At 42.4% G+C, this 71,512-nt stretch overlaps 4 protein-coding genes across 11 annotated transcripts in view; 1 reads left to right on the forward strand and 3 right to left on the reverse strand.

Moving 5' to 3' along the window:
• Positions 1 to 1,900: 1,900 nt before the first annotated feature.
• On the reverse strand, positions 1,901 to 10,744 carry rwdd3 (RWD domain containing 3). 5 transcript variants are annotated; one of them, XM_064992482.1, is made up of 5 exons: positions 9,048 to 10,744; positions 8,829 to 8,913; positions 6,749 to 7,212; positions 5,170 to 5,282; positions 1,901 to 4,987 (listed from the first exon to the last, which is right to left on the reverse strand). In XM_064992482.1, the coding sequence occupies exons 1-5, from the start codon at positions 9,111 to 9,113 to the stop codon at positions 4,876 to 4,878; spliced, it is 840 nt and encodes a 279-aa protein (XP_064848554.1). In that variant the 5' UTR covers positions 9,114 to 10,744; the 3' UTR covers positions 1,901 to 4,875. The 5 variants fall into 5 exon arrangements, with proteins under 5 accessions (XP_064848554.1, XP_064848553.1, XP_064848558.1 ...); XM_064992481.1 differs by having other exon boundaries at positions 6,749 to 7,215; XM_064992486.1 differs by lacking the exon at positions 8,829 to 8,913 and having other exon boundaries at positions 6,749 to 7,215; positions 9,383 to 10,744.
• A 575-nt stretch (positions 10,745 to 11,319) lies between these two features.
• On the reverse strand, positions 11,320 to 16,097 carry LOC135558581 (holocytochrome c-type synthase-like). Of its 2 annotated transcripts, none has more exons than XM_064992488.1 (7): positions 15,756 to 16,097; positions 15,153 to 15,300; positions 14,786 to 14,985; positions 14,318 to 14,466; positions 14,050 to 14,169; positions 13,491 to 13,577; positions 11,320 to 12,150 (listed from the first exon to the last, which is right to left on the reverse strand). In XM_064992488.1, the coding sequence occupies exons 2-7, from the start codon at positions 15,259 to 15,261 to the stop codon at positions 11,952 to 11,954; spliced, it is 864 nt and encodes a 287-aa protein (XP_064848560.1). In that variant the 5' UTR covers positions 15,262 to 15,300; positions 15,756 to 16,097; the 3' UTR covers positions 11,320 to 11,951. The 2 variants fall into 2 exon arrangements, with proteins under 2 accessions (XP_064848560.1, XP_064848559.1); XM_064992487.1 differs by lacking the exon at positions 15,756 to 16,097 and adding an exon at positions 15,565 to 15,646.
• A 3,719-nt stretch (positions 16,098 to 19,816) lies between these two features.
• On the reverse strand, positions 19,817 to 35,119 carry LOC135558582 (TLC domain-containing protein 4-B-like). 3 transcript variants are annotated; one of them, XM_064992491.1, is made up of 7 exons: positions 35,096 to 35,119; positions 25,094 to 25,260; positions 24,755 to 24,844; positions 24,585 to 24,643; positions 24,387 to 24,481; positions 22,486 to 22,559; positions 19,817 to 21,569 (listed from the first exon to the last, which is right to left on the reverse strand). In XM_064992491.1, exons 2-7 carry the CDS (start codon positions 25,246 to 25,248, stop codon positions 21,254 to 21,256), a joined length of 789 nt encoding a protein of 262 aa, XP_064848563.1. In that variant the 5' UTR covers positions 25,249 to 25,260; positions 35,096 to 35,119; the 3' UTR covers positions 19,817 to 21,253. The 3 variants fall into 3 exon arrangements, with proteins under 3 accessions (XP_064848563.1, XP_064848562.1, XP_064848561.1); XM_064992490.1 differs by lacking the exon at positions 35,096 to 35,119 and adding an exon at positions 26,197 to 27,442; XM_064992489.1 differs by lacking the exon at positions 35,096 to 35,119 and adding an exon at positions 26,979 to 27,438.
• Positions 35,120 to 39,790: 4,671 nt separating this feature from the next.
• The window catches only part of LOC135558583 (calponin-3-like), a 32,888-nt gene continuing 1,166 nt past the window's right edge, over positions 39,791 to 71,512 (forward strand). Inside the window, exons 1-7 of the mRNA XM_064992492.1 lie at positions 39,791 to 40,056; positions 64,691 to 64,812; positions 65,285 to 65,351; positions 65,488 to 65,625; positions 65,949 to 66,065; positions 68,080 to 68,226; positions 68,638 to 71,512. The exon at positions 68,638 to 71,512 is cut by the window's right edge and continues 1,166 nt beyond it. Coding sequence (XP_064848564.1) covers positions 40,000 to 40,056; positions 64,691 to 64,812; positions 65,285 to 65,351; positions 65,488 to 65,625; positions 65,949 to 66,065; positions 68,080 to 68,226; positions 68,638 to 69,027 — 1,038 coding nt within the window. The 5' untranslated portion in view covers positions 39,791 to 39,999 and the 3' untranslated portion in view covers positions 69,028 to 71,512. The remainder of the gene's footprint in view (positions 40,057 to 64,690; positions 64,813 to 65,284; positions 65,352 to 65,487; positions 65,626 to 65,948; positions 66,066 to 68,079; positions 68,227 to 68,637) is intronic.

Consider the following 71,512-nt stretch of genomic DNA (forward strand, 5'->3'; position numbering starts at 1 on the left):
CTTCTGTAAGGGAGAAAACAACTGATATTGACATACAGGAAACTCTGAGTAATGGTTATGTTGAGGGTTCTATTTTATTTATGGACTGATGGAGGCAGGAATATATGATGAGTGGTTCTGTATGCGTCCCACAGTTTCAGATAAACTTTGCAATAACTTTTCAGTTCAGTATTTTTTAGTGGCGCTAAATAAAACCCATGTATTTAAATGACAGTTACATAGACAGTTACATAGACAGTTACATAGACATAGGCAGTTACATAGACAGTTACATAGGCATAGGCAGTTACATAGACAGTTACATAGACATAGACAGTTACATAGACAGTTACATAGACAGACAGTTACATAGACAGACAGTTACATAGACAGTTACATAGACATAGGCAGTTACATAGACAGTTACATAGACATAGGCAGTTACATAGACATAGACAGTTACATAGACATAGGCAGTTACATAGACAGTTACATAGACATAGGCAGTTACATAGACATAGACAGTTACATAGACATAGACAGTTACATAGACAGTTACATAGACATAGGCAGTTACATAGACATAGGCAGTTACATAGACAGACAGTTACATAGACAGACAGTTACATAGACAGACAGTTACATAGACATAGACAGTTACATAGACAGACAGTTACATAGACATAGGCAGTTACATAGACATAGGCAGTTACATAGACATAGGCAGTTACATAGACATAGGCAGTTACATAGACATAGGCAGTTACATAGACATAGGCAGTTACATAGACAGTTACATAGACATAGGCAGTTACATAGACAGTTACATAGACATAGGCAGTTACATAGACATAGGCAGTTACATAGACAGACAGATACATAGACAGTTACAAATACATGAACAGGGTTATGGGACGTTACATAGACATAGACAGTTACATAGACATAGACATATAGATAGACAGTTACATAGACATAGGCAGTTACATAAACATAGACATATACATAGACAGTTACATAGACATAGACAGTTACATAGACAGTTACATAGACATAGGCAGTTAGACAGTTACATAGACATAGACAGTTACAAATACATGAACAGGGTTATGGGACGTTACATAGACATAGACAGTTACATAGACATAGGCAGATACATAGACATAGACAGTCACATAGACAGTTACATAGACATAGGCAGTTACATAGACATATACATAGACAGTTACATAGACATAGACAGTTACATAGACAGTTACATAGACATAGGCAGTTACATAGACAGTTACATAGACATAGACAGTTACATAGACAGTTACATAGACATAGGCAGTTACATAGACAGTTACATAGACATAGACAGTTACATAGACAGACAGTTACATAGACAGACAGTTACAAAGACATAGACAGTTACATAGACATAGACAGTTACAAAGACATAGACAGTTACATAGACAGACAGTTACATAGACATAGACAGTTACATAGACAGTTACATAGACAGACAGTTACATAGACATAGACAGTTACAAAGACATAGACAGTTACATAGACAGACAGTTACATAGACAGACAGTTACATAGACAGACAGTTACAAAGACATAGACAGTTACATAGACAGTTACATAGACAGACAGTTACATAGACATAGACAGTTACAAAGACATAGACAGTTACATAGACAGACAGTTACATAGACAGACAGTTACATAGACATAGGCAGTTACATAGACAGTTACATAGACAGACAGTTACAAAGACATAGACAGTTACATAGACAGACAGTTACATAGACAGACAGTTACATAGACATAGACAGTTACATAGACATAGACAGTTACAAAGACATAGACAGTTACATAGACAGACAGTTACATAGACAGTTACATAGACAGACAGTTACATAGACATAGACAGTTACATAGACAGACAGTTACATAGACAGACAGTTACAAAGACATAGACAGTTACATAGACATAGACAGTTACAAAGACATAGACAGTTACATAGACAGACAGTTACATAGACATAGACAGTTACATAGACAGTTACAAAGACATAGACAGTTACATAGACAGTTACATAGACATAGACAGTTACATAGACAGACAGTTACATAGACATAGACAGTTACATAGACAGTTACAAAGACATAGACAGTTACATAGACATAGGCAGTTACATAGACAGTTACAAAGACATAGACAGTTACATAGACAGTTACATAGACATAGGCAGTTACATAGACATAGACAGTTACATAGAGTTACATAGACAGTTACAAATACATGAACAGGTTTATGGGACGTTACATAGTCCTAAGCAGTTTCAAATCGCAACTAGGATGCTGTATACAGACAGCATCCTAGTTTAGCATTGTTCCTGTACCTTCCAGCCTAAATTAATTACAGCCTTATGTGTGTGGACATATGTCGAAGAACGAGTGTTTTCCAGTAAAAAAATGACAATACTAGGCTAACCATTAGAATGGAAGACCCTGGATAAAATCTGTTTTTAAATGTTTTTGAGATTATAGATATGCCTTTGTCAACAGGAATCTTAATTTTTTGTTCAACTGTACACTTTTATTAACCTTGTACAAACACCCGGAAGTTTTGCGAGATTACATTCGGTTTTGTGACACGGATACAGCTAACCATTTACAGTGAATTCAGAAAGTATTCAGACCCCTTGATTTTTCCACATTTAGTTACATTACAGGCAAATTCTAAAATTGATTAAATTGTTCCCCCCAACCCCTAATCAATCAACACACAATACCCCATAATGACAAAGCAAAAACAGGTTTAGGTTAAAAAAAATTACGTATTAAAAATAAAAAACTGAAATAGCACATTTACATAAGTATTCTTACTCTTTACGCTGTACTTTGTTGAAGCACCTTTGGCAGCGATTACAGCCTTGAGTCTTACTGGGTATGACGCTACAAGCTTGGCACACCTGCATTTAGGGAGTTTCTCACATTTTTCTCTGCAGATCCTCTCAAGCTCTGTCAGAATGGAGAGCGTCGCTGCACAACTATTTTCAGGTCTCTCCAGAGATGTTTGATCGGGTTCAAGTCCAGGCTCTGGCTGGGCTATTCATGGAAATTTAGAGACTTGTCCCGAAGCCACTCCTACATTGTCTTGGCTGTGTGCTTAGGGTCGATGTCCTGTTGGAAGATGAACCTTCGCCCCAGTCTGAGGTCCTGAGTGCTCTGGAGCAGGTTTTCATTAAGGAACTCTCTGTACTTTGCGCCGTTCATCTTTCCCTCGATCCTGACTAGTCTCACAGTCCCTGCCGCTGAAAAACATCAACACAGCATGATGCTGCTGCCACCACCATGCTTCACAGTAGGGATGATGCCAGGTTTCTTCCAGCCGTGACTTTTATTTTTTACAATTTCACCTTTATTTAACTAGGCAAGTCAGTGACGCTGGTCTGAGAATGCTTTAGATGCCTTTTGGCAAACTTCAAGCGTGCTATCATGTGCCTTTTACTAAGGAGTGGCTTCAGTCAGGCCACTCTACCATATAGACCTGATTGGTGGAGTGCTGCAGAGATGGTTGTCCTTCTGGAAGGTTCTCCCATTTCCACAGAGGAACTCTAGAGCTCTGTCAGAGTGACCATCGGGTTCTTGGCCATCTCTCTGAATAAAGCTCTTCTCCCCCTATTGCTCATTTCGGCCGGGCGGCCAGCTCTAGGAAGTCTTGTTGGTTCCAAACGTCTTCCATTTAAGAATGATGGAAGCCCGTGTTCTTGGGGACCTTCAATGCTGCAAACATTTTTGGCACCTTTCCCCAGATCTGTACCTGGACACAATCCTGTCTCTGAGCTCTTCGGACAATTCCTTCAACCTCATGGCTTGGTTTGCGCTCTGGCATGCACTGTCAACTGTGGGACCTTATATAGACATGTGTGTGCCTTACCAAATCATGACCATTCAATTTACCTCAGCTGGACTCCAATCAAGTTGTAGCAACATCTCAAGAATGATCAGTGGAAACAGGATGCACCGGAGCTCAAATTCGAGTCTCATAGCAAATGGTCTGAACACCTATGTAAATAAGGTATTGTCATTATGGGGCATTCTATGTAGAAATTTTTATTTTTAATACATTTTAGAATAAGTCTGTAACGTAACAAAATTGTGGAAAAAGTCAAGGGATCTGAATACTTTCCAAATGCACTGTATGTAAGCTTGCGAAATCAGGGTGGCTCGCAAGGCTAAAACTGTATGGCTGTTATTAATTTCAGACGCTAGGCATCGGAACGATACGCATCTGTATACAACATCCACGACGCAACCCGAAGCTAAGTCCTATGATGCAACTTTCATGTAACATCAGAGATTTGTGGACCACTTTATAGAAGTTTTTCTATATGACCTTAACCTTCATGTATTTCATCTGATGAAGAGGTACAAGAAGGAGGAACAAATCTGTCAGGAGTAGAAAGCAAGGCACAACTTTTCAACTAGGGAATAGCCTAAGTGGATACCTGAGTTGGCAAGGTGAAAAACCTATCGATGTGCTGTTGAGCAAAGCACTTCACAGTAATTTGCTCCAGGGGTGGCATGCAACTATGGCTGACCCTGTATAACAACACATTTCAAAGCACCTATCCAGTGTGTGACAATAAAAAAAAAAGATTTCAATAAACTAACAACTTTACAAATCTTTGATTCAAATGGTAGACTTTGCTGCCATCATGTGGATGGTAGAAAAACCTTTTGAATACCTTTTACATGTTCAATGCACAAATGTAACCCATAACTGAATGTTAATCAGATGTTTAGATTAGTCCTTCCGTTGACTGTCATATGGAAAGTATAAAGTTCACATAATCTGCACCAGTCTGGAAAAGCATGACTTGACAAAAGCCATGATGGCTACGGCAATGTGGCCACAAACTCCTGGTACAGTTTCATTAGTCCAACTTGCTCAAACTCCCTTTGCAGCTCCTCAAGGGACAAAAACTCTTTGATTTCAAAAGATGAGATCCTGTGAATGAGAGAAGAAACACATTGAAGGATGATAGAGTGAGGATCAGTAAATGAAATCAAGGACTGATTAGTGAGTTCTTGAACACATTGCCAGAGACCTTTATAATACCCAAATGTACAATTGCAAAATGCCCACATTATGACACAAATTCATATAGAAAAGCTGAGGAAATCCTTAACCGTTTGAGGTCTGAGACTTGGGTTTCACAAAGAATTCTCATCATCTTCTCTTTGCATCTCTTTCCTGATGAATCCACATCTACTTTCACAGTTCTCTGGAGATGGATGTATTCCTACAGAGGGAAAACAAACAGTGGATTTGGCTTGTAAATATAATGACCTGTGAAACCAGCAGTTAATTAATACTGTTCAAGTACAAGTTTAGCATGGGTAGTAGTTCTTCCTGGTTGGCAAATGATGGAGGCAGGGTAATAATGATCAATAAATGTATTGTATGATGTTGCAATAATTAAGGTGCCAAGCCAACATGTCCCAGCACTGTTTGTCTGAATTATATTTTCCAACTTTCATATTCAGTACAACTTTCTGTACATGCAGTTAATTACTGAACAAAGGAAAAGTGAAAAACAACAGACATTTTGTGAAATGACATACATACTATGCTTTTTCAGTCATTCATTTAGGTTCAGATGAAGTATGAACACCACATCTTTAAAGAAGTGGATTAGGCCTAAAACATAACATATTTATGGAGGGGAGTGAATTTGGACAGTGAAGCTACCATTTTTTATTTGTCTCTATAATCCAGCATTTTAGATTTGATATAAGATGTTTTACATTAGGTGACAGTATATGTAAAAAAGTAGTGGCCCCAGCCGACTTGTAAGTCGCTTTGGACAAAAGCGTCTGCTAAATGGGATATATTATTTATTATATTAGAATGTCACCTTTTGGGGTATTTTCATACATACACTCCCCTATGTATTTATTTGGACAGTAATACTAAAACTTTCAATTTGAGATCAAACGTTTTATATGAGGTGGCAGTATACAATGTTACCATCTATTTGAGGGTATTTTAATACAGACGTTTTACCGTTTGGAAATTAAAGCACTTTATCTATCTAGTCCAGCCATTTAAAGGTGTCATAAGAATTCATTTTACTCAATGTTTAGTATTTGGTCCCATATTCCTAGCACGCAATGACTACATCAAGCTTGTGACTCTACAAACTTGTTGGATGCATTTGCAGTTTGTTTTAGTTGTGTTTCTGATTATGTTGTGCCCAATAGAAATGAATGGTAAATCATGAATTGTGTCATTTTGGAGTCACTTTTATTGTTAATAAGAATATAATTTGTTTCTCAACACTTCTACATGAATGTGGATGCTGCCATGATTACAGATACTTCTGAATGAATCGTGAATAATGGGTTAGGGTTAGTGATTATGCCCCCAAAACACGATAACCTCTCGATAACCTAGCATTTTTTTGTGTGTGTGTGTGTGTGTGTGTGTGGGGGGGGATATTTATGCCTCTTTCTCACTCCCCTGTTGACTTTCATTATTCACGATTCATTCAGGATTATCCGTAATCATGGTAGCATTCACATTAGATGTTGATATGTTCAGAAACATATTCTAATCTTATTAACAATAAAAGTGACTCCAACCTACGTTTATGTAAACTTCTGACTTCAACTGTACATCATATTCATTATTTATCATGTGTTATAGCTGACCTGAAGAGACGTCATTGCATTAGTTAAAGTCTAAACTATCTAAACTCTACACTACCTTGATACTCCTCCTTGTGCCTTGAAGAAGGACCAGTATCAACTTCCCCAAGAACAGCCTTCCGGTGAGCCCCAAATCCGAGCTCCACTTTTCAATTGCCTTTATATATTTTGTTTTGGACCTCATATGGTCTATTAGAAAAAGAGCTATCCACGTCTCCTCCTCACCACCCTCCTCTTGCACCTCCACCAGGGACTGGTCATTTAAAGTAAGTTCAGTGAAGTTCTGTTGGAGCCACAGCAGTAGTTCATGAACCATGGGGTCTGGCTCCAGTGCGGAGGCCTTTTCCAGCAGACTCTGCTTGATGTGTTGGCATTGTTTCCTGGAGAGCTGTTTAGAGCTGACACTTATTTTTGGGACACAGTGGGGGTACTCTGTCGGCAGTTGGAAGAGGAGACTCAAAAGAGTTCTCTCACTGGTGGCTGCTTCCACCTCCATCTGGATGCGGAATACAAGTCCCTTTTCTGCTGTGAAAACACTAACATGTTCAAGTAACTCATAAAATGTCACACCACATATAAAATACTACGAGGTATACATAGCTAGCATCTAGGCTAGGCAGCTAGCTAACATAAAGTAAAAACTCTAGCTACAGTGTACATAATGTATTGTGGAATTGCCAACTCCAAGTACCTTAACTCCACAATGATTTCATCTACGGGGTTGAGCGCATACTAGTTTGGGAAATTAGCTGCCGACACGCATGCAGTCAATACCTCAAAATATAAATTCTTAAACCCTTACAGTGTACCTATTCTTGTTTTTACATGCCTTTGTTTTATAAAAAAAAAGTATGGATTTCAGCAAACAATCAAAAACAACCACCGACCGTTTCCTTGTTGAGATTTGCACCGAGTTGCCACCGGTGATTGTATTTGACTAGCTTTTTATTTAAAAGTATAGATTTCAGCAAACAAAAAAAAGCATGCAACAGAAGACAAACATAGGGACAAGGTAAGGGTTAAAGAAAATACATTTTTGAAGGGTTTCCCCAACTGGCGGCTTGCGGGGTGATTTTATTCGGCCTCAAAAGAATTTAGCAAACAAATATTATTTTAATTGTTGGAGGAGTGATTTTAATTTTGGAAATCTGTTCCATAGTATTCCCACGATTAAGAGAGATATATGGTCAGTGGCTAGTTTATTAGGTACACCACCCCATTCACAAAAAAATGTTTTTGCTTCTACAGTGAGTCATGTGGCCATGGCTTGCTGTATTAAGCAGGCAGTCTGGGATCGCAGCACGTTAGAATGTGCAAAACAAGCAAATTTGAGTGTGGTACGATCATTGATGCCAGGCACGCAGGTTCCAGTATCTCAGAAACAGCCAGCCTCCTGGCCTTTTCAGGCATGATAAGTGTCTAGGGTTTACAGAGAATGGTGCAACAAACTAAAAACATCCAGTCAGCGGCAGTCTTGTTGGCAAAAAACAGCTCGTTGGTGATTGGTCTAAAGAGAATGAGACACTGGGCTCCACTCCTGCCTGCTAAAAACAAGAAGAAGTGGATCCAGTGGGCATGCAACCACCAATACTGGACAATTGAGGAGGGGAACCTGCCTAGTCCGAAAAATCCTGGTTCCTGTTGCGTCATGCTGATGGCAGTCAGGATTTGGAGTAAGAAGCATGAGTCCATGGCTCTATCTTGCCTGCTGTCAACGGTACAGGATGGTGGCAGTGGTGATGTAATGGTGTGGGAAATGTTTTCCGGGCACACGTTAGATCCCTTGATGCCAATTGAGCAACATATCCATGCCACAAATAATTCAGGCTGTTCTGGAGCCAAAGCAGTGTCCTACCCAGTTCCAGATGTGTGTACCTAATAAACTGGCCAATGAGTGTATGGATCATATACAAAATGTAAGCAGGGTTAGAAATTATGTTTTAAATCAAATAAAGTATACAACGTGTAGTCTAACTGTGAAACACTTACTTAGGGAACCTTCCCAACAATGCTGAGAAACAAAATAGAGAAATAATAGAAAGGTAAAACACGTAATAATAAATACACATTGAGTAACAATAAACTTGCCTATATACAAGTGGAACCAGTCAAATTGTATACCTGTTTCGGCTTCTTACCGTGAATTTGTAGCCTACAAATTATTTGTAACGATGTTCTGGGCTCGACGTCTGAATCTAGTCGATGATCCCTGGCATAGCGATTCTAAGGAGTCGGAGTTTCATTTAAAAAAAAGTATAATCTGCGCCCAACTCCGTGGATGCTTCTTCTAAATCATCGTGGAGTTACTAGGCAAATCATGGTGTAGAGAAACACAGCTAGCTAGCTCAACAATTTACCTGATTTCTCAAGTAGCTCAAATTCGTCCTTTTCACAGTAAATTGCTGATAAAACGGACATTTCATCCAATGCCAGCTCAGACATTTCAAATTACAACTGTCATTCAAAATATCTCAAAAGAAATCGGTGCTTCTTTCACTCATTTTGTTTTAAAAAATGTACGCGTTAAATGTGTGCTTGTTGTTTATGTCCGATGTACTTCAAGTCCCTATTTTTAGTTCCACCCGTATCCAGACAAGAAACTATGGTCAAAAGAGCTGATTTACTTGTAGTGTAGCTAGCTAGTTCAACTTGTAATTAAAACTACACTACATGACCAAAAGTATGTGGATACCTGCTCGTCAAACATCTCATTCCGAAATCATGGGCATTAATATAGAGTTGGTCCCCCCATTTTCTGCTATAACAGCCTCCACTCTTCTGGGAAGACTTTCCACTAGAATCTGTTGGAACATTTCTGCGGGGACTTGCTTCCATTCAGCCACAAAAGCATTAGTGAGGTTGGGCACAGATGTTGGGCGATTAGGCCTGCCTCGCAGTCTGTGTTCCAATTTATCCCAGAAGGTGTTAGATGGGGTTGAGGTCAGGGCTCTGTGCAGGGCAGTCAAGTTCTTCCGCACCGTTCTCAACAAACCATTTCAGTATGGGCCTCGCTTTGTACACAGGGGCATTGTCATGCTCAGCTTGGGGAATGGCCTTCCCCAAACTATTGCCACAAAGTTGGAAGCACAGAATCGTCTAGAAAGTATGATGTAATGTTAAGATTTCCGTTCACTGGAACAAAGAGGCCTAGCCCGAACCATGAAAAACAGCCCGAGACCATTATTCCTCTTTCACTAAATGTTAAAGTTGGCACTATCCATCCGGGCAGGTAGCGTTCTCCTGGCATCCACCAAACCAAGATTTGTCCATCGGACTGCCAGATGGTAAAGCATTATTCATCACTCCAGAGAACGCGTTTTCACTGCTCCAGTCCAATGGCGGCGCGCTTTACACCACTCCAGACAACGCTTGGCATTGCGCATGGTGATTTTAGGCTCATGTGCGGTTAATCTGACATATAAACCCATTTCATTAAGCTCCCAACTAACAGTTATTGTGCTGACGTTGCTTCTAGAGGCAGTTTGGAACTCTGTAGTGAGTGTTGCAACCGAGGGCAGACGATTTTTACACACTACGTGCGTCCTGCACTAAGCGGTCCTGTTCCGTGAGATTGTGTAGCATACTGGTCCTGTTGTGAGCTTGTGGCCTACCGTTGTTGCTCCTATATTTTTCCACTTCACCACAATAGCACTTACAGTTGACCGGGGCAGCTCGAGCAGGGCAGAAATTTTACAAACTGACTTGTTGGAAAGGTGGCATCCTATGACGGTGCCACATTGAAAGTCACTGAGCTCTTCAGTAAGGCAAATGTTTGGCTGGGGAGATTGCATGTGTGCTCGATTTTATACACCTGTCAGAAACGGGTGTGGCTGAAATCCCAACTATTAGGTCAAAAGGGAAATCAAAGTTATCTTGAGTTTTTCCCGTTGTGACCGGAGTCCTCTTTGCTAGCAACATCGGTAAACAGTGTCCTTCGCCCCCGCCTGCCGATCAGATGCCCTTGCCATTGTTAACAGAACTGCGGGAAATAGTGGGCGAAAGACACTTATCGGTATGTACTAGCTTTAGCTAGATACCTTTGTCGCTCCCAGCATCATCTTCTTCTGTGTGGTTTATCGACAGTTGGCATCCAACGTTATGGTGCATTACCGCCATCTTTCGTACTGGAGTGGTAGTTAAAAAACGGACCAATGCAAGTATGGAGGGGTACCTGCAGATGCAAGAATGCCCACATGCAAGGAATGCCCGGAATTTCGAGGCTGCAGTTGCACCCTTCTCAATTGTACCGAAATTACTCAGAGCGTCATTATCTGTTCACAATACACATTAATCACATCTGATGGTCAACAATAAATAACAGCATGTGATTTTCAGATAACTGGAGAAAAGCTGTCTTTCATCTATACTCTGTGGCGCACTGGTAAAGCCTCGCTCACATTTTCAGTCGTTGGCTTCAATAGCCTATAGTCAGTTGGAATACCAAGTCCACATATCATGCTTGCCTTTTTGCCTTCAAGTTTACTATTTCAAAAACTGAATCTGTTATTTAAGATGCTTAAGACAGAAGCGTATACTATACTAAATAAAACAAATAATTTGCCCTGTATTTAACTAAATTATGATTTAAAAAAGGCAACTGTGTGATGCATTGAAAATCAAGCCAAAGAATACACATTAACCTGTTTTATCTGGGACAATACATTATCAATGTCTTCATTGAGAGTTCATTCCAAATGGTTGCTTCCATTGACCTGGGAGTTGATGCATTTAGTCATTGGGACACTTTAAATACATGCTACAAACCCACAAATACAGTATTCCCCCATTTAACTTAAAACAACACCATACAAACATGCCTTTACTTTAAACATAATACAGGATACAAATAGCACACAGTTCCATTTGATCAACTTAGGAGAAAAGATTCACTAAAGAAAAGCCACTAATTATGTATGTCCTCCCAAACAAACAATTTTTACAGTGAGTAAATATACATGTGATTGCTTGTGTGGACTCAAAGTCAATCAAAACAGTTCACTTCAAGCAATGAAGCCAATCTAGCTGTCAATTACAAGTTGAGTTATTAGCAGAGTGCCAGACTGGTCAATAAATACATTAGTACTCCCTCAAATCAATTCATGAGAACATAGAGATGGTATTCAACCCTGTGAATCTTAAGTGGTAGTAGATAGCCTTGTCCCAGATCTGTATGTGATTTAGCCAACTTCTCTGACTATCATTGAATGGCATGACATCATACAGATCTGGGATCAGGCTATTAGTGTGGGGAGAGTTGGGGTTTAAGAGGAGGTCCAGCGCCACCAGGCCACTCTCATACGGTCCCACACGGCGCTGAGGGAGTCAAAGGCAGGACGCACGTCCAGGATGGTAAAGTTCTGCTTATTTATCTCACCGCCGTCGTAATAGTCAATCACATAGCGCACCTCCTTTCCACAGCGGTCTACGATCCAGTCGTGCCTGTCAAACGGTAAGCCATACCTGCAAACACAAAATCCGGTCGTATGATCTAGTGTATCACAAATTGAAACAACCAGAAAAAGAGTGCTAGTGGTACTTCTTGGGCTAGTTCTGTGTCAAGAAAATGTAGATATTTTTGCATGCAAACTCAGCAAAAAAGAAACGTCCTCTCACTGTCAACTGCGTTTATTCTCAGCAAACCTAACATGTGTAAATATTTTTATGAACATAAGGAGATTCACCAACTGAGACATAAACTGAACAAGTTTCACAGACATGTGACTAACAGAAATTGAATGTGTCCCTGAACAAAGGGAGGTCAAAATCAAAAGGTAACAGTCAATATCTGGTGTGGCCACCAGCTGCATTAAGTACTGCAGTGCATCTCCTCCTCATGGACTGCACCAGGTTTGCCTGTCCTTGCTGTGAGATCTTACCCCACTCTTCAACCAAGGCACCTGCAAGTTCCCAGACATTTCTGGGGGGAATGGCCCTAGCCCTCACCCTCTGAACCAACAGGTCCCAGATGTACTCAATGGGATTGAGATTCGGGCTCTTCGCTGGCCATGGCAGAACACTGACATTCCTTTCTTGCAGGAAATCACGCACAGAACGAGCAGTATGGCTGATGGCATTGTCATGCTGGAGGGTCATGTCAGGATGAGCCTGCAGGAAGGGTACCACATGAGGGAGGAGGTGATGTCTGGTGAGGACCTGCCTTACAACAGGCCTACAAGCCCTCAGTCCAGCCTCTCTCAGCCTATTGTGGACAGTCTGAGCACTGATGGAGGGATTGTGCGTTCCTGGTGTTACTCGGGCAGTTGTTGTTGCCATCCTGCACCTGTCCTGCAGGTGTGATGCTCGGGTGTACCGATCCTGTGCAGGTGTTGTTACACATGATCTGCCACTGCGAGGACGATCAGCTGTCCATCCTGTCTCCCTGTAGCGCTCACAGTACAGGCATTGCAATGTATTGCCCTGGCCACATCTGCAGTCCTCATGTGCCTAAGGCACGTTCACGCAGATGAGCAGGGACGCTGGGCATCTTTATTTTGCTGTTTTTCAGAGTCAGTAGAAAGGCTTCTAGTGTCCTAAGTTTTCATACCTGTGACCTTAATTGCCTACCGTCTGTAAGCTGTTAGTGTCTTAACGACCGTTCCACGGGTGCATGTTCATTAATTGTTTATGGTTCATTGAACAAGTGTGGGAAACAGTGTTTAAACCCTTTAAAATGAAGACATGTGAAGTTATTCGGATTTTTACGAATTATCTTTGAAATACGGGGTCCTGAAAAATGGAGGATTCTTTTTTTGCTGAATTTATGTAACTTTTATGCAGAACTGTTTACACCAAAAACTCACCCCATCCAGTGGCGAAATCTGGCTCTAGGAGTGAATTCTTTTGCTTTGCCTCCAAACCGTAACAGGGAGGGTCCGCATGGACATTCCCTAGAAAGAAAGAAATTAAATACAATTCACATATCTGGTATGGCACACATATCATGACATGCACTGGTTGTTCAGGAGTAATTTGAAGCGTCAGTAAAGTGCTTATTAAAGTGCTGTGATTATTATTATTGACGCTGCTGGTCATCTATGAACATTTTAACATCTTGGCCAGGTTCTGTTATAATCTTCAACCGGCACAGCCAGAAGAGGACTGGCCACCCCTCATAGCCTGGTTCCTCTCTAGGTTTCTTCCTAGGTTCCTGCCTTTCTATGGAGTTTTTCCTAGCCACCGTGCTTCTACACCTGTACTGCTTGCTGTTTGGGGTTTTAGGCTGGGTTTCTGTACAGCACATTGAGATATCAGCTGATGTAAGAAGGGCTTTACAAATAAATGTGACTGATTGATTGATTGAAGTGCGCTCAACCTTACATGGTATTGTACCAGAGTCTGAGATGTTGATTGGTTACTCACTTCTTATGGAATTGTTCCCATTTGAGAATCTCCTGCCATGCCTGGTCATTGTTCTGGTTGTGAATCTTGATGATGTTTGTCATGTCTTTTTGACCAAGATCTTCATCCTTCCAGTGCCATCTGTGAAACAATTTTAATGAGTCAGTACACAACAGTAGAAACCCTAAACCCAAGCCCATAGAGATATAACTATAGGTTCTATCAATTCAATACATTCTATCTCAATGCCCAAGCCATATCTCTTCAGTGTTCTGATTGGTCGACTGACCCTTTCCTCAGCATGGCATTCCAGAACATCTGTTCCGAGGGGTAGACCCAGTTCTGATCTGTACCACCCCGGGGGATCTGGGACTCCTCTCTGTTCACTGACAGATCAAACGGCTGACCTGGGGCAGGCTGCTGATTGGGTGGCGGCATCTGGATAAAGAGAAACAACAAAACATAACGATGAGAGGGTTTTAAGTCTCATCAATATATGCTGTAGTGTCATCTATATCCTAATTGACTTGGTTTGATTCGATTTTAGCCTGTTAGTCAACCAGTTCCTGGGTTATGAAAAAAGAGAGGTACACTAAACAACATTTAGTACATCAGTTTATATAAAAACTCTGTAACACTTTACTTTAGTGTTCTTATCACAGCGTAATTATAGTTGTATGAGTAACAAGTATTGTAATTACATAGTAGTAAGAATTATACACAGTGCATGTAAAAGTATTTTAGCTGCTTTGCGTACCATGTTTGCTATATCGATGTCAGACACAAATTTCTCTCTGTTGGCTGCTTTCATGGGGCACTCCACAAACTCGTATGCCCGATCCTGATGTGTTGGCCCTGCCTGGTCTGAAGCTGGGGCTGAAGGGGGGGCCGTGCTCTCAACCTGGGCCGGGGTAGATGCCTTGTGCATGGGACACTCTGGTGGTGGTAATGGTGCACCTGAGAGGATAGGTCAAAATACATTAGTACAATGAAAAACAATATCTGCTTTGTTATTGCTATGCAAGGTGTGATAGCTGATGGGGTTATGGGTATACATTGCAGACAACAGAGAACCAATAGACAAACACAAACAGTATCAACCTGACACAGCTGAAGAGACTTACTTGGTTTGGTCTCCTTTTGCATGGGGCATCCCTGGGGTGGTGAGCCAGCATAGGGGTGAGCGACCACAAAGCCCTCTGCTTTAACTGTTGAACCAGACATGGGATCCATTCTGCCTGACAAGTCACTGGATAGGTCGACACCCCAGACCTGTCAGTGATATAACAGAGATTAACGTTAAGAAAGAAGAAATTTGTAAAGGGTCATGAATTTCTGCTATGCCTCATAGCTAGCTCATCCCACGTATAGCCTGTTAATTAACCAGTCATACAGCTAATGATCAAATATTTAAACAACAGCACCCCTAGCTTGTTATTTCCATATGTCTGTAACTCATGAGTTGTTCTAAATAGGATATTACAGTAACTGTTGAAATTAGCATTGCAACAGCAGCGGTTATGTAAATATCACGACCTTGCATGCACTCTGGACCATATCAGCTGCCTGATACCGTAGCCGTAGGACTCCCATCCCATGCTGGTTTGAAATTCGTTTAGAAATGACAGACTCATTTCATGACTAAACTCGTTGCCTATTTCTTGAAATATATAAAGTAAAACAAACGATTTTACTATGGATTAATCTAGTAAATATAAACGTGTTACCTTGATGAAGGTAGCCCGTCTATGCTGCAATGTCGTGAAAGTTAGCAAACACTACACACCCACAATGCATTGGGGGAATGTTCTGGTTACTTTTGGGGCAATCTCAATTGCTTCCAATTTGCGTCTTCTCCAATGAGGTATAAACCGGGATTCCTATGAGTTGTAGCCGCAATGGCGATTCCCATTCCTAAACTGTCACATACGCTACAATGGCACAGATATAAAGATGAGTCCTGTATCTATCTCTATGGGTATAACGAACAAAGAACGGTCCACTCGACTCTCTTGAAAACCATGTGCAGGTCAGAAGGAGAGACCAAGACAGCCTTGTCACAATTTACCCATGATACATCACGGTTTTAATGCTCGTGTTCGAGAGCATCAAAACCAAAGAGTTTTTAAACCAATTTCCGGACACGCTTACGAAACAGACCAAGCAGATGAGACCGGGGTTTGAGAAGTCAATTTGGAGAAGTTGTTTTTTTCCCCATAGTTGTTCATTTTCTCGAAAGGCACCACCTAAATTCGAGCCAATGTCTTAAGACGTTAAAAATGGTATTACTCCAACCTCTTGAAAGTGACAAACTGACTCGTTTTCATTTTCGTAAAAAAAAGTTTTTAAAAAGTATTTGATTTGACAGCGTGCACATGCGCAGTTCGGCGCAAGAGACACGTTAGTACGACCGAGTTTAGCTATCCAACGTCGCCATGACCGCACACAATGGGAATGTCTATTGGAGAAGCAGTTTTTGCCTATCTTCATACTGTACTGTCTTTGTTCGATAGCATCAAAACCGTGATGTATACTTGGTAAATTATGACAGACGTGAATGATCTAGAAATAATATTGAATAGTCATTTAGGATGCAAGGTGATTTGTAGATCAATCAGTCTCAACTCACCTTTATCCCATTTAATCCCATCATTTTTCATTACGCCCAGAAATCTGCTCCTTTTATTCTCTGTCACCAACGTACAAGATGACCAGTTCTTATAGCCTTTAGCCGTACCCTTATCCTACTCCTCTGGTGATGTAGAGGTTAACCCAGGCCCAGTAGCCCCCAGTTCCACTCCTATTCCCCAGGCTCTATCATTTGTTGACTTCTGTAACCGTAAAAGCCTTGGTTGGTTTCATGCATGTTAACATCAGAAGCCTCCTCCCTAAGTTTTTTTTTTCACAGCTTTAGCACACTCCACACATCATGATGTCCTAGCTGTGTCTGAATCTTGGCTTAGGAAGACCACCAAAAATTGTGACATTTTTAACTGCCAAAGGGGGTGGAGTTCTGTCATGCTATCAAGGTCTGTGCCCAAACAGTTTAAGTACTACTTTTAAAATTCCACCTTTCCAGAAATAAGTCTCTCACCGTTGCCGCTTGTTACAGACACCCCCCAGCTGCACCCTGGGCACCATATGTTAATTAACTACCTCCCATTTATCTTCCGAGTTTGTACTGTTAGGTGACCTAAACTGGGATATGCTTAACACCCCGGCCGTCCTACAATCTAAACTAGATGCCCTCAATTTCACCCAAATTATCATGGAACCTACCAGGTACAACCCAAATCTGTAAACTAGGGCACCCTCAGAGATATCATCCTGACCAACCTGCCCTCTAAATATACCTCTACCTCTGCTTCAACCAGGATCTCAGCGATCACTACCTCATTGCCTGCATCCATAATGGGTCCGCGGTCAAATAACCACCCCTCATCACAGTCAAACGCTCCCTAAAACACTTCAGCGAGCAGGCCTTTCTAATCGACCTGGCCCGAGTATCCTGGAAAGATATTGACCTCATTCCGTCTGTAGAGGATGCCTGGTTACTCTTTAAAAGTACTTTCCTCACCATCTTAAATAAGCATGCCCCGTTCAAAAAATGTAGAACAGATATAACCCTTGGTTCACTCCAGACCTGACTGCCCTTGACCAGCACAAAAACATCCTGTGGCATACTGCATTAGCATCGAATAGCCCCCACGATATGCAACTTTTCAGGGAAGTTAGGAACCATAATACACAGGCATTTAGGAAAACAAAGGCTAGCTTTTTCAAACAGAAATATGCATCCTGTAGCACAAACTCCAAAAAGTTCTGGGACACTGTAAAGACCATGGAGAATAAGAGCACCTCCTCCCAGCTGCCCACTGCACTGAGGCTAGGAAACACTGTCACCACCGATAAATCTACGATAATCGAGAATTTCAGTAAGCATTTTTCTACGGCTGGCCATGCTTGCCACCTGGCTACCCCTATCCCGGGACAGCAGCTCTGCACCCCCCACAGCAACTTACCTGAACCTCCCCCATTTCTCCATCACCCAAATCCAGATAGCTGATGTTCTGAAAGAGCTGCAAAATCTGGACACCTACAAATTAGCTGGGCTAGACAATCTCTTTCAAAAATTATCCATTGCAATTGTTGCAACCCATATTACCAGCCTGTTCAACCTCTCTTTCGTATCGTCTGAGATCCCCAAAGATTTGAAAGCTGCCGCGGTCATCCCCCTCTTCAAAGGGGGAGACACTCTAGACCCAAACTGCTACAGACCTATATCTATCCTATCCTGCCTTTCTAAGATATTCGAAAGCCAAGTTAACAGATCACCGACCATTTCGAATCCCACCGTACCTTCTCCTCTATGCAATCTGGTGTCCGAGCTGGTCATGGGTGCACCTCAGCCACGCTCAAGATCCTAAATGATATCATAACCGCCATCGACAAAATACAATACTGTGCAGCCGTATTCATCGACCTGGCCAAGGCTTTCGACTGTCAACCACCGCATTCTTATCGGCAGACTCAACAGCCTTGGTTTCTCAAATGACTGCCTCGCCTGGTTCACCAACAACTTCTCAGACAGAGTTCAGTGTGTCAAATCGGAGGGCCTGTTGTCCAGACCTCTGGCAGTCTCTATGGGGGTACCAAAGGGTTCAATTTTCGGGCCAACTCTTTTCTCTGTATAAATCAATGACGTCGCTCTTGCGTCTGGTGATTCTCTGATCCACCTCTACGCAGATGACACCATTCTGTATACTTCTGGCCTTTCTTTGGACACTGTATTAACTAACCTCCAGACGAGATTCAATGTCGTACCACTCTCCTTCCGTGGTCTCCAACTGCTCTTAAATGCAAATACAACTAAATGCATGCTTTTCAACTGATCGCTGCCCACACCTGCCCGCCCACTTAACATCACTGCTCTGGACGGTTCTGACTTAGAATATGTGGACAACTACAAATACCTTGGTGTCTGGTTAGACTGTAAACTCTCCTTCCAGACTCATATTAAGCATCTCCAATCCAAAATGAAATCAAGAACCGGCTTCCTATTTCTCAACAAAGCATCCTTCACTCATGCTGCCAAACATCACCCCCAAAGCCAATTCCTCCTTTGGCCATCTTTCCTTCCAGTTCTCTGCTGCCAATGACTGGAACTAATTGCAAAAATCACTGACGCTGGAGACTCATATCTCTCTTACTAACTTTAAGCATCAGCTATCAGAGCAGCTTACAGACCATTGCACCTGTACATAGCCCATCTGTAAATAGCCCATCCAACTACCTCATCCCCATATTGTTATTCTTTAAATTATTTTCTCCTTTGCACCCCAGTATCTCTACTTGCACATTCATCTTCTGCACATCTATCACTCGTGTTTATTCGCTAAATTGTAATTATTCCGCCACTATGGCCTATTTATTGCCTTACCTCCCTAATCTTACTTCATTTTCACACACTGTATATATACACTTCTCTATTGAGTTATTAACTCTGTTTGTTTATTCCATGTGTAACTCTGTGTTGTTGTTTGTGTCGCACTGCTCTGCTTTATCTTGGCCAGGTCACAGTTGTAAATGAGAACTTGATCTCAACTGGCTTACCTGGTTAAATAAAGGTGAAATAAAATAAAAAACAAGCATAATTGTACGTTTTTACATCCATAGTTGTACATTTTTATCTATACTTTAAGAGCCAGAGGTAATAATGGTGCCAAAGTAGCCAGAGGTATGGGACTTTTAGAAAACAATGTGATGACCAAATGGTGCCAAACCAAGGTTTTAACATCAATCATTTTTTTATTAATATTCCTCAAAACTCATTAACCACTGTATCCTCCTTTTGAGGGGATGTTTGCAGTCCCGCATTGTCTCCACAAGAGAGCAGCAGCAGACAAGTGTTGTCTACTGACAACTGTCTGAAGAAAATCAAAGCAAGTATGAAAATGAAGTTAATAAATCATTCACTTCAACTAACTCAAAGAGTACATTATTAAAACATGTATTTTTAAATTAAATATTATAACTAACATAGCTGTAAATGTCACAATAGCTTGCATATTCTCACCCAGAGATCCAACAGGGAAACCTGAAAGGCATAATGCGAGATTCTTGCATTTAAGGCCATGTTCTGCTTACCCGGAGTCAGATGAACATGCGGATACCATTTTTATGTCTCTGCACACAGCATGATGGAAATAGCGGTAGTTTAGCTAGCCAACGTTAACTAGCGATAGCACAAGGACTGGAAGTCTAAAGGTACAGTAGCATTGCTATTCTAACTTCAAACTGCATGCAGACATACAAGTTCATCAGACTCTGGGTAACTAGAAAAGGGGATTAAATGCCAGAATCTTGCAGTATCCCTTTAATTACATTTTTCACATTACATTATGAAGCTTGACTTCTGAAGTTTGATTTGTAATTTGTGAACTGTGTGGAGATGCTTGTGTGAAGTTACTAGTGTGGGTGTGTCGGTTAGACATAAGTGCACTTTTATTGCTGTTATCATGAATCACACTCAGTAAGGTCACTTCTAGAGATAAAATTACAATACATTCTGGCATTTGTTTGCTGTGGTTTGTCTAAATCTACCCTGATACTTTATGTGCATGACTAATATTTCCTAGGCCTACTGCATGAGCAGGCTCCTGAGCATAGACTTCAGTAGCCTGACAATATACTTATTTTACATCCTAATGCTGGTGAAAACACAGATTTCAAGTAAGGATTTTATTTTTGTACAATATCTCATGATATTTGTACAAGAGCCATCTATATGGCTTCATAAACATTACAAAACTATGTGAGTTCCTTTAACATTCTCTTCCATGTCAGTTCATGTAATTGTGGCAATACACACAAGACACCTTTGGGTGGACATGCATACAATTTACAATCAAAGTGTCCAACAGAAAAGAGGACCTGTGCTTTAGAGTATTGTCTGTTTGTTTCCATCCACTTCCTCCATCTGTAAGGACGAAGAGGAGACGCAATCCAATGGCCTTTACCATGTCCCCTCCCATCATTTGGCATGTGGTTGGCAGTGTTCTGGGCAAATAAATATAGTGGTACACAATTTACCTAGGGCTGGTCATGGGATCCTAGGGAGTCTCAAGACATTTCCAGTCCATGAACCATTTGATCCAAAAATGTCCATGAACCATTTGAACCAGGCATACAATAAAATAACTCCACCATAGCCTTGTGCAACCTCTCAGTGCACTTTCCCATTCTGTAGCTTTTCCACTTTTACCTTTCCGGGAGAGCGCAGGACACTAATGCAGCCGCGGGCCATTTTATGCATCCACATGACGTTCATAATGTCTAGACAGAAACTGGGGCCCATCCATGCACAACGGCCACCAAAAGTCACCCGGTAGAAAGGTTCTGTCCCGTACACGGCGTACATCCGGCTGTAATACATCGGCATGACCGCTATCCTCACCAGGAAGAAGGATAGCGTCATGGCAATTCCGTTGACCATATTTGGTAATGATTTCTTTGGGTAACCAAGCACTTCAAAGAACCAGCTGAAAGATAGATACAGTTAGTATAGTTACAGAGTGAGATAGCAGTTGTTGGACTCAATTGTAATGGAGTCATGGATATCAACTGGCATTGTTCCAGAAAGTTGGCTCTTAAGACATATCTACAGTATACCAAGAACTTAAAGGTTTTAAGTACAATTCCTTAGGGAACTGCCCCTCCCTACCTTCAAGCCTATGCTCAAACCCTACACCCTAACCCGAGCAATCCGTTCTGCCACCTCTGGCCTCTTGGCTCTCCCAACCCTACGGGAGGACTCTTTCCTGGCACCCCAATGGTGGAACAAGCTTCCCCCTGACGCTAGGACAGCAGAGTCCCTGCCCATCTTCTGAAAACGTCTGAAATCCTACCTGTTAAACGAACACTCACACTTGACTCTTTTTCTACTAATCACTGACTTTGCAGATAGCTACTATGAGGAAAAATATACTTACTTTGACTGTGATATGTGGTTGTCCCACCCAGCTATATTAAAATGAATGCACTAACTGTAATTCACTCTGGATAAGAGCGTCAGCTAAATGATTCAAATATAAACGTAAATGTTTAACATTGAATCTGCATTTTGTCTTTGTTGGATTAAATCAGGATAATAGTATACAATTGGAAATGTATGTGACTGAAAATGTATTATTAAGTATGAAACATGTCTCTAATGATGTATGTCAGATACTGTACGAGCTTTCAGCTGGGTGTAACTGGTATGACTCACTATAAGTAGTTACACATTAACGGTCAATAGTGTTTCTGAAACGGTTGAATGCACTACTACCAATGACAAAAGCCACTTGGCAAATACTGTAAGGACAAATAAATGGGTATTTAATGAGGTTCCCTCTACTTCCCAGTAAACATTCTGTTTGTGTGTGCGTGAGTCTATTTGGCACAGAGGTTACCTACCGCTGGTTCACACAAGGAGTGGAAAGCTCTGCGACCAGACGGAAGTTAGCAAAATAAGGCAACATTCCTATGCTCTAAAAGAGAGAGACAGAACAAAGTGCAAAGAAAATAATGGCAAGAGAAGTACTTTCAATAATATGTGAATTCATGATACATCATGATCGTAAACCTACCGTACGATCCAAAAAAAATAAAACATCTAGGTGTACTTACTGGGGTTATGACACAGTTAATGAACTTGGGTCACATAGAAATGTTCAAAATGTGTTCAAAAATGGGTGGTGATAATCCAGCAGTGCATGCTCGTACCGCTATGTACTGGTAAATCCATACTGTTACTCGGCAACATGTGCTCTGTGTACCACAACAGAATCCACTACAGACAAGATAGGAAGGGACCCCTACTATAGCCATTTGACACAGGCCCGTTCTTTGTTTCGGACATTTTTTGCATGTTCTGTATTGTTAGCAGGTTAGAGACACAAGACTGTGTTCATTGATCACACATGTAAGTGGAGGAAAGACATGGACATAAATACCTAAACAGAAGAAATGTGCAACTCGTGATAACTGGCACCATTAAAAGCCCCCATCCCAACATTGAAGAATATTTTAAAAAACATTCTAGAGAAAATAAAAAAGATATGGACTAACTATGTGGATGCTATTATTAAGTTAATATCTAAATGTTAAAACATTTACTCTACAATCCAGTCTAACATTACCCAGAAAAGGGACTGGAAATTATCCAGTACATTTTACTGAGAAGAGTCAGTGGTGATTTTAAAAAATGAAATAAGAGGAAGACCCTGTCTTTGTAGTGATGTATAGGGTCTCGGGTATAGGCTCAAAAGGTCAAAACAACCAAAAGGCAGCATGTACCAATCACCATCACAGACTGAGAGAAGTAAGAGAATACATAATGCACAGAAACTCTACAGTCTGGTTTCCTGGACACAGATTAATCCTAGTCTGGGACAACAAAATATATATTCAATAGATATTCTCCATTGAGCATGTATTCTGGTCCAGGACTGGTCTGAATCTGTGGCCTTGAAACGGGCACAACAACTCATCATCGTATTCCATGCAAAAAATGGTCCCCATCCTGATCATTGTCATCGTTAGTCTTAGCAGCTACTGAGCCTGACGGCCCAGAATAGATTCACAGGACAAGACCAAGAGCGAACATCTACATCACATGGTTGTCTAGCTTTTGGTGGTGCGTCAACTGCAAGCCATATATCAAAACTGTAACTACTTTCGAACAATATATGCGCTTGCTTACACTGTACCTTCCCGAAGAAGGGAGGGTAACGCTTTAGTGTACAGCAGGGGTCGGCAACAGCAGGGGTTGGAAACAGGCCTAAACCTGGGTGGGGTCATTTTTGCTCAAAAAGACTGTAAAATCACCAGGAGTTCAGTTAAAAATTTGTTATTTTAGGAAATCTGTTCAAGTCTTTCCATAAATAAAAAAGAGATGTGTACTCGTGTCTCAATGTAATCAAGGTATGAAATTATTGTTATTTCTTAAATACAATCTCTTTTTGGGCTTAGTTGTGGTCAATTTGCAGTGTACAAATTTTGACGACCATTCGCTCCGACAAAAATAGGCCCGTGGCTGAATCTACTTGGCTACCCCTGGTTTACAGTGTTCTATTACTGCGTAATAACCCTAGTAAGTACAGCAAAACAAGTAATAACACTTATAGCAGTGTATTTATAGGTCTACACATATTAGGGATACTGAATGTAAAGTGGAACCAAACTATTTCATCCCCGACAAGCACTTTGTTATCTATTCTAACCAATCCCATCAAACTACATGGCTGTTCACCCTTGGCCCTTGTCCCTTCCCCATCTTGCCTGCACATTCTGCTCTGGGTCAGTAAGGAACTCACCAGTACATAGTAGTAAGCATACAGTGCTGCCAGGTGGTGGATTACAAAAAACTTGTCCCCTATCGCCCGCCAATAGTAACATATGAGCAGCATATCTGCAAGACAGACAAGGGAGACAGCTCACTGTATGGGTCAACATAATCCATGGGAATATGCAAAGTAATACAAGGGTTAGACATGTCTGAAGTGGAGACCCACCTGATAGGAGGTAGCCACAGGTTATGGCCACATTTATTTTCACCAGTGACGGATCTCCCCTATTGGTAAGAAAGCACAAAGCACAAAGCACATGTTTAAAATATAGATACATGTTTCAAATATAAGATTATATCAAGAATTGCACACTTTGCAGTCAGGGAGAATCTTACCAGACTGGGTCTTCATTGACGGCATCATCAAATAGTAATATGTAGAGACAAAAAAGGCCCACTATCAAGGCGTGAAATGTAGACACAGTTCTAGAAAAATATCACAAAAAAACAGACACACATACTCATAAAAGCATACTAACTTAAAGTCGACATTTGGTGGCAGCTGTGGGATTCCATGCCATGGAGAAATGCTAAAGAAGGATATTTTAAAGGGTCTATGCTCAGAAATATACTTTGACTGGGAAAATGATAATCCAATATGTGTTCTGATAGGAGCTTTGAATTACATGATTGAATAACACCAAAATATCACTTCTCCGGCTCCTGATGATGTACCTGGAGTTCCACTCTACGGTGTGTTTAGGGCTGAGACGGCGGTACCCAGGACAGAACCGAGCAGAGATACAGGGACTGACAAAATGGAACAGACACTGGAACGTCACAAAGCTGGTGGCAGCGATGGACAGGACCAGCGGAGAGAAGCTCGCCATTACCACTCGTTACTGAGAGAGAAAAACACACAGTTCATAGTAGAGAAGCAAATAGGAATGTGAAATATACACCCGTACAGTAGAGTAAGTCAGACTTTTGCCAACATCATGCACTGAATCATGTCAATAGGAGTTCGACTGATATTCTGCTCCTGTACCTGTAGGCCTGTGAGCAGTGAGCAAAAAGGGAGAAATTCTGACTTGAAATCTACAATACCAGTGTATGATTGGCACCGTTTTGGCTATAGAGTAGTTAACTTCTAGAGCCCGCAACAACAGACCGTAACCTGAACTTTGTATTTGACTTGGTTTTTGGCATGCTTAGAACAGAGAAGTGTTAAAGCATTTACCCAAATATGTCAACACCTGCTTCTGTATTATCTTATCTCAGGCCAGGACCCATGTATTTACCACCAGCTGCCTTGCAACAGTTTGGAATATTTGTTGATTTAGTTGCATTATCACATTAATCACCAGGTCCTACCTTTGTTGTAGTGGACCCCCTGCTGTACACTGCAGTTATTCTGCAATGACTGTGTCCAAAATACCACAGTTGACTGCTGTTACTGTACGTTTACAGCAGTTTCAAAACGGAAATATTTTTTGTAAGGGCCAGACTGACATTCTGTTCACGTGACATTACTTAAAACTGGAGCGACCATATTTCATGCAAGGATTTATTTTGCAAGGCATGTTGGAGGGAAGCGAAACTGTATGGCAAAATACATTCTTCACTGTTACTTGAAATGTTGCAGTATTTCTAGTTCTTCTTCATAGAACAACTCTCATACATTCTGCTGCCAAAACTAAACTGACCCCTGCCCTACTAAGAATAACATGTCCGTTTCGAAATAATGTGTTGTTTCTTCGAAATTGTGAAGCATTCCTCCTCGTGCCCTTGAGAAAACGGTTGAATGAAACGAAACGGTTGAAAAAAACGAACCTCACCTTCAGCAAACAAGTGTGGACCAACCATTCATAGGCTACTTCTGGAAAGTATACTCAACTCTTAAGATCACGTTTGCGTCGCCACTAGCTACCACGGTCATAAAGTCATAAATCTGGCTAAACCTCGCCTATTTCTACAATGTCTCTTCTTCAAATCTGATTGTATACCTAACCCTAACCACACTGTTAACCTATGCCTAACCTCAAATTAAGACCAAAAAGCAAATTTGTTTGTTTGTTTTTATGATTATTTCACGATAGAAACCATTTTGACTTTGTGGCTGTGGTAAGTAATTACAACCCTTGCCTGGCTCTGTGTCAAAATCGCTGACGGTTTGTAACTAAATACAGTAGCATAAGTTGATCCCCATACATGTCCCCACAGCCCAAACGTCAACCCGGTGGGGACCTCCATGCTTTTATCAAGTATCTGGTCAGGTAGTTGTTGATCACAAGTGACCCTGTCTGAAATAGCCAATAACCGTGATTAACTATAGCATATTTTAGAATACCCTACATTGTTGCCAGACAGGAAATCTGAACAGCTGATCTGCTTTAAGTAGACACAACCTACTTTTTCTAACTAAAACGTGAATAACTACTGTACAATAAAACAAGATCTCTACAGAAACATTGACTACAGTATACTGTGGTAGTAGGTTATGATGGTAGATACTGTATTGGCAGCATAAGAGAGTAACACCATTAAAGTGTGATAGGCAGACAATTGTGATACAAGGCAAGCAAATTGTACATTACTGACAGAAGCATTCTGTACTTACACGCAAGTCCCCGCACTAGTTTCTAAGAAATTATATATTCCACCGCGTACAGATACAAAATGTTGGAGTAATTGGCGACTGACGCCTGCTCAGTCGATATAGCACACCATTGCACAGGCAATGACGCCCTATACTAACCTTGACGTCATCGTGTGATACCGAAGCGCCAAGTGCAATAACGACAAGTGCATTTCAAGGGGATCAGCATATCCCGAGATATAAATATCCCCCCGTGATGTCGAAACCCAGCCTGTGTGCAAGAGGCGTTGGTCGTTTTAAGGACATATATTACAAGCTATGCTACACCTTGGCTGAGAAACTGAATTGGAAATATACGCCTAAAACTGGTTGGCCGATATATTTACCCAAAATGACTCCACATCGAAACTCACGATTGTTTCTTAAACGCAAGCAAACGGAACGAAACGTGTAGGAACCTACCTGAATTTGGGAAAAAGCGTAAAACTGGTTGCACGACAGATTTAGGCAAAATTACTATAAGGATATCCGCATACCTCCATGCAGGAGGAAATGTAAACAAAACTAGTTTGCTTACAATAGTGAAGCTGATAACTTACATTGTTTTCACATAGCCAATGATGCGAACGGAATGGATTTTAAATTGCCTAATCATAAAGCTGCCTTTCCATATTTTAAAAGAATATGGTACCTAAAATACAAGCTATTTTTGTAATGACTATTCATTTGTGGCTTTGTTTCCCCGAAATGCCTGTTTTGAAATCAGCTATGGGGGATTAATTCATCTGATGTTTGATAATTGTAACCTGATGTTTTTTTTATAGTATCTTCTTGTCTTTTAACGTCATACCCCCCCCCCCCCCTCCATCTGTGTGTCTGGTGTGTGTACGTCCGTGCGTGTGTGTATAGATGGTATGATGTGACGAAACAAGATTGCTGTAGCTGAGTAGCATTCAGCAGGACGCAACGTTTTGGAACGTTCAGATAGAAATAGGCTATGTAGAATAAACTTGCCTCTCTGACATGTAGAATATGAATCACTTTGGATCTTTTTGTGGAATCTATTTATCTACAATGTTTGGCAACTGAACAAGGGCCAGGATTTATTGTGCTTTCAGGGCAACTCGGAAACTCGGGACCTCCAAGTTAAACATTTGCGTAGAGCTTCCTATTTGTTGCCTCTGATACTTTCCAAGTGGGAAACTCTGGGCTCATCTTTGTGGCGCGTTCAGGTCATGTCGGAAACTCAGACCTTCCGACTTGCTTACGCGTTGTAGAACATTTTCCCCACTTTGGAAGGGTCAGAATCAACCAATAGGAAGCTCTATGCCAATAACGTGCATTTAAACTCAGAGGTCCCGAGTTTACGGCATCTACAACTGAATTACCTCCCCCCAAAATAAATAGTGTCAGTCCTTGCTTTGAGTTGCATTTCCGAGTTGTCGTGAACGTGGCAATAGAGCAGGGAGGAGTGTCGTGCGATTACTGTATGGCGGTGTTCGAGAGCATCAAACCCGTAATGTATCATGGGTGATCTACAAATAATAATGAGTAGTTATATGTGATGCAGGGTTATTTGAAGATCAGTCAGTCGCCTGCACTGTCGCCTGCTATGTCGAACAAGCCTACTGTCATTCACCCATAGCATGTCATTGAACCAGCCATATAAGGAGACAGTGCTGTGTGAACTCTAGTGCCCCCATTATAACCAACATCGATTCAGTGGTTCTCCTGTACAGCTGTTTATAAATCACCACTAGATGGTAGGATTCCCTTTCTGTGTTACATCATGTATGATTAATAGGCTACTTTCTGCATTATTTCCTTGACCAATGAGGTAATCTCGGTTAACACAGAAGGAGAGTATTGTGTAATTGGTCAGATGCTCTATCAAGTTCTGGGCCCATATTGCTGCGTTTAGACAGGCAGCCGAAACCAGCTTTTTTTTTCACTAATTGTTCTTTTGACCAATCAGATCAGCTCTGAAAAAGAGCTGTTGTAAAACGATCTGATGTGATTGGTCAAAAGACCACTTACTGGAAAAAAAAAAAGAATCAGGTTTCGCCACAGATGGTTTGTTTACGTTTCTACCGTTGTGGCGAGATGGAATAGGCATACAGCGCCATCTAGTGGTCGCGTCAGGGGCCACCAGTTGTTGACAACTGTAGCATTCCTCTTCCTTTTTTATTATTTTGTTTTATTTCACCTTTATTTAACCAGGTAGGCCAGTTGAGAACAAGTTCTCATTTACAACTGCGACTTGGCCAAGATAAAGCAAAGCAGAGCGACAAAGACACAGAGTTACACATAAACCAACGTACAGTCAATAACACAATAGAAAAAAAATCTATGTACAGTGTGCAAATGTAGAAGAGTATGGAGGTAAGGCAATAAATAGGCCACAGAGGCAAAATAATTCCAATTTAGCATTAACACTTTAGTGATAGATGTGCAGATGATGATGCGCAAGTAGAGATACTGAGGTGCAAAAGAGCAAGAAGATAAATAACAATATGGGGATGAGGTAGTTGGGTGTGCTATTTACAGATTGGCTGTATACAGGTACAGTGATCGGTAAGCTGCTCTGACAGCTGATGGTTAAAGTTAGATAGGGAGATATAAAGTCTCCAGCTTTTGGCTGTTGTTTGGGCCTCAGAGAATCCAGTTTCCCGGTATGTAGTGAGGGAGGCCTTTGCATTTGAGATGAAATTCACTACGATATCAAACTGCATTGAGGCGGATTGGAGGAACTTGTTCACCTTGTTTGTCATTGTCAGTATCTCACACCATACGACAAATCAAGAAGCGGTAGGACCCAACTTCCTCTGCAAGTGCTTGTGCCTCCACTTTGGCCACAGGATCGTTGATCGTCTGTCTGGCTTCCAGTAATGCCTCCCGAACCTCAGAAACCTGATACCTGATTGCATGAACACTTTGGAGCCTCCTCTCCCAGTGTCCCTCCATGACTTCACGGTTATGTTCATGTGTTTCGTCAAAACACTCCATCTTTGTGTGCCAGCCGAAAAGAAGGTGAAGAGCTTTTGCACATGCCCAAGAAACCCAACTGCATCTTTTGAAGATTTGGCAGCATCTGTAATGACAAGATTTAGAGTATCTGCTCCACATGTGACGAACATGACTCTGGGATTTTTTTTGAGCAGTCTGGCTTTACTCCTTGGTGCTTGCCCTTCATGTTGGCCCCATTATCATAAACTTGCCCTCTGCAATCTTCAAATGGAATCTTCAGCTCATTCAGCTCATCTAAGATGACAGATTCAAGCCTGTTGTAACCTCAACATTCACAAAGCAGAGGATGGGCTTCTTGATCTCTGACTTTCCCTTTCAAGCCACGATTCTCAGAATAATGGACATTTGCTCCTGGTGACTCATGTCAGGTGTACAGTCCAAGATAATGCAGAAGTACGTTGAGTCTCTTCCTTGAGTCACTATTGCTCACAATCTGTATCAGCTCATTCTGTGCGTACTTACCAAGGCAATGAGCATGTGTCTCTCTATCTTTAATTTTGCTGAGATTATTTTCCGTAACAGGGTCAAATTTTACCACTAATTCAACCTCTTTTAGGAAGTTTCCATTACCTGGTTGGAAGAGTTTATCTGATGAACCCCTTAATGCACATATGTCAGAGTCAAGGCCCGCGGGCCACATCCGGCCCGCGAGAAGGTTTTTTACGGCCCCTGGGATGATCTTGATTTATTATTAGAACCGGCCCGCAGACCGCAGCAAGCCGGCAGCCCGCAGATCTTTTACACGCACCAATACTACATTTCCCACAATGCAACGGTGACGCACCGAGCAGTAGGCTGCTTCATTTCAATATTTATTGGCACAGCAGTCGTCAGCATCACAGTAAAATTAACTTTCAGATACCCATCAAAAATGGCAAAACGGAAGGTGGACACTGAGAACCGGGGTTTCAAACAAGGTGGGAGTCGGAGTATATGTTCACGGAGGTAGCTGGAAAACCTGTGTGTCTTCTGTGTGGAGAAAGTGTGGCGGTACTGAAAGAGTATAATCTGAGACGACATTATGAAACGAAACACGCGGACAAAAACAAGAATATGGACATGGAACAAAGGCTACAAAAGGCAGAGGAATTAAAACGAGGCCTCAAATCTCGACAGGCTCTGTTCAAAAAAGCCAAATCACAAGGCCAGGCTGCTGTCAAGGCCAGTTTTATTTTGGCAGAAGAGATCGCTAAATCAGCCCGGCCATTTACGGAGGGGGATTTCATCAAAAACTGCATGATTAAAGTTTGTGACGAAGTTTGCCCAGAAAAAGGCAACTCTTTTTAAATGTGAGTCTGAGCAGAAACACCATTGCCGAGAGAGTAGACCAGTTGTCCATCAATCTAAAAGAGCAGCTTGTGAAAAAGGAAAAGATTTCATTGCATATTCCTTGGCTGTGGATGAGAGCACCGACATTTCTGACATTGCCCAGTTGTCAATTTTCATCCGCGGAGTGGACTCCAGCCTAAGCGTGACAGAGGAGTTTTTGGCTTTACGTCCTATGCATGGCACAACTACGGGGCATGATTTGTATGAAGAGGTGTCAAGATGTGTAAATGAGATGGAGCTGCCTTGGGAAAAACTCGTGGGTTTGACAACCGACGGAGCACCTGCGATGTGTGGACACAGGAGCGGACTGGTGGCGAAGATACGGGAAAAGATGCAAGAGGAAAACGCGACAGGTGAGCTGACAGCTTATCATTGTATCATACACCAGGAAGCGTTGTGCGGTAAAGCCTTGAAAATGGAGCATGTAATGAGCATCATCACGCGCACAGTTAACTTTATCAGAGCCAAAGGTTTGAATCACCGCCAGTTCAAGGCATTTCTGACGGAGTTAGAAACGGAGCATGGTGATTTGCCTTATCACACAGAGGTGCGATGGCTAAGCCAGGGAAAGGTGCTTCAAAGATGTTTCGAGCTTCGTGAGGAGATTTGTCTGTTCTTGGACAGCAAAGGGAAAGACACAACACAACTCCGAGACGAAATGTTTCTGTGTGAAATGGCTTTTCTGTGTGACATTACGAGTCATCTGAATGCAATGAACTTGCAGCTGCAGGGTCGGGATCATGTCATCTCTGATATGTACAGTACAGTGAAGGCATTTAAAACCAAACTGACTCTGTGGGAGACGCAGATGCGGAAAGAAAATTTGAGCCACTTTCCCAGCTGCCAGACCATGAAAGAGAAGCTCTCTACCAGTGCGTTCCCGAGCGCACAGTTGGCTGATAAAATAGGTATGCTTGCCGCTGACTTTCGACGCCGATTTGCTGACTTTGAAGCACAAAAAGCAGGTTGGAACTGCTCGGTAACCCATTTGCTGTTGACGTGGAAAGCTCACCACCAAACCTCCAAATGGAGTTGATTGACCTCCAATGCAATGATGCACTGAGGGCAAAATATGCGGGAGTGGGTGCTGCGGAGTTCGCCCGTTTCCTCCCCGACACAATGCCCCAGCTGCGCATCCAGGCTGCTCAAACGTTGTCTATGTTTGGCAGCACATACCTGTGTGAACAACTTTTTTCTTTGATGAACCTGAACAAAACATCACACAGAAGTCGACTTACTGCTGAACACCTCCACTCAATTCTGAGGATTTCCTCAGCTCAGAGCCTTACCCCGAACATTGATGAACTTGTGGAAAAGATGGGACACCACCAAGTATCACCCTCAACCTCAAACAAGTGAACATTACTGTGCAATCACATATTTAGAGTTTTTACTCAGTTCAAGTTTAAAAGTTAAAGTTTAATATTTGTTTTCACTGCATGTTACTTCTCCTTAAACAAAGTGTTGTTTTTGATTAATAGATTTTTGCACTTTATTTTATTGTATTTCAATCCAATTATATTTTAAAAATATTTCAGTTGAGTGGATGATAGAAAATTGCTATTATTGTTTTTTTCTTTGAAGTAAATTTAGCCCACTTTTGCTAAAATAGAAAATATAGGCTACTGATGGTGCCTTGAATACCGGTTTCTTTCATTTAATGTTCATGTTATGGGGATTTTTATATAAAGGAAATTTGTCTTTTGTGTCTGTTGAAAATTAAAGATTACTGACAGAGCCATAAGAAAATATTGCTTTATTTATCTGATCATATTGGAATATATTTGTTAGGTTTTCAGTAGGTTCAATTAGGTTCACTAGACTATATGCGTCATTTAAAAAAATTTCAATGAACATTCGAACAGTCCGGCCCTCGGCTTGTAGCTAAATTTTTTATTTGGCCCTCCGTCCATTTGACTTTGACACCCCTGCCTTAATGCTATGTTTCTGTCAGTCAGAGACTGGGTGATACTTATTAAACATGTAAGGACATCCCACCATCTCTTTCTGTCAGTCAGAGACTGGGTGATACTTATTAAACATGTAAGGACATCCCACCATCTCTTTCTGTCAGTCAGAGACTGGGTGATACTTATTAAACATGTAAGGACATCCAGCCATCTCTTTCTGTCAGTCAGAGACTGGGTGATACTTATTAAACATGTAAGGACATCCAGCCATCTCTTTCTGTCAGTCAGAGACTGGGTGATACTTATTAAACATGTAAGGACATCCCACCATCTCTTTCTGTCAGTCAGAGACTGGGTGATACTTATTAAACATGTAAGGACATCCAGCCATCTCTTTCTGTCAGCCAGAGACTGGGTGATACTTATTAAACATGTAAGGACATCCCACCATCTCTTTCTGTCAGTCAGAGACTGGGTGATACTTATTAAACATGTAAGGACATCCCACCATCTCTTTCTGTCAGTCAGAGACTGGGTGATACTTATTAAACATGTAAGGACATCCCACCATCTCTTTCTTTCAGCCTCCAAAATTGTCATTTGTATCTGTTAAAGAGTATGTCCCCGACTTAGGAGCAGATCAAGTTCTCTCCACTTAATCATATTGTTTGTGTGTTCAGGACTATTCTCACGGTGTTTCAGAATGCCGTTGATATTTGACCAGTCATTCACACCTTCCTTTATTATTTTGTAGTCTTTTGTAGAAAAGAGCTTACAGCGAAAACAATACACAGCGTTGTTTTTGATTGAATATGAAAGCCAGGTCCTGGTAATCCCCGTTTGACAGCTGTCTCTGTAATTAGCCTGAATGGAAACCTATTCTAGAATTGTCTTTAGGGTAAGAAAAACCCAGTCCTGGTTTGAATGGACCTCTGCGCACTAACTCAGTCCTCATACAGTCTGTTAAGACTGGGGGCCAATCTGGGTCATTTGGTGGAGCAGCAACTGTTCTATTAGGGTCTGAGCTGCTTGTATCTGATGCTGGCTGGACACCTCTATTTGTGCTAGTACTGTTTGAAGCTGCCTGTACTTCACTTGGGTCTGTGTTAGTACTGGCTGAAGACGGCTGTAGTGGGCCTGTGTTAGTACTGGCTGAGGCTCCCTGTACTGGGTCTGTGTTAGTACTGTCTGAAGACGGCTGTACTGGATCTGTGCTAGTACTGGCTGAGGCTGCCTGTACTGGGTCTGTGTTAGTATTGGCTGAGGCTGCCTGTAATGGGTCTGTGTTTGTACTTGCTGAAGCTGCCAGTACCGGGTCTGTGTTAGTACTGGCTGAGGTTGGATGTGGATCAGCTGAGTCTGTGCTTGTACTGGCTGATGAACCAGCATCTACTCTACTGACTTAAGCATAGCACCTGTAAATTATAGATAACAATATTATACATTTTACCAGCTGCATCAGACCCATTCAAACTGGCTCCCCCAGATTTCCTTTTATACATTTTGAAATATAAAATATAACATTTTCGTCTTGCATTAGTCCAGAGTTGCATGCACATAAATGCATGTTCACGCACAACGCGATTATCTTTTCCGAGCTGCAGTTTATAAACACCGTTGGCGTTTATCAAACGTAATAAATAGTTGTATTTCACTCTCACTTTTGTCAGGCACAAAGTCACAGAACACAGCCCTGGAAGTAGCTTGCAAGCAAGCAAGACACAGAAAGACCAAGAGATGCACTGCCAAGCTCGGTTAGCAAAACAGACAGACTAGAGAGAGATGCACCCGAGAGATGCACCCGCAAGCCAGCAGATCAATTTAACGTTATTTGCTAAACTCAAACTTGGAGAGGAGAGAACACAAGTTTACCTGATTTCTGATTTCTGTTCCCGCAATTCAATCTCATGGTGTTTCTTCTCTCTCTTTTCGTGACCAGAAGGACAGTTCCACTTCATCCTCTCATCGAAGTTATAAACATTGACACCCGCTTTAACACTAGGGGGAGGCGGGGCCCGTGCGTAATTTGCGGAGCCCTACGCACCTATTGAAGTGAGCGTATAGGGCCGCTCGACTCTGGTCACTGGTGTGAGTCGCTAAACCAACTAGCTGAAAAATCTGTCGATGTGCCCTTGATCAAGGCACAACCTTAACTGCTCTGGATAAGTGCATCTGCTGAATGACTAAAATATACTCTATGATGCTCAATGTGTCAAAATGGCTTTTGAATACATCTATCTAGTCCTGAATCTGGGAGGATCTCTTGTTTGGTTTCTACTAAATCTTAGATGACAGTAGGCCCAATGACCACAGCTGGGGAGAATTTCGAGTTGGGATGGGGGCCTCACTGCATTGGAGAGGGAAACATGGAATTCCCAGATATGTGATGACCATACAAGGACATTTGAAATAAATCATGAGATAAGTACTTAAAGTACCTGTACTTTAATCCTAAGAAGACATGGTCAGTACTATCTTGGCCAATGAGAGCTATTCTCATCATGGGAAAGATGGGAAATTGTGTTTTATTATATTGGGTATTATTTGACAGACTATGGCTTGTTGCCAGTACTCTGCTCTCCTCATTTTGGATTTGAGTTTGAGCACTATATGCACACACACACATACACACACATGCAAAACATATATCTTTCTCCCCATTTTTAACACTCAACCATAAAGATCCATGCCATGTATTTGCCGGCAGGACCTGATGTAGAGAGAGACAGAAATGACTGATGGACTTCACAGTAAATGTCTTGGCATTACAATATGGGTTGCTGCCCTGCTGAAATAAGCCCACTGACAGTTTTCATGAGAAATGTCTTCGATAGATGTTTGCAGTGGCGATTTTAGCATGTAAATCTTGGTGGGGCAACATTTATTTTTACATGCATGCCAGCAAAGCCACTACACAACACAACACAACACTAAACAATAAATGAATTGCACTATAACGGTGACAAACGGTACCCACAAACTGTTAGGGCCTACATAAAGCTGTCCCAACCGCAGAGTCCCAACAGCAGTCCCAAAACATTACCACTGCTAGACCTGGCTATCAGCTGAGCCTTGTCTGGCAGCGAAACAGTTAATTCAGCCTTATTTACTGCCTTTAAAAAAACAAAGCTGATATGGCTAGCTTGCTTAAACAAATGTGGTTTCGACTGACAATTGAGATGTACAAACTATGGCATAAAGGGATGACGAGCGGATAAAAGGCAATCCGTAATTTCGAATAAGACATTAATGAGCGAGCTAGAACGGATGTAGTCAATATAACTATTTGTTCAGCACTTTTGAAATGTACAGCGTCAGGATTCAGAACATGGGCCGTTCTTACAATATTCTCCCTGTACACTAAGTCAGAACCGTATGATACATAAAGGGGGCATATAAGCAGACAATGAAAGCTCTTACAATATTCGATGATGACATTTCTCTAAAACAGGCTATAGGCTACATGTGCACCACCAAATCAGAACAGTAGGTGAAATTAAGAGTGGAAAAGGGACCAAATTATTAGGGTGAGGCACATAGGCTATTAACAGCTTACTACACAACACACACTTCGTATTACTTTCTTAGCTACAGTATACATATCTCCCTAGCATATTAAATCATTTATGCAGCAGCATACAAGATATTTTTGGACTCGTCTTCTTATGCTGTGTTCAATTGAACAGGAAGGTGGCGCGACTGTCCTTCGTGGGCAAATTTTGTCATCAAAGTCTGGCATTATCTGATTTATGGTGCTTTCAAGATCGAATCATGATGACGTCAGTGATCTTCAGGTCAGAGCTCTAGTACATGGCCCGAGTTCCCGGCATACAATTTCGAGTTGGATGACGGTTCAAAACATATTTTCCCAGTCAGAGCTCATTTTTTTTCAGAGTTCCCAGTTGTCTTGAACCCACTGAAATCAGATTTCCCAGTTTCAAGTTTCCAGTTGTTTTGAGCGCAGCAGAAGTCAAGCTGGATTGACAGCATGGCCAATGTTGAAATGGTATCCTTTTAAGTTTGGAAAAGAGACGCCTTAAACCCAAACTAGGGACCACACACCCACTCCACTGAAAAGGAGGCTTGTGATTGCTTGGCAATGCTTGCAGTTAGCCACTGATTCCTTCCAAACCACTCATTGTTGAATTTGCAATTTCCAACTTGTGTAATGTTTATGTCCAATGGCTGATGAGCACCGAAAAGTTTTAACTATAATTTCTCTTCATTATTTCTCTTCATATGACAAGGATTAAAAAATAATTGTCGACTTGATTCATGATGATGACTGCTAGCTTGCTAGCTAAGATTTTGAAAGTATGATGTTGATCAGTACAATCAAAGCTACTGTGGATATAACGTGATTTGACGTCATTTTATCTGTGGCCAATGACCCTGAGTTTACTTGGATGGGCACTTTTAATGTAACTCTGTGGCAGCACCAGAGTGGCTTGAATTTTTTTGCTCTGCCCTTAGATTTTGCAGTGACGCAGTGTCCCCATGAATGACAGAATGCTGAGCCAATCACGGCGCAACTAGAGAACAATACCAACCCCTACTGCCCATATTTTCCACTGGCTGGCCCACCACAACAGAAAGCACCGAGCTAATCAAATCAAATCTAATCTAATTTTATTTGTCACATACACATACGCTGAAACACCTGCATTTTGAAGCTGCCTTACTCAAGAAAGCAAAAAAGAGACCAGGTTTGTATGCAACTTTATTAACTGAAAGATTATTTGTATTTTTTTTATATTGTTTGCAGACTGATATGTGACATGTATTAATGTCAAAATAACATGCAAAACAGGCAACCCCCCAAATCATAATAATAAAACGGGGGGCAGCCCTAAATGACAGGTCACCACTGGATGTTTGGCATCTGGGAAAACACTTTCATTTTTCATTCAACTGACAGTCTAAACTGTCTCACTTCCTTCCTAAGGAAAAACACAACGGTTAACAGTCATTGCTTCAGCATTTAGTAGTACACTACCTGCAGTAAGTGTGCCGTTGGCAGTAGTTGTTGGTGAACAAAAAATGATGCCCAGTAATAATTATGCAACAGGTTAAACAGGAACAAGAGCTGAGTAAGATCAGTGGAGTCTTTACAGTTGGACTGCTTGTGCAAACACGCAGGATAAATGACTGGAACAAGGCAATTGAATTTCCATTCACAGTTTGTTTTTCTCTTTTGTGGAAACTGTAACCTACCTTGGCGAATATCAATTCTCTCCCTTCCTTTTTTTCTCTTCATCACCTAAGTTACAACCAAAACAATGGAATCATATGCATGATTATGTTTCATGTTTCAGCATGTTTCATATACAGAATGAAATTGTTTGACATACAGTACACTCTTAGAAAAAAAATGTTCTGGATAGAACCAAAAAGGGTTCTATGCTTGCTTCATACAGTATATGTCAGAGCTTAAGGTTCTATATAGTACTTAAATTGGCTCTATATAGAACTCTATATGGAACCCAAGGGTTCTATATGGAATCGATTTTGGTTCAGTGTAGAAAGGGTTTTATATATAACCTTTAGGGGTGCCATGTATGAAGCAAGCAATATAACCTTTTTTCGGTGTGTACCCAACACTCAATACAACATTAATAATAACAAACACTTGAATCTTTCTATGAGGCAAATGTACAGTATTAGTATGTGACTGTCATCCCCCCCAAAAATGGTGGTGTATATTTCCTCAACCTTTCAAATAGCTTTTCCTCAGACATTTAACCCAGAAGTATAAACAGACTAGTAGACTAGGCCTAGACTACCCTAGGTTATTCAGAGGAAAGGCCAACAATGGGACCTGGCTAGCACTCATAGTGGGAATAGCATGAGGAGTTCTTCAGAGCTCTGTTTGTGTTTACTTCAGGATAAGCAGTTCTAGCAGAACGTTTCTATTGTGGACAGTCTTCCTGTTTATGGAGGTTTGGTGTCCCTTGACAGCACTGCTCAATGGACAGGAAACACGTGGAAAGAGGGAGGGAGGAATGGAGGGAAGGATTTGTTTGCATTCTGACAGCAAATGTAGAGATAGTATACACAGAGACTTAGGTATTCTTTACTATATTTAGAGCTGATCTCATTGTAAATGGAAACTTACTTATTCTCATTTCCCAATGCATTGTGGAAGGATGCAGTATTACTGTCACCCCCATGCTTTGCTTTAGTATTCTAATCCATGTTTTGGGGGAAAATAGGCAGATGTTTCATGACTTGTAGCCTACTATAATCAAATTATATATCTTCATAAATACGTTTGTAATTCTCGTTTAATTCTATTTTTGATGACATTGTGATATATATGCAACATTATCGAAAGGTATAAGTATAATATAGCCTAATCAGGGGAAACTTGGCAAAATACATTCTGAATCTGTTGTTGTGAATAACATTTTGTTTGTCCGAAGACTTTCTTTCTTACACCCTTATATTCAGCGCTATCCATAAATCTATTCTCAATTTAACAGTAAGCGAGCGCAGAGAAATTCAAGGCTTCTGATTGGCTTACCGCAGGTATCTCTCGCGCTCCACACTTTTTTGGGGTGTAGAGGAGCTACTGCAACTCAAACTTTCTGTACAAACGCAGATCCTTTCTCTCTCTCCATCTGCTCGCTGAAGAAGCAAATTATCGCGGTTTAGAAGATTGACGGTTTCACACTGTTGTACGGAACTTGTTACTTTGTAACAGAGGAACCTTGGAAGAAGCAGCAACTTTTGTTGCAAATTATTGACACAGTTTTACATTTGCAAAACAAAGGACCATGACTCAATTCAACAAGGGACCAGTGTACGGGTTGACTGCAGAATTGAGAAGCAAGGTAAGCGTGACTATTAGGACTACAATTTTACATATCAAATTGATGCATTTAGATTTGTGTACGTTTTTATTTAGGAAACGAATTATTTGCATTGATCAAGTGGCCCACGTGAAACTGCTTCGCATCAGTCAGTGCATTAATTTCCCTCGATACGACCTGGAAATGGTTTTCCTTTTATGGAAAGTGTGTGATGGCAAATGGCCACGTACTTCAGAAGCATATGAATGATGATCAGTCAATGTGCCCTTTGTCTTGTACATGTTGTCCTGAAAAGGATAGTCTACCAGGTTACATAGTGCAGAATACCCCGCACAACAAATTGCAAATAGGTTGTGATTTAATGTCTTCAACATAATGAATCTGCACTGAGAATATGTCTGTTTTGGAACACTACCTTGGAAACTAGTGATCAACACACATCACCAACTAGGCTGTAATAAAAATATGACCATTCTCGGGCCCCTTTTCCCAGACCTTTCACAAATGCAAACTTTAATTCGGCTACATAGTGATGCGGGATTTACAAATGTACAATACTCCTTTATGATCTTATTTGATGCTTCTGGTTCATTTCAAAGAAATGATGAAAGCTTCATGAATGAATGGCAAGGCCAACAACTCATTGTTGCTCCACCATAGTGGGTGGAGCCTGTATGGGCGGTGTAGGGGCCCCTATACTGCTGAGTGAAGTCTGCAGTACTGGACAACATCCTCGACAATGCATTCTCCTCGTCTGAACCCTCTGTAGTTTATTGTACTTTATATACCATCTAAAGCTGTAGCATTGCCTTCCTTGTCAGACCTTATCTCATATGGAATCAGTTTGCTACTATTGTTTTAAAGGGTCCCGTTAGATGTACCATGCAGCTCAGCTTTGAATAGATGAATGATGGGCTGGGCCCCCTGCCAAGTCCTCCATGTTTTCTTGGCTTCTGCTTAGGGCTGGGTGATATGACCTAAAAATTATATACAACTTTTTTTCCTCAAACTTATGGGCTATTCACAATATATATTTCTGAATAAGAGCAGATGCTCTTATCCAGAGCCACTTACAGTAGTGAATGCATACATTTTCATACTAGTTCCCTGTGGGAAACTAACCCACAACCCTGGCATTGCAAGCGCCATGCTCTACCAACTGAGCTGCACGGGATACACTGCATTTCAAACAGCCATCAATAATCAAATGAATTCAGAGCTTATGAAGTTATACCTAGGAAAAATATGTTTTATTTATTTAACTAGGCAAGCCAGTTAAGAACAAATTCTTATGATGGCCTAGGAACAGTGGGTTAACTGCCTTGTTCAGGGGCTAAACGACAGATTTTTACCTTGTCAGCTCAGGGATTCAATCCACCAACCTTTCGGTTACTGGCCCAATGCTCTAACCACTAGGATAAAATAGTCAAAATAGTTGAACCTGCTTTTTTTGCGATAATCACTTATCTTGTTTTCAAGTCCGTCTATGAAAATGGCCTTTTTTGTTACAAATTTAACACTAACCATGCATAATGTACATTCATTAAATAATGACTAACTTATTGTAGCTGGCATTAAGCTTGGGCTGGCAGTGTAGGCTAGTGGTTAGAGTGTTGGACTAGTAACCAGAAGGTTGCAAGTTCAAATCCCCGTGCTGACAAGGTACACATATGTCATTCTGCCCCTGTTCCTAGGCCATCATTGCAAATAAGATTTGTTCTTAACTGACTTGCCTAGTTAAATAAAGGTAACATTTTTTTTAAAGCTTTAGAAAATTAACTCAGGTCTCATAAACAATCTCTCAAGCATAAGCCCACATGCTAGTGAGTAACCAGCTAATCTTTATATTTCAAGTTTTAGCCAACTTGGATCTATTTGCTAGCTAACAAGGCAAAACAGTTGAATTGTTATGAACACACCCTTCTGTCTGCCTCCAACTGTTTGAAAAGCATAGCATGCATGTCCACTTTGTTCAGATGTTGAAATCAAGTGCCCTACCTTATTTCTCAGAATGAGATCAAGTTGCTGATTCTTTATATAATAGCGTTTTATGCTTATTGTACATTTATAAAACACAGACTAGACAGCTAGTATAAAAGTCTTTGGCAAAAATGCTGCTAGCGGTAGGCCATACTAGCTACTGGAATGCCGTGCGCGACAAACTGAGCATTCATTTTCCAGAATCAAGGTTCATAGATACTCTCGTTTGAATAGTGTCTGCTCTGCGCGCAATTTGAGTAGTTGAGACATAAAAAGGGTATCGTTAAATATGTTAACTTCTCCACTATTACGGGAAAATAATGTCTCAATGTGTTTTGGTGTCCATATGAACGATTCTGTTGGACCAAATGCAAATAGTGAGATGAAACCGCTTGTCAGAGAGGAAGAAGTGATCTCCCATCTTTGTTTGTGTGAGTGGCAGGAGGAGTGGCTTGATATGTGTAAACTGTAAACACACAGGAAGAGGAGAAGTGAGAGGTTTCGCTCTCGCTAAAATCTGTCCCAAATAATCCCAATGCGTTTCTATGGGCTTATTTTGGATCTAAGCTTGTCGTCTGCCTTCCTGCCATTGGGACAACGACTCCCGTTGTTAGAGCGGAGATATGAGCATCTCGTCATTATATGCATGTAAATGGGAAGGTGAACACAGCACAAGGAGAGAAGGATACGAGACAAAAAAGACAACATGAGAACAAACAGACGTAAACTCCCATATAAAAAATAAACTAGATTCTTGCGATGCAGGCATTTGGAACATCGCACAAAAACATAAATTCGAATTAATCGAATGAATTTGATATATCGCCCAACCCTACTTCTGTTCAATTGAGCACATTGTTCCTGGGGAGAACCCCAGATGGCCCAGAGGTCTATCAACCACATGTTCATATCTGTCCCACACATGAACTAAAGAGGTGGATCACCTCCCTTTGTCGGGGTACAAATCTACTAGAAATCATCAGTACACCAGGAGTTTTTCCTGACCACCTAGCTTGACCCACTTATAGCTACTGTATATCTAGGGCCCATAGTTGTCCCAGGTCAAGCCACATAGTCTGAAAAAACTTTCCCCAGTTGTTTTTATCTTTTAATACCGATATCCACAGATCCTCTCCGGTGGATTCCCCCGGTACTGCTGCTCATTCCGTGCACCAGCTCTGGAGGTGTCACTGAACTGTGTCATTATGCACACCTGGTTCCCATTCCCCTTGATTAGTAATTGTATATATATGTGCCCTCTGTTCACCATTATTTTGTCTGTTATTGTTCCCATGTCCATTGGTCTTGTGAGTACCTGTGCTTTGTTGTTTTGGCTTTCATGCTGCGTGCATTGTGTACTTGTTATTACAGGTCTCGTCCCATGTATTGTTGTTACTGGTCTCGTCCCGTGTATTTATTAGAGGTTTAACCTCGGGTCTTTTGTTTGGGTGGCATGTTTTCATGGCATGTTGTATTTTTGGGTAGAGTATTAAAACCCCTATTACGTATTCCTGCGCCTGTCTCCAATCATTTATACGTGACAGAATAACCGACCCTAAATGGAGACAGCGGGAATTGCCTGTCCGACGCACCCGCAACTTCTGCAGCTGCAACTGGCCCCTCCCAATCCGCCGCAATTTCGGGCAACTGGCCTGTCCAACGCCGGCTAAACTTCGGCAGCTGCAACTGGCCTGTCTGACGTTGCTGCAACTGGTCCATCCGACGCTGTCGCAACTTCGGCAGCTGCAACTGGCCCGTCAAACGACGATGCAACTTCGGCAGCTGCAACTGGCCCGTCCGATGCAACTTCGGCAGCTGCAACTGGCCCGTCCGATGCAACTTCGGCAGCTGCAACTGGCCCATCCGATGCAACTTCGGCAGCTGCAACTGGCCCATCCGACGCAACTTCGGCAGCTGCAACTGGCCCGTCCGATGCAACTTCGGCAGCTGCAACTGGCCCGTCCGATGCAACTTCGGCAGCTGCAACTGACCCGTCCGATGCAACTTCGGCAGCTGCAACTGACCCATCCGACGCAACTTCGGCAGCTGCAACTGGCCCATCCGACGCAACTTCGGCTGCTGCAACTGGCCTGTCCAACGACGATGCAACTTCGGCAGCTGCAACTGGCTCTGACCGACCCGCACCGCGTTCCTGTGGTTGTCCTTGAGGTTGGTGTCTTCCCACTGCAGGTGCAGCGCGTCAGGGGGGGTACTGTCACAGATTCCCCCGGTACTGCTGCTCATTCCGTGAACCAGCTCCGGAGGTCTACGTCACCAGCCTCTAGGCGTCACTGAACTGTTTCATTACGCACACCTGGTTCCCATTCCCCCTGATTAGTAATTGTATACATGTGCTCTCTGTTCACCATTGTTTTGTTGGTTATTGTTCCCATGTCTGTTGGTCTTGTGAGTACCTGTGCTTTGTTGTTTTGGCCTTCGTGCTGCGTATATTGTGTACTCGTTATTACGGGTCTCATCCCGTGAATTGTTGTGCACTTGTTATTAGAGGTGTTGTCCCGTGTTTTGTTGTTACGGGTCTCGTCCCCTGTATTTATTAGAGGTTTAACCTCACTCTTCTGTTTGGGTTACATCCCTGTGTTTTTGTATAAGTGTTTGTTTTGGGCTTCGTCCCCGTGCCTTTTCATGGCATGTTGTATTTTTGGGTGGAGTATTAAAAAACCCTATTATGTATTCCTGCCCTTGTTTCCAATCATTTATACAACTTGACACTTTTTGTCATTTCACTCCCATTTTAAATTGGATCTTGAATTGTGTCATTCCATCCATGCAAAGCCGTGGTTCCATGAACTTCCTTCCCTTTCCCCGCTGTCTGCCAGTGTGAGCGGAGACATTTTCCACGTTGTCTGCCAGAAGATACGCTTTATTAGAAGTCTGACGGAGATATGCCAGCCCTTCAGTGGTCTGCTTGTGGAAAATAATTATGTTTCATAGGAAGTGCCATGAATGTCTCTGAACTGTCAAGCGGCGCACAGAAACCTCAAAGCCAACCTCCCTTAACTTTTTAGTATTTCTTTCTAGTGAAGATCTACGTAATGCAGTTCAGGCAAAGCCTTTGGGGCAGTTTCCCAGACCCAGATTAAGCTTACTCCTGGCATTCTCGAGGTAGAATCTCCATTGAAATTGCTTTTTAGGCCAGGAATATGCTTAAACTGAGTCTGGGAAACTGTCTGTAACAGTATAGTTAAAGCCCCAGTAGAGCCCTCCACACGGGTTCCTGGTCATGGTTCTTATGGTAACTCCTGGCAGGCTGGCACCCAGATGTGTTCCAGGAAGTAAATAGCTGATCACAATGGGAGGCACCCATCACTTGGACGTCAAGACCACAGTGGGAGCTTTGGTGTGTGTGTCACTGGCTGTCGTCAGCATTACCTTACACAGCCTTTATTACATTGATGGTTAAAAAGCACCACACAACATCTTCACAACTATGGCTGTGTCAAACAGCAACAACATGGGACATTGTACTGGTGTAGCAGGCTTGGGTGATTGGAGTCTATTCCATTTCAACTCAGTGGATTCAGGAAATTGATTATTGATTTGAAATGGCATTGACATCGTCCTACGTTTTTGTTAGCAGCTCAACACACATCCTCTGTCAATTGGTTTTGCATGTTAAGTGAGTTCTCCATTTTAAAAGGTAATGTTTACTGTACCTTTTTTTTTAGCTTTTATTAGTGTGATGCACTTTAACAGTTTGATTAATTTGGAAATTCTCAGGAAATGCTTGTATGTGCTGTTTATGAATACTTAACATGCATGAGTACAATAGAGCTTTACACTACAAAGGATGTTGCTTTGTCCAGTAATTGAAGCAATGATGAAAGTGAATTAGCCTGCTTTGTAAATGACCCTCTCCCTGGCTTTCAGCCATATCGCAAGTTGTGGCTTCCTGCATGGTGTCATATGATACCGTTTCAACTATGCCAATACCTGGAATTATGAATCTGATTCAGGGCTGAAACTGTTGCGGTTAAACCTTTTTCTTTAGTGCTACAGTAGAGCTGGACGATATGGACTAAAATCCATATCGCAATAAATTGCCTGAATTGATGCTTTCACAATAATTAGAACAACAAGTTTATAACATTAAATGTGCACATTTTTTATTATCCTTTTAAATACTACTACTAGTTTGATGGTTGTAGCCAACAATTGTCCCATTAACAATCACCCATATTAGCAATCTTATTTGATTTCAAACTTCACATATCTCTAGTATAGGCTACTTATCATACTGAACGATATCAGCCAAATGCCCACCATAAGTATTGTCACTTCACAGTAGGGACTTTAATAAAGTGGTGCTGTGATGGCCTGACATCTGTGCTGGCTCAAGGACAGGACACTTAAACGTTCAGTCCTCTAGCAATTATGAAAACCAGACTGGAAGTTTTGACACGTGGACATGTGCCTTGCTCAAGGGCACATCAACAGATTTTTCACCTTGTCGACTCGGGATTGAAACCAGCAACCTTTCGTTTACTGGGCAAACACTTTTAACCTCTAGGCTACCTGCTGCCCTACCTATACCCCTTCTGTAACCTACACCCCTAGTGAGCGATGCAGTACAGAGTTACAGTACATAGTGGGCTATACCGCTACAAACGTGTTCACATCATGAATACCCGAACAAGGAAACAAATAGAAAGAAGTGAAGGCCATAGAAAAGAGAAGGGTATTCAAGAATGTGCTTTCTTTTATGTGAACATTCAACATTCAACACCTACTGGTGAATCTCTCTACGAAGACGCAACTTGTGTCATTTTCAATAAGGATGAATTCAAGCCACCTTCCCTACACCTTTTCGCACTTCAAATGACTTTGGCCAAGCTCCTCTCATCACACCGTCCTTGTATCGTATCTGCAGCATTATGTGTCTGCAGCTACTTTTCTCTCCTGCTCACAACAGATAAGGCTGCGGTGAACATCGTGCGCATGGTGCGCCTCATACATAGGACTTAAAATACATCCCCTGCAAACAGTATGTAAGGGTAGCCCATGTCCAGCCACACAGGGCACAGAAGACATGTTTTGTGGTGTTGGCTTGGCAGATAGTTGTTTGAGAGAGGACTGAAGAGATTATGCTCAAGTGTTTCAGTCGGGAAATATTTGCATGTAACTGCCAGGAAAGACCCGACACTTGTTCTGTTTTGCATAATTGAATGTAAATGCAAAAATAATTAAATATTCATATATTTAATCAAACTGGGGGCTGTGTGTGTGCGCACGTGTGTGCTTTCCCTTTTTAATTAGCTCTACCATTACAACACGCATGGCTGTTGGGAGGGAATGTCATGTTTTTGTTGAAACTCCTCTAAAGTGCTGACGTGGCCATCCTCCCTCTGTTGAGGAAGTCCCAGAGTGACCCTTTAAACCCCACGCTGACACCTCAAGGAGAACAGGAAGGAGTCTTCCTTGAGTGCTGTTAATAAACACTGGCTATAATTGCCCTTTAAGAAAAACACAGGATGGAGCAGCAGCACTTTTTGTTTGTGACATATTGGGAGTTTTTTTTCTTTCCTTTCTGGTTATTTTTAGGTCAGGAGGATGTGTCCTAAGGATAACAGTGACATTTTGAGCCATGGCTCACTTTTGAGGATGGATAGATTGGAATTGGAAAAGGAAAAACTTTATTGTTCACACAATGTGGAAAATGTCCGCCTTCCAGCTTTACTTGAGACTCTGTTAACATGTTCTTACTGTATGTCAACAAACTAGTGCTGAACAATTAGTGCTTTTAAAGTCGGTTCGATTATGAAAAAAAATATCACAATTTTTCGATTTTGGTTTAGATTATTTGGGTTGAGTGCTGTAACAACACAGAATAAAACAATTCATAAATCCCATAATGGTAGTGACTTCTCATTACTGCTTATCACTTATTAACCATTTATTCACATGACATTAATACAATATTTCAGTAATGGTGTATATTACATTTGTTTTATTTGATGACTTTATTATTTCATGCCAAGTCATCATCTCATCTCTACAGAGCTGCTGTCTGAGAAAATCACTATTTTGTAGTTCTTCAAAGTAAGTAATGCATACTTGTATGACTGCTGAATAAATACCAACTATCAATCACTTGGAATATGTAATTCCAGGTAGAGATACCTTGCGAAGCAAAAGCTGCTCTCTATATCGCCTTACGATCGCGCATTCTTCTCTCTTCTATAGCAGTCAGAAATACAGACCGGACAGGTAGATGCACAATGGATTGTGTTCATTGAAGTTAATTACCATGTTTTATGCACTAAACTATATATGCAGAAAATTGGCCTGTTGGAAGCTACAACTCCCTACTACATGGCACAGTTCAGGCTGGATCTGATTTATTTCTAGAGAAACAAGACATTTTTCATGGAATTCAAATAATTGAACCCAGTTGGTCAATTAGGTGTTTAAAAATGGGTGAATCGATCAGCACTACAACAAACAGCAATATGACAATGGGCCTAGGGCGACATAAACAGACATGGTGAATTGTTTCTACCTCCCCTCACGCTCATCATCATTGCATCATTCCACTCCATTGAACATTTTCCAGAGCCACGGAAGGTTAATCATTTATTAACGCCTCACCAGCTGTCTCTATTGTCAAGGCTCCATTCAATGCTATTTCCTCTCCAATAAATGGATAACCAATATTTGGACAGATTGTGGGTTTTGTGGTAACAAACAGTAAGAGGTTTTTGGAGGACAAAGCCTTTGATTTTTTGCAACATGCAGTACAGTAAAGTCGTATCCATAAGGAGCGGTCTGTTTACAATACGGCAATCTCAGTCTTTTTTCAGTCCAGATGTTGTCTCCATTCCCCAGACCCATCAGGAAATGCTTCCAGTTGCGTGGGCAGGAGTGGTAGTATAAGACAAGGGGGTTTCTTTCTCTGCATGCCTGAGAAAAGAGAAAGATGAACCCATTTCTGCTTTACTCCCCCTCTTTCCTCTCTGAATGCCTAGCTAGCTCTTCTCTATCAAGTCCCAAGAACACTGGAGCTATTGTTGGGCTGTAGAGAAGAGATTGCTAGATCCGAACAGGAACTGTTCACACTCCCTTCTGTCAGCCATCCACGGGACGTTTTAAAGGCCCAGTGCAGTCAAAACGTGATTTCCCTGTGCTTTGTATATATTTCCACACCGAGATTGGAATAATACTGTGAACTTGTGAAAATTATGATAATGGACTTTTTAGTGAAAGAGCTGGTTGAAAAGACTGCCTGGAATTTCAGGTTGTTTTGGTGGGATATTATGGAACGTCGTTTGGGACTTTGCGTGTAAAAAAAGATACACATCAAATAGTGTTATTTGACGTGTCAAATAAGCTTGTTGACCAATCAGGACCTGAATATGACTGCACGTCACATAATAATTTAACGCGTTCATGACTTTTTTATGTAGTTGTTACACATTGATTACACTATCACTCGTATTTCATATGTCACAATGATTCATTGATACGTATACTATGGTGCTGGTAAAGTTGTCTCGTGCACCTACAGTGCTGGTCATAAACAAAGCTAGCTAGCTGATGGATGCAAAACAATGTTCTTCCCCAAAAACATAGCAAAACAACATAATCTGTTTCAGTAGCTCTAGTTAGCTAGCTAACTATATAGCTAGGTGTCATCCTCAAAAATAACCCTAATTAATGAAACTGTTCTTATTTGATTAAAGGAGGTCAGACCATCTATGTGAAGCTAGCCAAAATAAGGATTAGCCACAATAGTGGACTTTGTGGTCAGCCTTCAAATTAAAAGTATGTCATTGACAGTGATGCAAATGAATACAAAAAGTAGAATTATGCTATAATTGAATAGATCATAATAAACAAGGTTATATAAAATCAACAAAAGACTAGTTGTTAATTTGACAAATCTGTTGAAATCACACTGGATGTATTAGACTGTAGAATTGCATTGGGGGCATACTTGTTTCACTGTACAGCCTTTCCTATGGATTGTGGATCAATGACGTGGCGTATCAGTCTATTCAGTGACACCCAGAGAACATTAGCGTTGTAGCTCTCATTGCGGGACTCTGAAACAACTGAATTGAGCCATATTTATTGTCAACCTATGTGTATTGAGCGTTATTCCAGAGGAAAAACAATACTGTGTGGATGTTTTGGAGTCTGATAACTCTGAAGAGGATTTTGGGAAAAACATATATTGGGTATTGAGTAGACTGATACTCCATTTCATTGATCCCCACAAGCATATACAGTTGGCATTGCTGTTATGATTTCAGTTGTCCTTGATGTCCTTTGTTTTAAATGTATTATTATTTTATTTAAAAAAAATTCATTGTTGTTTGCTGTTTTCTTCTGTCTTTTCCTTATTTCTCTTTAGTTCAATCTCTTGGCTGTTGGTGCAGTGGGGGGTTCTTGGGGGTGGGGAATGGAATTAATTGTATTTTTTCTTTGTCTTCATCCGGGGGGGGGGGGACTGTGGGAGGGGTCTCGAATGGTTGAGGGACAGCTATTGGGGAACTGTGGGTGATCTTGGAGGGTTCGTTCGGGTTTCACGAGATTTTGATCATGAAAAAGGAAACTATGACATATATTTTATATCATTATCATGCACACGCACCCTCACACATAAGGATGGCTCTGTTGCGGAAAGACTGATACATGTTTGATAGTGTCTTGTTGATGTATTGTTTGTCCTTCATGTTCTAATAATTTAATGTTACCCCTTCCTTGTGTTTTTTGGTCCACTATTGTGCCTAATCCTAATTGTGGCTAAGCTTCACAACACATAACCTGGTCCGGTCGAGCCTCACTAGCCAGATGAAGCTACCTGGCTGTTTATAGCGTTAGCTTTGGGCAACGGGGTTACGTAGTTGGCTAGCTATTTATTTTCATGAACTGAAGTTAAATTTCAATAGGCGAACAACACGTGGCTACCTAGGTAATAATTACTCGCAATGATTCCTAAATCCTTGCTAAGAACAATGAAAATGACTGCAAATTCAGCACACACAACATTCTATAATAGAATTGTGTTATTTGACATGTCATTGGGGCGGCAGCGTAGCCTAGTGGTTAGAGTGTTGGACTAGTAACCGAAAGGTTGCGAGATGGAATCCCCGAGCTGACAAGGTACAATGTTCTGCCCCTGAACAAGCCCACTGTTCCTAGGTTATCATTGAAAATAAGAATTTGTTCTTATCTAACTTGCCTAGTTAAATAAATAAAATTAAAAGCATATTTAATGCGTCAAATTGTGTTATTTGACGTGTATCTTTTTTGACCGGCAAAGACCCAAACGCCATTCCATGGGATGGAGTTTTGGCTATCCACAGTGACATCACCATGCGGAAATTAGTTCGACCAATAAGTAACAGTTCCAAGCCTCTCTGCCAATATTGGCACATTTTCTGTTTTCCCTTCCCCACTTAGACCTCTCCCAGACAGTTCTAGCAAAGTTCTTGCTTGAGAAATTGCACTTTGTTAAGAAGCTATTTTTGTACTTTTTTTGGCCATTTAAATGAAAACAGTCACAGTAAGGTACTTAATTGTTACCCAGAAATGATTTGATATTGAGAAAAAATGGCTGCATTGGACATTTTTTTAAAGGACTCCCTGTGTGGGACATGAGTCTCATAGTAACGGCTAGCATAGCGTAGCTTGTAGCTTGTTTGGCATGACACGGTTGCGAGGGGCACTTTTTCCTTTATCTACCTTTCACATTGAACTTTGACCCTGTAGAGCTTGGTATCGAAGTTGGATTAATTATTTCAGGGACATCACATCAACTTTCTCCTCCTTTTAACCACATTGAAGACTTTGCCCTTTTTGAAGACTGCTGGTCTTTGTAGGAACGGCGGCCATCTTTCTTACACACAGCCTTTGAGCAATACTGAAATAATTGTTTTCCCTTTCATCTTGATGACAGATTTCAGATTTGACTCTGTCAAGACTCTCATGTTGGCGGGTGAGGAACTATTAGGCACAAAAGTCTGGTTTGTTATGTGTGTGAAGGGTGATGAACTGTTAGAAACAGTTAAAGTGGGAGTTTTTATGTGTGAGGTTGATGGGATTTCAGCCCTCTGTCTTTCTGAGAGAACTGAATACTTCTTTCAGCAGAGGTTAGACTCTGAACGTGGAGGATTAGGCCTATCACAGATGGCTCTGAACCTTTGGAAAACCTCTACTTGCTTGTTTTCACCATCGTCAGCAAGAGGTGCTGGTTTTGTGTGTGTGTGTGTGTGTGTGTCACTCAAGTGCAGCGTGTGTGTTTAATAAATTGCAGATGAGGGATCTCTTGGATCTACCTCAGCTCCTCCTAGCTAAACACACACTGCCCACGTTCACACACACACACACACACACACACACACACACACACACACACACACACACACACACACACACACACACACACACACACACACACACACACACACACACACACACACACACACACACACACACAGACAGACCTTGAAGAGGGTCTGTTTTGACACTGTGGTAGCTTGACTCAGACAGTGAAAACAGACCAGTGGTATTGCCAATGGCTTTTTGTTTTTGAGGTTGATATAAACTTGGAGGTTTTGTTACTTTGAGATATCTTTGTATTGTTCAGGTTCTGTACCTAACCTTTTATTCCAGACATTTGCATGGAAGTCAATAGCCCATGGCTCACAATCTCTGTTTGTGAAATATTTAGTGAAATAATAATTGATTTTAAAAAAAGTATATATTTTATATATTTCCACACTGAGGTTGTATTGTGAACAGTTGCATTTTTGTTACACAGCCATCAATAGGGTTTGCATTTTCCTGTCCAAAGACCTTGTAAGAGTCAGATTGTCTCCTTGATATCCAGGTACACTGTATGTAGTGTATGAACCTCTCTGGTTTCCCCATGAGGCAGTCAGATCTGTGCTTGCGTGCCAGACTGAGGATGCACTACAGTAATTTGAGCTGCGAGGAAGAAACCTGGTTGATCGCTATTCCACATTCCTTCTGTATGGGGAAACTACTGACTCCAGCGTTGTTACTGTACCATAACTTGCTTGGTCTGCTGCTGTGGCGCAGCGAGGAAAAACAATACCTCCTTAGTCGATAATTAGCCCGAGAGACGTATGTATTGTCTCAGTGATGATCTAGGATCAGTTTAGCCTTTTAGAACATAATGAATAAGATTAGATGGACAGGGAAGTCGTGATCCTTGATCAGCACTCTGAGGTGTGCATGCGGCATCCTGAGTGCTTTCTCTTGATTAATTAGCGAAAGCAGCAAGATGGTGCTGAAAGACATGACAGCTCTGCTTCTAGCTCCTAAGCAACTTTGGAGTATTTTTTTTTTTTGTGTGTTATTTCTGACATTATTAGCCCAGAACGTTTTTTTGTGTTATTACATACATCTGGAAATAGCTTCTGGATATCAGAGCGGCGGTAACGACCAGGAATAGGACTTAAACTCCTGAATTCAATCCTTTGTTCGTACCCCCAAGGGCAATTGGACTTATCCCAGAGGCTGCTCCAAGTCGCCGCAGACGGAGAAGAGGTATTCAGAGTGGACTTCTAGTCTGACTCAGGAGGCGGGCACACCATCCACCGCTTCCAAGTATATTACTCACTTACTGTCTCTGGACAATAAAGTAGACAAGCTCAGGGTGAGGATCTCCTTCCAGAGAGATGTCAGGGACTGTAACATACTCTGTTTCATGGAATCATGGCTCTCTCTGTAACGGCTTTCGTCTGGTGGAAGAGAGTCGGACCAAAATGCAGCGTGGTATTTTTGAGACATGTTTAATGAGGAATGAAAAAACACGAACAATACAAAAACAACAAACGGAAGAGATGGGCACGAACAATACAAAAACAACAAACGGAACGTGAGAACCTATACAGCCTATCTGGTGACAACAAACACAGAGACAGGAATAATCACCCACGAAATACTCAAAGAAAATGGCTGCCTAAATATGGTTCCCAATCAGAGACAACGATAATCACCTGACTCTGATTGAGAACCGCCTCAGGCAGCCATAGATTATGCTATACACCCCCAAGACAAAACACACCACAAAAAACCCATGTCACACCCTGGCCTGACCAAATAAATGAAGACAAACACAATATAATACGACCAGGGCGTGACAGAACCCCCCCCCCCTAAGGTGCGGACTCCCGGACGCACATCAAAACAATAGGGAGGGTCCGGGTGGGCGTCTGTCCATGGTGGCGGCTCCGGCGCGGGACGTGGACCCCACTCTATCATTGTCTTAGTCCTTCCTCCTCGCGTCCTAGGATAGTCCACCCTCTCCGCCGACCATGGCCTAGTAGTCCTCACCCAGAAACCCACTGGACTGAGGGGCAGCTCGGGACTGAGGTGCAGCTCGGGACTGAGGCAGCTCGGGACTGAGGGGTAGCTCGGGACTGAGGGGAAGCTCGGGACTGAGGGGAAGCTCGGGACTGAGGGGAAGCTCAGCACTGAGAGGAAGCTCAGCACTGAGAGGAAGCTCAGGCAGGTAGTTGGATCCGGCAGATCCTGGCTGGCTGGCGGTTCTGGCAGATCCTGGCTGACTGGCGGATCTGGAAGAGTCTGGTTGACTGGCAGATCTGGAAGAGTCTGGCTGACTGGCAGATCTGAAAGAGTCTGGCTGACTGGCAGATCTGGAAGAGTATGGCTGACTGGCAGATCTGGAAGAGTCTGGCTGACTGGTGGATCCTGGCAGACTGGCAGATCTGGAAGAGTCTGGCTGACTGGTGGATCCTGGCAGACTGACGGATCTGGCTGCTCCATGCTGACTGGCGGCTCTGGCTGCTCCATGCTGACTGGCGGCTCTGGCTGCTCCATGTAGACTGTCAGCTCTGGTGGCTTCTTGCAGACTGGCAGCTCTGGCGGCTCCTTGCAGACTGGCAGCTCCTTGCAGACTGGCAGCTCCTTGCAGACTGACAGCTCCTTGCAGACTGACAGCTCTGGCTGCTCCATGCAGACTGGCGGCTCTGGCTGCTCCATGCAGACTGACAGCTCTGGCTGCTCCATGCAGACTGGCAGCTCTGGCTGCTCCATGCAGACTGGCTGCTCCATGCAGACTGGCATCTCTGGCTGCTCCATGCAGACTGACAGCTCTGGCTGCTCCATGCAGACTGGCAGCTCTGGCTGCTCCATGCAGACTGACAGCTCTGGCTGCTCCATGCAGGCTGGCAGCTCTGGCTGCGCTAAACAGGCAGGAGACTCCGGCAGCGCTATAGAGGCGGAAGGCTCCGGTCAGCGCTAAACAGGCGGGAGACTCCAGCAGTGCAGGAGAGGAGGAAGGCTCTGGCTGCGCTGAACAGGCGGGAGACTCTGGCAGCGCTGTAGAGGAGAAAGGCTCTGGCAGCGCTAAACAGGCGAGGCGCACTGTAGGCCTGATGCGTGGTGCTGGCACTGGTGGTACTGGGCCGAGAACACGCACAGGAAGCCTGGTGCGGGGAGCTGCCACCGGAGGACTGGTGTGTGGAGGTGGCACTGGAAAGACCGGACCGTGCAGGCGCACTGGAGCTCTTGAGCACCGAACCTGCCCAACCTTACCTGGCTCGATGCCCACTCTAGCCCGGCCAATACGAGGAGCTGGTATGTACCGCACCGGGCTATGCACCCGCACTGGAGAAACCGTGCGCTCCACAGCATAACACGGTGCCTGCCCAGTCTCTTTAGCCCCCCGGTAAGCACAGGAAGTTTGCGCAGGTCTCCTACCTGGCGTAGCCATACTCCATGTGAGCCCCCCCCAAGAAATTTTTGGTGCTGACTCTCGGGCTTCCTTGCCAACCGTGTTCCCTCGTATCGCCGGCTCCTCTCTCCGGCTGCCTCTGCTCTCCTAAGTGCCTCCACCTGTTCCTATGGGAGGTGATCTCTTCCAGCCAGTATCTCCTCCCAAGTGTAACAACCCTTGCCATCCAAAACGTCTTCCCATGTTCATTCCTCCTTTTGCTGCTCCTGCTGCCGCTGCCTGTCACCACGCCGCCCTGGTCCCGTTGTGGTGGGTGATTCTATAACGGCTTTCGTCTGGTGGAAGAGAGTCGGACCAAAATGCAGCGTGGTATTTTTGAGACATGTTTAATGAGGAATGAAAAAACCACGAACAATACAAAAACAACAAACAGAACGTGAAAACCTATACAGCCTATCTGGTGACAACAAACACAGAGACAGGAATAATCACCCACGAAATACTCCAAGAATATGGCTGCCTAAATATGGTTCCCAATCAGAGACAACGATAATCACCTGACTCTGATTGAGAACCGCCTCAGGCAGCCATAGACTATGCTATACACCCCCAAGACAAAACACACCACAAAAAACCCATGTCACACCCTGGCCTGACCAAATAAATGAAGACAAACACAATATAATACGACCAGGGCGTGACACTCTTGGGATATACTCTCCCCTTCCATACAGCCAGCTGTGTTCTCAGTTCTTCCCGGAGATTTCTTTATTCCGGTCTGTGGGATGAAGAAAGGCGGGGTGTATAGTTCATGATTAACTACTCATGGTGCGATTGTGATAACATACAGAACCTTTTGTTCACCCGACCTAAAATACCTCACAATCAAATGCCGAACGTATTACCTCCTAAGGTAATTATTTTTGGTTATAGTCACAGCCGTGGAAATTCCCACCTCAAGCCGATACCACGACGGCCCTCAAGGAACTACACTGGACTTTATGAAAAGTGGAAACCACATATCTTGAGGCTGCATTTATTGTAGCTGGAAATTTTATCAAAGCATATTTGAGTAAAACGCTGCCAAAGTTCTATCAACTCCTTGACTGTAGTAGTCGCTTAGGAAAAACACTAGATCACTGCCACTCACCTTTTCGAGGTGCCTACAAGGCCCTCAGATTGCAACTCCATTTTGGTCCTCCCTCCCTATAGGCAGAAACTCAAACAGGAAGTACCTAAGGTCTATTCAATGCTGGTCTGACCAATCGGAATCCATGCTTCAAGATTGTTTTGATCACGCAGACTGGGATATGTTCCGGGTAGCCTCTGAGAATAACATTGACGCTTACATGGACACGGTGACTGAGTTCATCAGGAAGTGTAGGGGATGTTGTTCCCACAGTGACTGTTAAAACCTACCCAAACCAGAATCCATGGAAGGCATTCGCACAAAACTGAAAGTGTGAACCACCTCTTTTAACCATGACTAGGTGACTGGAAATATGGTTGAATACAAATAGTGGAGTTATTCCCTCCATAAGGCAATCAAACAGGCAAAACGTCAGTACAGAGACAAAGTGGAGTCGCAATTCAACGGCTCAGACATGAGATGTACAGTACCAGTCAAACGTTTGGACACACCTAATAGTGAAGACATCAAAAATATAAAATAAAACGTGGAATCATGTGGTAACCTAAAAAGTGTTCAACAAATAAATATATATTTGAGATTCTTAAAAGTAGCCACCCTTTGCCTTGATGACATGAAGCTGGTTGAGAGAATGCCAAGAGTGTGCAAAGCTGTCATCAAGGCGAAGGGTGGCTACTTTGAAGAGTCTCAAATATAAAATGTATTTTGATTTGTTTAACAATTTTTTTGGTTACTACATGATTCTATGTGTTATTTCATAGTTGATGTCTTCACTTATTCTACAATGTAGAAAATACTAAACAATAAAGAAAACCCTTGAATGAGTAGGTGTGTCCACACTTTTAACTTGCACTGTATGTGGCAGGGTGTACAGACAATCACGGATGACAAAGGGAAAACCACTTTGCCACAGCACAGCCCCCACACCACTAGAAGGATATCTTCAACCACCAACTTACCATCCTGAGACAAGGCCGAGTATAGCCCACAAAGATCTCCGCCACGGCACAACCCAAGGGGGGGTGCAAACCCAGACAGGAAGACCACGCCAGTGACTCAACCCACTCAAGTGACGCACCCCTCCTGGGGACGGCATGGAAGAGCATCAGTAAGCCAGTGACTCAGCCCCTGTAACAGGGTTAGAGGCAGAGAATCCCAGTGGAGAGAGGGGAACCGGCCAGGCAGAGACAGCAAGTCTATCACAGTCTGCTATCCCCACTTGCTTCAAGATGTCCACCATTGTTCCTTTACCCAAGAAAGCGAAGGTAACTGAACTAAATGGCCATCACCCCGTAGCACTCACTTCTGTCATCATGAAGTGTTTTGAGAGACTAGTTAAGGATCATATCACCACTACCTTCCCTGACACCCTAGACCCACTTCAATTTGCTTACCGCCCCAATTTATTTATTTATTTATTTTTATTTAACCAGGTAGGCTAGTTGAGAACAAGTTCTCATTTGCAACTGTGACCTGGCCAAGATAAAGCAAAGCAGTTCGACACTTACAACAACACAGAGTTACACATGGAATAAACAAACATACAATCAATAATACAGTAGAAAAGTCTCTTTACAATATGTGAAAATGAGGTAGGATAAGGGAGGTAAGGCAATAAATAGGCCATGGTGGCGAAGTAATTACAATATAGCAATTAAACACTGGAATGGTTGAATGTGCAAGTAGAGATCCTGGGATGCAAAGGAGCAAGATAAATCAATAAATACAGTATGGGGATGAGGTAGATTGGATGGGCTTTTTACAGATCAGCTATGTACAGGTGCAGTGATCTGTGAGCTGCTCTGTCAGCTGGTGCTTAAAGCTAGTGAGGGAGGTAAAATCTCCAGCTTTAGTGATTTTTGCAGTTTGTTCCAGTCATTGGCTGCAGAGAACTGGAAGGAGAGGCGGCTAAAGGAAGAATTGGCTTTGGGGGTGACCAGTGAGATTACCTGCAGGAGCGTGTGCTACAGGTGGGTGCTGCTATGGTGACCAGTGAGCTGAGATAAGGTGGGGCTTTACCTAGCAGAGACTTGTAGATGAACTGGAGCCAGTGGGTTTGGCGTCGAGTATGAAGTGAGGGCCAGCCAACGAGCGCATACAGGTTGCAGTGGTGGGTAGTATATGGGGCTTTGGTGACAAAACGGATGTCACTGTGATAGACTGCATCCAATTTGTTGAGTAGAATGTTGGAGGCTATTTTGTAAATTACATCGCCGAAGTCGAGGATTGGTAGGATGGTCAGTTTTACGAGGGTATGTTGGCAGCATGAGTGAAGGATGCTTTGTTGCGAAATTGGAAGCCGATTCTAGATTTAAGTTTAGATTGGAGATGTTTAATGTGAGTCTGGAAGGAGAGTTTACAGTCTAACCAGACACCTAGGTATTTGTAGTTGTCCACACATTCTAAGTCAGAACAGTCCAGAGTGGTGATGCTGGACGGGCGGGCAGGTGCAGGCAACTATCGGTTGAAGAGCATGCACTTAATTTTACTTGCATTTAAGAGCAGTTGGAGGCCACAGAAGGAGAGTTGTATGGCATTGAAGCTCATCTGGAGGTTAGTTAACACAGTCTCCAAAGAAGGGCCAGAGGTATACAGAATGGTGTCGTCTGCGTAGAGGTGGATCAGAGAATCAACAGCAGCAAGAGCGACATCATTGATGTATGCAGAGAAGAGAGTTGGCCCGAGAATTGAACCCTGTGGCACCCCCATAGAGATTGCCAGAGGTCCGGATAACAGGTCCTCCGATTTGACACACAAGTAGTTGGAGAACCAGGCGAGGCAATCATCTGAGAAACCAAGGCTGTTGAGTATGCCAATAAGAATGTTGTGATTGGCAGAGTCGAAAGCCTTAGCCAGGTCGATGAATACGGCTGCACAGTAATGTCTCTTATCGATGGCGGTTATGATATCGTTTAGTACCTTGAGCGTGGCTGAGTTGCACCCACGACCAGCTATAAAACCAGATTGCATAGCGGAGAACGTACGGTAGTGTCATGACTGTCCTGATCAGGTCAGGTTACAGGAGACCACAACTCTACAGATTATCTCTCAACCCCAACAGAGGAGGAAAGATCTAGGGGTCGGAAGATGTGGGGGTTTTATGACCCCTCACGCCCCTGGTAAATCTTTGGCCACACAACATTCCTGTGTCCCCTCAATATGGAGAACCAGCCTGAGAACATTAAACATGAAATGAAGGGACTTTGGAACATTGGTTTCCGTCAGCCACAATGGTGGTCATGATGATAGGTGGAATATGAAAATGTATGTCATTTTTGTTTTGTTATTAAAGGTTAATAGATGACGTTATTACGAAAACATTGTAACGTCAACAGTTTACCTAGTATATGTTTGATGTTTATACATTGTACGTTGTGTGGAAAATGTCCAAATCAAAGAGAATGTTTTGGTAAAGATGAAATGTGAAGTTAGTTGTCTAAAATTGGATTTGAGTAAAATCTAGACCTTGCTCTTAACTTGGTACGCCCAGAGAATTACCCTAAATCCGGTTACGCCCACTTCTGACCCGAGGGTATAAAACCTGTGTGTGAAGAATTAACATATCAGATTAAGTGACCCAAGCTGCAGCCGAGGTCTAAACAGTCAACGAACCCAAAACGCAACACAAGTTTGAAGACAAAGAAATATTTTTCTACCCAAGCTACTGATGAGTAGCTGTGTCTAAGCAGGTGAATTCAAGTCGAACCACCTAGCCTCCACTCCCCATCGAATCGTGGTATCTACACTGTTTCCTTCCTACGCTGTGAGCTCTGAGCAACAGAGCTGTCTGTCCTCAGAAGAGCCCTTCCAGAGCAAGGGCGAGGGAACAGACTCCTAAGCCAAAAGGACACTGGCATCGTGAGGACGACCAGAGAGTTGCGCCGGAGAAGTGCATCATTGAGCAGCCTGAACGGTCCACACGGAGGATCCACAGAGACCTTCCCCACGTAATTACATCAATATATTCTGACCCATAAGAGCGGCAGTTTGGGGGAAGGCTAGGGTTAGAATAAGCATAGCTGACAAATTCACCCAAATGTATATTTCTCTCGTGTACTTTCGCTTTTTATCTCTCTTTTAAATCCCCATTTTGGGTAACACGCACCATAGTGTGTTGGCCCGTTATACAAAGTCTAATCAATAGCCTAGAATGTATTTTTGTGTATGTATATCTTGTATCATAATTTTAGCTTTCTAGTAAATAAATACTCAACTAAGATTGGTGTGGTATGAACTCATTGCTGAGACCCGGGTCCGTGCAGATTCCCGGATTATGCGACGTTCAGAACGAGACTGTAGAGGTAACTGGTTAATTAGCAGCTGTTGTAAAATCGATATTCTGATATTCTTTGAGTTAATTTGGGAAATAGAAACTCAATAAAACTAATTTTCCCATGGTGCCCCAGGTTAATGAGTTAATAATTGCTTGATTCAGTTAATCACGCAATTAGAAACCTTTAATTATTCGATGAGCCACAGTCGTCACATTGTATTAGTTAATGTCACGTCAGTGGGATTCGAAATGGTCGGTGATCCATTTGTTAACTTGGCTTTTGAAGACCTTAGAAAGGTAGGGTAGAATAGATATAGGTCTATAGCAGTTTGGGTGTAGAGTGTCTCCCCCTTTGAAGAGGGGGATGACCGCGGCAGCTTTCCAATCTATGGGAATCTCAGACGATACGAAAGAGAGTTTGAACAGGCTAGTAATAGGGGTTGCAACAATTTCGGTAGATCATTTTAGAAAGAGAGGGTCCAGATTGTCTAGCCCGGCTGATTTGTAGGGGTCCAGATTTTGCAGGTCTTTCAGAACATCGGCTATCTGGATTTGGGTGAAGGAGAAGTAGGGGAGGCTTGGGTGAGTTGCTGTGGGGGGTGGATTGCTGTTGATCGGGGTAGGGGTAGCCAGGTGGAAAGCATGGCTAGCCGTAGAAAAATGCTTATTTACATTCTCCGTTATAGTGGATTTATCGATAGTGACAGTGTTTCCTAGCCTCAGCGCAGTGGGCAGCTGGGAGGAGGTGCTCTTATTCTCCATGGACTTTAGTGTCCCAGAACTTTGAGTTTGTGCTACAGGATGCAAATTTCAGCTTGAAAAATCTAGCTTTAGCTTTCTTAACTGCCTGTGTATATTTGTTCCTTACTTCCCTGAAAAGTTGCATATCACGGGGGCTAATGCAGAACGCCACAGGATGTTTTTGTGCTGGTCAAGGGCAGTCAGTTCTGGGGAGAACCAAGGGCTATATCTGTTCCTGGTTCTACATTTTTTGAATGGGGCATGCTTATTTAAGATGGTGAAGAAGGCACTTTTAAAGAGTAACCAGGCATCCTCTACTGATGGGATGAGGTCATTATCCTTCCAGGATACCCGGGCCAGGTCGATTAGAAAGGCCTGGACGCTGATGTGTTTAGGGAGCGTTTGACAGTGATGTGGGGTGGTCGTTTCACAGCAGACCCATTACACATGCTGGCAATGAGGCAGTAATATAGATAGATAGATTGACAGACGATGCAGTTGCCATCACACTGCACCCTGCCCTATCCCATCTGGACAATTGGAATACCTACGTCAGAATGCAGTTCATTGACTATAGCTCAGCCTTCAACACCATTGTACCCTCCAAGCTCATCATTAATCTCGGGGCCCTGGGTCTGAAACCCGCCCTGTGCAACTGCTCCTGGACATCCTGACGGTCCGCCCCCAGGTGGTGAAGGAAATAACACCTCCACTTCGCTGATCCTCAACACAGAGGCCCCACAAGGGTGCGTGCTCAGCCCCCTCCTGTACTCCCCGTTCACCCATGAGTGCGTGGCCACTCATACCTCCAACTCAATCATCAAATTTGCAGACAACACAACGGTAGTAGGCCTGATTACCCACAATGACGAGACAGCCTACAGGGAGGAGGTGAGGGCCCTGGCAGAGTGGGGCCAGGAAAATAAAGTCTCTCAAAATCAACAAAACGAAGGAGCTGATTGTGGACTTCAGAAAACAGTAGAGGGAGCATGGCCTTATCCACATCAACGGGACCGCTGTGGAGAACGTGGAAAGCTTCAAGTTCCTCAGTGTACACATCACTGACAATCTGAAATGGTCCACCCACACAGACAGTGTGGTGAAGAAGGCGCAACAGACTGTTAAATAGCCGGCTACCACACAGTTTCTCAGCCCTGCACCTTAGAGGCTGATGCCCTATATACATAGACATGGAATCAAATTTAATAATGGAACACATGTCACTTTAAAAATGTTTACATACCGCTTTACTCATCATATGTATATACTGTATTCTATTCTACTGTATTTAGTCAATACCACTCTGACATTGCTCATCCTAATATTTATATATTTCTTAATTCCGTTATTTTACTTTTACATGTGTGTATAGTTGTGAATTGTTAGATACTACTACACTGATGGAGCGAGGAACACAAGCATTTCGCTACACCTGCAAAAACATCTGCTCAATATGTGTATGTGATGAATAAAATTTGATTTGATTTGAAGATATGTACATCATAGTTGGAAGCCCAGGGCTTCAACCAAGCAGCCTATGAATACTCATTAAGATGGCTAAGGGCAATATCCCTCTAATGTCTCCTTCCGCTATCTCACGTAACGTTGTCTCTGTGGTGTTTTCATGGAAGTTTAAGACACTTCATTGCTCAGGATATCTCAGGAGTCTTTCTATCTTGCGTTCTGTCTGTCTGTCTGTCTGTCTGTCTGTCTGTCTGTCTGTCTGTCTGTCTTTCTCTCTCTCCTGCAAGTCATTGGGTAAAGCAACAGTGTTAGTCTGGACTGGGGAATCTGTGGAGCCGTCCCCTAAAGCCAGGGTTCAGTCATGGGGCAGCGGTCCATGTAATTTCCTGTGTGTCTTACCACTCCTGGCAACAGGCCACACAGCAGTGATGTGAGGGAGAGGAGAGACGAGTGTTTTCCCAAAAAACTGACCTTTAGAACGATATGTGATAGATCGGCTTTGGCTTCAGTTTAAAAGCTTTGGCCTTCTGTTGTGAGGACTGAAGCGTTACCTCAAGTGACTTTCTCTTTCAGAAAATACATGAATGGATAGAATGGATTGTTTTTCCTTTTGGTTTTAATTGTATAATGCTTTTTCTAATGTTCTGTATTTAGATTGGGCTAAAAGCCCCATAAATGATTGTGCAAGTCTACCCATTAAACAGACCTAATGTAACTTTCCCAAGGAGTGGGCCGGCTCAGCCCAAAGACCATGAGTTATAACTATTGAAATGGTGTGCTGCTCACTGCTTACTAAGCAATCTGTTGAGGTCAGACTAATGCATCACACTTAACATAAACACTTCTTCTCTACCTAAAGGCTATTGGAACTCACAGACTCACTCCCTGTGTCACACACAGGCATAATATTGATTTATTTAACCTTTATTTTATCAGGCAGTCATACTGAGACAAAGGTCTCTTTTACACATGATCCCTGAATTACATCAATTACAGAAAATACACACATCAATATAAATACAAAATTCAAGTAGAAAGAACAATCATACTAAAAGATTCTGGAGTTCATAAAGTAGTCTAGGTTTAGGCTTACATTGTGGTTAAAATTGGATCAAATGACAAGATACCTTAAGTATGTAGCTTGTTTGGTTTGTGTTAGGATTGGATTTGCGTGCAGGATCGGAAGTCTATGGTAATTGCTCGACCTTGCCCACTTGTAGGATAAGTGGTATTGATGTCGTATGGCCTACCTATCCGAACCTGTCATATCCCCACAAGTGTCTAGGGGGGTCCGTGTTTGATTTTGAACTATTGTTAAATGAAGAGTGGGTGGAGTTACATAATTATTTGATATTTTCAGATCGCAGGGAAGTATGACCTGCAGAAGGAGGAGGAGCTCCGGTTCTGGATTGAGGAGGTGACGGGCATGCCCATTGGAGAGAACTTCCAGAAGGGCCTTAAGGACGGAGTCATCCTCTGCGAGTTAGTTTTATTTTTTGTCTGTCTACACAAAGTGTATCTGTGTGGAATTTACTATTATATGTATTCTAATGTTTTAGGTAATTATACATGTTATACCATTTGTCCAATCCATATTGTTAGGTTGTATTATCATCCCCAACATGTGAAGGATGTTTTGCCCTGTTCAATTGACTGGTTTACAAGTCCTAGACTTCACCTGTCTTCAGCTCAGTCCGCTTTGAGGATGTAGGGGAATACTTAGTCACATTCCTCGATAGATGATCACTCAAGTAGACTTAATACAGGATGTTATATTGTTGCCATAACAGTGATCAGGTGTTGAAAAGGCCTACAGAGGTCTATGTGGTCTTAATCTCTCTATCATTATTTTCATTACCACTAGGAACAGTGTATTATTTGTCATTGCTCTTGTTCAGAATCTGTTTTATGTTCATATCAAACTGTAATTGCTTACTATTTTCTTCTACCTTAGGCTGATTAACAAACTGCAGCCTGGTTCCATCAAGAAAATCAACCACTCCAAACTCAACTGGCACAAGGTACGTGAAACAAAATAAAAGATGTTGATATATACTGTAACGCTGCCATTTCACAGAGGGAAAATGCTTTTCATTCGACAAGACTAAATAACGAGACTAAAGCGGAGTCTGATTTCCTTTGTTGTTCACAATCCAGCTGGAAAATCTGGGGAATTTCATCCGAGCCATTCTGAAGTTTGGCCTTTGTCCCAACGACATCTTTGAGGCCAATGACCTGTTTGAGAATGGGAACATGACCCAGGTCCAGAGCACACTGCTGTCCCTGGCTGGTGTGGTAGGTTCTCGGTTTGACTGGGGTGAATGTGGAACCCTGAGTTGTTTGTGACCTCGTTATAACCATGTGCCATAACACCACACACAGTGCCATGGGAGAGCATGATATGAAAAGGAGGCAAACATTGGTTTTTGGTTTGTTTTTGTTGTTGGTGCTGAAATCCGTGGTCGAACAAACACTGGTTTTTATTGAATTGCTGGTGATTGAGATGTCCATGCAACACTTTGTAGACTAACAGTACAGTTATAATTAGTGAGTAAAAACATTTATGTAAAACTGCAAGCAACACTGACTTTGTTACTTTGTCTCTTACCATGCAACAGGCGAAAACCAAAGGTTCAAACTCCAACTGTGACCTCGGTGTGAAGTATGCGGACAAGAGGACGCGCCATTTCGACGAGGAGAAAATGAAGGCTGGACAATGTGTCATTGGACTGCAGGTGAGTCATGCTAACACAATAGCAATTACCACAGAGATAATGTGGGGTGGGTTAAATAAGGATTTTTAGGCCGTGAGACATGGATTGTATGTGTGCCATTCAGAGGATGATTGGGCAAGACAAAATATGTAAGTGCCTTTGAACGGGGTATGGTAGTAGGTGCCAGGTGCTCTGGTTTGTGTCAAAAACTGCAGTGCTGCTGGGTTTTTTTCACGCTCTACTGTTTCCCGTATGTATCAAGAATGGTCCAACACCCAAAGGACATTTGTATTTGTATTTATTATGGATCCCCATTAGCTGCTGCCAAAGCAGCAGCTACTCTTCCTGGGGTCCGGCAAGATTAAGGCAGTTTATACAATTTTAAAACATTACAATGCATTCACAGATTTCACAACACACCGTGTGCCCTCAGGCCCCTACTCCACCACTACCACATATCTACAGTACTAAGTGTGTGTGTGTGTGTGTGTGTGTGTGTGTGTGTGTGTGTGTGTGTGTGTGTGTGTGTGCTACTGTTTGCGTTGCTTCACAGTCCCCTTTGTTCCATAAGGTGTTTTTTTATCTGTTTTCTAAATCAAATTTTACTGCTTGCATCAGTTACTTGATGTGGAATAGAGTTCCATGTAGTCATGGCTCTATGTAGTACCTTGTTCCCTTTTCATAGTCTGTTCTGGACTTGGGGACTGTGAAGAGACCTCTGGTGGCATGTCTTGTGGGGTATGCATGGGTGTCTGAGCTGTGTGCCACATGTCATTACATCTCATAAATAAAAGTAGTGATTGAAGTCAATCTCTCCTCCACTTTCAGCCAGGAGAGACTGACATGCATATTATTAATATTAGCTCTCTGTGTACATCCAAGGGCCAGCCGTGTTGCCCTGTTCTGAGCCAATTGCAATTTTCCTAAGCCCTTCTTTGTGGCACCTGACCACACGACTGAACAATAGTCCAGGTGCGACAAAACTAGGACCTGTAAGACTTGTCTTGTTGATAGTGTTGTTAAGAAGGCAGAGCATCGCTTTATTATAGACATACTTCTCCCCATCTTAGCTACTACTGCATTAATATGTTTTGACCATGACAGTTTATAATCTAGTGTTACTCCAAGCAGTTTAGTCATCTCAACTTGCTCAATTTCCACAGTATTTATTACAGGATGAAGTTGAGTTTTAGGGTTTCATGAGAGTTTTGTTACAAATTCAATGCTTTTAGTCTTAGAAATATTTAGGGATAACTTATTCCTTTCCATCCATTCTGAAGCTAACTGCAGCTCTTTGTTGAGTGTTGCAGTCATTCCACTCGCTGGAGTAGCTGACCTGTATAGTGTTGAGTCATCCGCATACATAGAAACTCTGGCTTTACTCAAAGTCAGTGGCATGTCGTTAGTAAAAAAAATAAAAAGCAAAGGGCCTAAACGGCTACCCTGGGGAATTCCTGATTCTAACTGGATTATATTTGAGAGGCTTCCATTAAAAAACACCCTCTGTGTTCTGTTAGACAAGTAACTCTTTATCCACATTATAGCAGGGGGTGTAAAGCCATAACACATGCATTTTTCTAGCAGCAGACTTCGATCAATAATGTCAAAAGCTGCACTAAAGTCTAACAAGACAGTCCCCACAATCTAGACACTACTCCGGGAAGCATTGGTGTCAACATGGGCCAGCATCCCTGTGGAACGCTTTCGACACCTTGTAGAGTCAATGCCACAACGAATTGAGGCTGTACTGAGGGAAAAAGGAGGGATTGCAACTCAAGATGTTTCTAATGTTTGGTGTGTGTGTGTGTGTGTGTGTGTGTGTGTGTGTGTGTGTGTGTGTGTGTGTGTGTGTGTGTGTGTGTGTGTGTGTGTGTGTTTTATCCTGTCTGTACCAAAACAATGGATACCAGTCGTACTCTGAAAAACAAATTCAATTTGTGGTCAATACCATTGCCAGACATAGAATAGATTTGATTAGAGGACATTGTGACCTATGGATGGAGCCATGTCTGAAAGCTGTTTTTGTCCTGGGTAGATGGGGACAAATAAATGTGCCAGCCAGTCTGGTATGACAGCGTACGGGACCAGGAGACACTTATACGACCCAAAGTCACAGACGGACAAGCCCTATGACCAGACTACCATCAGTCTGCAGATGGGAACCAACAAAGGGGCCAGCCAGGTAAGAGTACTGTTCATCTGTGGTGTATAAAGTACTGTGGTTCTTATGGTTCTGCTGCAGTGGATTCCTAGCCACTATAATCCCTGGAAGCAATTAGCAGTAATCTTGTATCAGAGTGAGACATCTACCAACTAAAGGTTACTGTGGCCAGGTGCACGCACACACACACATTCTTGCTTTCTCTCACAAACACACACCCTTTTACTCTCTCTCTCTCTCTCACACACACACACACACACACACACACACACACACACACACACACACACACACACACACACACACACACACACACACTTAACCACCAACCTAACCTTCCCTCCCTCCGTTCCCCCTGTCCTCCCTCCTTCCCTCCCTCCACTCCCATTCTCTCTCTCCCTCCCTCCGCTCCCCCTCCCTCCTCTCCCTCAGGCTGGCATGTCGGCGCCGGGTACCCGCCGTGACATCTACGACCAGAAGTCGGCAGGACAGACAGCAGACAGCTCCACCATCTCCCTGCAGATGGGCACCAACAAGGTGGCATCCCAGAAGGGAATGAGCAGCTACGGCCTGGGCAGGCAGATCTACGACCCCAAGTACTGCACCTCCCCCACGGAGCCCACCTCTCCCGTTACCCTCGGCAACAATGCCGGTAGCCATGGCAACGGGAGCCTAGGAACGGGGACCAATGGATCGGAGATTAGTGACAGCGACTACCAGGCGGAGTACCAGTATCACCATGATGATGAAGAGGAGTACCGGGGTGGGTACCAACAGCAGTACAGCGGGCACTATGACGAGGACCAGGGCATCGACTATTAGACTGACTGTGTGTCAAATGGCACCCTATTCCCCTCTACAGGGTGTCATTTTATATTTTCCCGTTAGACTCTGTGGGCCCCATTTTTGCAGCTAAAAAAATGTGCGCTTGTTTTGACAACAGCGCTTTTTTTTTGCGTTGTCAAAACGTCACCCTGTGTAGTAGTAGTCCCAGTTGGCATAAGTGTAACACAGTGTGTCTGGGAATATGTGACGTTATAGTGGCCTTCTACCGGAATTGGAGTGGAGAAACATGTCCAAGTACCTTTATGGATCATATGAACCATAGGCCTATATATTTAGTTTGATACAGTTTTGTGGGACCACTTATGATGACGTTTTTTAAACTGATGCAAATTGTGTTACTCTGGTATTACTGTAATATAAAGAGTGTTGAGAGAGAGTGATTTTGTTATCAACAGAGCAAGAATTTTACTATCCTTGCTACCTTTTTTAAAAACAAATGTTTTCTGCCCTATACAGTTTAAGTCAGAAGTTTACATACAGTTTGGTTGGAGTCATTAAAACTTGTTTTTCAACCACTCCACAAATTTCTTATTAACAAACTATAGTTTTGGCAAGTCGTTTAGGACATCTACTTTGTGCATGACACAAGTCATTTTTCCAACAATTGTTTACAGAGAGATTATTTCACTTATAATTCACTGTATCAAAATTCCAATGGGTCAGAAGTTTACATACACTAAGTTGACTGTGCCTTTAAACAGCTTAGAAAATTCCAGAAAATTATGTCATGGCTTTAGAAGCTTCTGATAGGCTAATTGACATCATTTGAGTCAATTGGTGGTGTACTTGTGGATGTATTTCAAGGCCCTACCTTCAAACTCAGTGGCTCTTTACTTGACATCATGGGAAAATCAAAAGAAATCAGCCAAGATCTCAGAAAAATACTGTAGACCTCCACAAGTCTGGTTCATCCTTGGGAGCAATTTCCAAACGCCTGAAGGTACCATGTTCATCTGTACAAACAATAGTATGCAAATATAAACACCATGTGACCACGCAGCTGTCATACCGCTCAGGAAGGAGACGTGTTCTATCTCCGAGAGATGAACGTACTTTGGTGCGAAAAGTGCAAATCAATCCCAGAACAACAGCAAATGACCTTGTGAAGATGCTGGAGGAAACAGGTACAAAAGTAACTGTATCCAAAGTAAAGCGAGTTCTATTACGACATAACCTGAAAGGCCGCTCAGCAAGGAAGATGCCACTGCTCCAAAACCGCCATAAAAAAGCCAGACTACGGTTTGCAACTGCACATGGGGACAACGATCATACTTTTTGGAGAAATGTCCTCTGGTCTGATGAAATATAAATAGGACTGTTTGGCCATAATGACCATCATTATGTTTGGAGGATGAAGGGGGATGCTTGCATGCCGAAGAACACCATTCCAACCGTGAAGCACGGGGGTGGCAGCATCATGTTATGGGGGTGCTTTGCTGCAGGAGGGACTGGTGCTCTTCACAAAATAGATGGCATGATGTGGAAGGAAAATGATGTGGATATATTGAAGCAACATCTCAAGACATCAGAAGTTGAAGGTTGGTCGCAAATGGGTCTTCCAAATGGACAATGACCCCAAGCATACTTCCAAAGTTGTGACAAAATGGCTTAAGGACAACAAAGTCAAAGTATTGGAGTGGCCATCACAAAGCCCTGACCTCAATCCTATAGAAAATTTGTGGGCAGAACTGAAAAAGCGTGTGCGAGCAAGGAGGCCTCCAAACCTGACTCGGTTACACCAGCTCTGTCAGGAGGAATGGACCATGATTATTGTGGGAAGCTTGTGGAAGGCTACCCAAAACATTTGACCCAAGTTAAACAATTAAAGGCAATGCTACCAAATACGAATTGAGTGTATGTAAACTTCTGACCCACTGGGAATGTGATGAAAGAAAGAAAAGCTGAAATAAATCATTCTCTGCTTTTATTCTGACATTTCACATTCTTAAAATAAAGTGGTGATCCTAACTGACCTAAGACAGGGAATTGTTCCTAGTATTAAATGTCAGGAATTATGAAAACTGAGTTCAAATGTATTTGGCTAAGGTGTATGTAAACTTCCAACTTCAACTGTAAGTGAAATGTTGCCTTATCTTTCTTGCATTCCTTTTAAACTCTCATTAGAATGTCCATATTTTTCAACCAATCAGAATAATGTAAAGAATGTGCCATGTCCTTTTCTGTTTTATGGGTTTTGAAGTTCTCATTATTCAGAAACTCAACTAGGAAGTTCTGTGAAAGAAGCATTCCGTCACATCATGTTTACCTACTTCCTTCCTCCTTGTTTTCAATATACTCTACTGTTTGTCCTCTATTTTCTCTCCTTCAAATCAGAACCACAAGTCTACTGCTCAGTGGTGATTTTTGGTAAGAGACTTACACTGAGTGTACAAAACATTAAGAACACCTGCTCTTTCCATGACAGACTGACCAGGTGAATCCAGGTGAAGCTATGATCCCT

Source organism: Oncorhynchus masou, chromosome 17, assembly GCF_036934945.1.
Source record: "Oncorhynchus masou masou isolate Uvic2021 chromosome 17, UVic_Omas_1.1, whole genome shotgun sequence".
NCBI classification, from domain to species: domain Eukaryota; kingdom Metazoa; phylum Chordata; class Actinopteri; order Salmoniformes; family Salmonidae; genus Oncorhynchus; species Oncorhynchus masou.

Excerpts from the sequence above, each read along its gene's own strand:
- rwdd3 (XM_064992481.1), bottom strand. The coding sequence starts at position 9,113 with ATGAAATGTCCGTTTTATCAGCAATTTACTGTGAAAAGGACGAATTTG. Across the intron at positions 7,216-8,828 it reads TTGTAGGCTACAAATTCACG|CAGAAAAGGGACTTGTATTC; the intron begins GTAAGAAGCCGA and ends GTGTTTTCACAG. Across the intron at positions 5,283-6,748 it reads GCACAAGGAGGAGTATCAAG|GAATACATCCATCTCCAGAG; the intron begins GTAGTGTAGAGT and ends TTCCCTCTGTAG.
- LOC135558581 (XM_064992487.1), bottom strand. The coding sequence starts at position 15,621 with ATGGGAGTCCTACGGCTACGGTATCAGGCAGCTGATATGGTCCAGAGT. Across the intron at positions 15,301-15,564 it reads TGGTCCAGAGTGCATGCAAG|GTCTGGGGTGTCGACCTATC; the intron begins GTCGTGATATTT and ends TATCACTGACAG. Across the intron at positions 12,151-13,490 it reads AGATTTCGCCACTGGATGGG|GTATGGCTTACCGTTTGACA; the intron begins GTGAGTTTTTGG and ends TTGTGTTTGCAG.
- LOC135558582 (XM_064992491.1), bottom strand. The coding sequence starts at position 25,248 with ATGGCGAGCTTCTCTCCGCTGGTCCTGTCCATCGCTGCCACCAGCTTT. Across the intron at positions 24,644-24,754 it reads GTCAATGAAGACCCAGTCTG|GGGAGATCCGTCACTGGTGA; the intron begins GTAAGATTCTCC and ends TCTTACCAATAG. Across the intron at positions 24,482-24,584 it reads CTGTGGCTACCTCCTATCAG|ATATGCTGCTCATATGTTAC; the intron begins GTGGGTCTCCAC and ends TCTGTCTTGCAG.